This window comes from Lagopus muta, chromosome 3 (assembly GCF_023343835.1).
Source record: "Lagopus muta isolate bLagMut1 chromosome 3, bLagMut1 primary, whole genome shotgun sequence".
Classification (NCBI taxonomy): Eukaryota; Metazoa; Chordata; class Aves; order Galliformes; family Phasianidae; genus Lagopus; species Lagopus muta.
In genome coordinates, this window is record NC_064435.1 from 1,356,382 (window position 1) to 1,427,786 (window position 71,405).

General features: G+C 52.4%; 2 protein-coding genes and 16 pseudogenes across 2 annotated transcripts; all 18 read left to right on the forward strand.

Annotated features, from left to right (window-relative positions):
- The first annotated feature begins 2,425 nt into the window (after positions 1-2,425).
- Positions 2,426-3,085, forward strand: LOC125690504 (feather keratin 1-like; annotated as a pseudogene).
- A 3,529-nt stretch (positions 3,086-6,614) lies between these two features.
- Positions 6,615-7,347, forward strand: LOC125690488 (feather keratin 1-like; annotated as a pseudogene).
- A 3,617-nt stretch (positions 7,348-10,964) lies between these two features.
- Positions 10,965-11,609, forward strand: LOC125690515 (feather keratin 1-like; annotated as a pseudogene).
- A 3,529-nt stretch (positions 11,610-15,138) lies between these two features.
- Positions 15,139-15,871, forward strand: LOC125690486 (feather keratin 1-like; annotated as a pseudogene).
- Positions 15,872-19,488: 3,617 nt separating this feature from the next.
- Positions 19,489-20,133, forward strand: LOC125690516 (feather keratin 1-like; annotated as a pseudogene).
- A 3,617-nt stretch (positions 20,134-23,750) lies between these two features.
- On the forward strand, positions 23,751-24,395 carry LOC125690518 (feather keratin 1-like; annotated as a pseudogene).
- A 3,576-nt stretch (positions 24,396-27,971) lies between these two features.
- Positions 27,972-28,653, forward strand: LOC125690825 (feather keratin 1-like; annotated as a pseudogene).
- A 3,057-nt stretch (positions 28,654-31,710) lies between these two features.
- LOC125690519 (feather keratin 1-like) lies at positions 31,711-32,360 on the forward strand (annotated as a pseudogene).
- A 2,272-nt stretch (positions 32,361-34,632) lies between these two features.
- Positions 34,633-34,929, forward strand: LOC125690502 (feather keratin 1-like). Its single transcript, XM_048938893.1, has one exon. It carries the CDS (start codon positions 34,633-34,635, stop codon positions 34,927-34,929), a length of 297 nt encoding a protein of 98 aa, XP_048794850.1.
- Positions 34,930-37,982: 3,053 nt separating this feature from the next.
- Positions 37,983-38,634, forward strand: LOC125690509 (feather keratin 1-like; annotated as a pseudogene).
- Positions 38,635-41,687: 3,053 nt separating this feature from the next.
- On the forward strand, positions 41,688-42,339 carry LOC125690510 (feather keratin 1-like; annotated as a pseudogene).
- A 1,930-nt stretch (positions 42,340-44,269) lies between these two features.
- On the forward strand, positions 44,270-44,919 carry LOC125690507 (feather keratin 1-like; annotated as a pseudogene).
- Positions 44,920-47,653: 2,734 nt separating this feature from the next.
- On the forward strand, positions 47,654-48,330 carry LOC125690489 (feather keratin 1-like; annotated as a pseudogene).
- A 1,974-nt stretch (positions 48,331-50,304) lies between these two features.
- LOC125690513 (feather keratin 1-like) lies at positions 50,305-50,950 on the forward strand (annotated as a pseudogene).
- A 3,263-nt stretch (positions 50,951-54,213) lies between these two features.
- Positions 54,214-54,875, forward strand: LOC125690503 (feather keratin 1-like; annotated as a pseudogene).
- Positions 54,876-61,664: 6,789 nt separating this feature from the next.
- LOC125690498 (feather keratin 1-like) lies at positions 61,665-61,961 on the forward strand. The gene has a single exon (XM_048938889.1). The coding sequence runs from the start codon at positions 61,665-61,667 to the stop codon at positions 61,959-61,961; it is 297 nt and encodes a 98-aa protein (XP_048794846.1).
- A 3,049-nt stretch (positions 61,962-65,010) lies between these two features.
- On the forward strand, positions 65,011-65,666 carry LOC125690505 (feather keratin 1-like; annotated as a pseudogene).
- Positions 65,667-70,092: 4,426 nt separating this feature from the next.
- Positions 70,093-70,779, forward strand: LOC125690826 (feather keratin 1-like; annotated as a pseudogene).
- Positions 70,780-71,405: the final 626 nt, after the last annotated feature.

The window sequence follows — 71,405 nt, forward strand, 5'->3', positions numbered from 1 at the left end:
GGAAGGTTCAAATTCAGTGCTGTCCCCTGTCCTTTCTTCTGGCAGCAGACGGTCATGAAAAAGGGCTGGCTCTCTTCTCATCCTTCCCTAACATCTGGGATTTATACACAAGGACAAGATCTATCAAGAGTATCCTTGTGTCCCGACTCAAAACTGCCTGCTGTCTCAGCTTCTCCACATCGGAAGGAAGCTCCAGGCCCCTCAGCACTGGGGAAGCCCTGCACTGGAACAGCTCCACCATAGCCATGTCTGTCTTCCACCTGGGAATCTTAAACTTGAATCACCTGCACTGCACTGAGCAGAAAAAAAAGAGTGCATCCTCCAGCGTGTTAGCGATGCTCTTCCCAATGGCCTTCTGGAGAACGATGAACTCTTTTGTCACACGGCTGCATTGTTGCCCTACCATCACCTTGCTTGCCAACAGCAAAACCCAGGTCCTTCTCACGAAAGCTGGCTGCCACCCTCTCATTTCCATTGCTCCCTGTTACTGCTTCCCATCTGCAGGACTTCACTTTCCTCTCCTGCTGCTTCTGCATGTCCCTCTGGGACACACAACCCAGCCTCTCCACATCCTTCACAAACAAGGACTATTCACCTGGGCCATCTGCTGCTCCTTCCCATCTTCTACCATTTACAAACTCACTGGGATCTCTACCATCGCCCAGCTTTTTAATGCAGGCGCTGAACAGGGCTGGCCTTACTACCAAGCCTTGACACAATCGGGGCACTTCACCACACCGCTGCATTCAGCCACTTTCAAGCCCACCCCTGCGTCCTCTTTGACAGTTTCTCTGGGATCGCGTCATGGCAGGAAGCCTCAATGCCTTGACTAAAGGCAAGGCAATCAACTGTCACGGCCCCCCGTCATCCACCAGGCACATCACTTCAGTGTAGAGGAAACTGAGGTGGCTTTGTAAATCCACTGCTTTCTGCGAGGATTGCCTTCACTTCCTCCCCACTGACTAACATCAGGTCAATCAGGGTGAAGTTTCTCTCAGCTTCCTTCTTCATTTCTTGAACGCAGGAGGGAGATGAGTCTCATCCATTCTTCAGGAATCACTTTGATTCACCAGGACCTTACAGGGCCGCACCTCGAGTACTGTGTCCAGTTTTGGGCCCCTCACTGCAAGAAAGATATTGAGGCCCTGGAACGTTTTCAAAGGAGGGCAACGAAGCTGGTGAGGGGTCTGGAACACACGCCATATGAGGAGAGGCTGAAGGAGCTGGGAATGTTCAGCCTGGAGAAGTGGAGGCTCAGGGGAGACCTGATTGCTCTCTATAACTTCCTGAAGGGAGGTTGTAGTGAGCTGGGGGTCGGCCTCTTCTCTCGTGTCATTAGTGATTGGAACAGGGGGAATGGTTTCAAGCTACGGCAGGGGAGATTCAGGCTGGACATGAGGAAGTATTACTTGTCAGAAAGGGTGGTCAGGCACTGCAATGGATGCCCAGGGAGGTGGTGGAATCACCAACCCTGGGGGTGTTCAAGGAAAGACTGGATGTTGTGTTGAGGGACATGGTTTAGTAGGAGCTATTGGGAATAGGTGAACGGTTGGACTGGGTGATCTTTTAGGTCTTTTCCAACCTTAGTGATTCTATGATTCTATGATTCTATGACTCTATGAAAAGGGCCTTACAAAGACATCAGGCACGTCCCTCAGCATCTGTGGGAGAAACTTGTCAGGTCCTGTACACTTTTGCACACCCAGGAGCACAACTTCTTCATTTGACCCTGCAACCGGCAGCACGCATCTTTCCCACATCCCACCAAGCAGCACAAAGGGAACTCCAGATGGCACTGTGCCAGACCAAAGCCCAGGCTTCATCTGGATGATCCCCAATAAGGGTGGCATAGAGAGAGGACACTGGGACCTTTCTGGGACTAAGGCAGTATTCCCAACTCCAAAAGCCCTGTCAGCTCTGACACAGCCCCACACAGACAGCATCCTGCTCTGGTTGTCCACCCCAGGCGCACAGCAGGCAGCCTCCTTTCTCCAGCTGCACCTCTGCAGGCACCAGGGGCAGCAGACACCTGAGCAGGCAGCGCTCCCAGGGGGAGAGGGAGACGGGCTGAAGACTGCTTTGTCACGTGGGACAAAGGCAAGGAAGGAGGGAATGCAATTCCAGTGGCAATAAAGCCCAAGAGGCACAGAAGCCTGGAGCAGCTTAACAAGGATGCCAGGACATGGCGTACACACCTCACAACACAGCCACAAACCAACACCACAAGTGCCACACGGTGACCTCACTCCTGATACCCACCCACCACTCACACTTTCAGCACGTATGGACTCAAAACCCAGTCCCACGTGAACACTGCCAACAGGGTCAAAGGAACACAACCACAAGGGAAGGAAATGAAAAAGCAGCATTTGGGGAAGACAAAAACACATCGTGTCATCACTGGTCAAGCATTGGCACGCAAGAGCTGTTTGTGGCACGCAATGCTGCCATGCGCAGAGGCTCTCTCCAAGCCCTCAGGCACTCACACAGCAGCATAAAAGCCAGTCCTGGGCCTCACTCCCTCACACCACTCTCCTGACACCTTCTCCTCTGCAAACCTCCAGGTGAGCCTGAACCCCTTCCTGCCTTTCTTTCGCCACCCCACCTGGCCAAAATCTCCATTCCTTGCTCTGCCCAAAACTCTGAAACTCTTCCACCTCCTCTCTGTCATGCTCCACACAACCAGGCCTCCCCACTGCCTGGGAACACAACGCCATTGCTTCACTCACCCCTTAACACACTCCGCTCACCCAACACCCTCTCTTGCAGAGACCCTCCACCCACAGCCATGTCCTGCAACAACCTCTGCCGCCCCTGCGGACCCACCCCGCTGGCTAACAGCTGCAACGAGCCCTGTGTCAGGCAGTGCCAGGACTCCCAAGTCGTCATCCAGCCCTCCACCGTTGTGGTTACCCTGCCGGGACCCATCCTCAGCTCCTTCCCCCAGAACACCGCCGTCGGATCCTCCGCATCAGCTGCCGTGGGCAGCGCCCTCGACGCCCAGGGAGTGTCCATCTCCTCCGGCGGCTTCGGCTTCGGAGGCCTGGGCTGCTTCAACGGCGGCAGAGCCCGCTACCCCTGCTAAGGGCCTGCGCCCACACCCTGACACCAAACACCTGCACCCTGCAACGCGCCTCACGCACTGACCAGGCACCGCTGGGTCACTAATGCCACATGGGCTCACCAGCTATGGCTCTTCTTTTCATGGCATGCAACAGGGAAGCATGGAACAACATCAGACCAGGCTGCCTGGAAACATGACCGCTTAAACTTTCCTCTGTCCTTGCACTTGAAATTGTGCTCTTTCCACTTGGCGATCACCAAGTGGATCCTTCCTCTTAGTGTCTTTCCCTCAATAAAGTTCTCTTGCACATCAGCCTCAGATTCCTCCTCTTCATTGCTTTGCACAATGCCCTTTCCACTTCACCCACTACAAACACTTGGCTCTAGAAACCAGCAGGTCTGCTACAAAAGGGCCCCAACACCTCCTCTTGCAACCGCGGCTCCAACAAGAGCTTGGGTGCCTAGCACATGCCCTTCAGCACATCATACATTATCTACTCCTACACTAATAAAGTCTTGGCCACATTGACGCTCTCCTGCCCATGCCCTCTCATACAACACCTCTGTGTCAGCACACACTTGATTCCTTTTCCACCTGGGCAAGATTCACTCATATTTACAACCAACATGCTCATAGAATCTTTTCTTTTTGTGCTATCGTCTTGATTTCTTACAGTGCAACAGCCCCGCTCAAGCACAGTCAGCAAGAGCAGGCTGTCCACAATCACGTCCAGTCCCCGCACCCAGGCGTTTGGTGAAGACACTGAACCTCATTCTGTTCACTTCCCTTTCATTCACTTCCCCGTCTTGGCCTGGACAACTCTGAACTCACCACATCAGGTCTCTGTCACTCCTCTCACACCACCAGATCCCTGCCTTCAGCCACTTCTAAGAACATCTCAGCATCTACTTACCTGAGCAGTTTGCTGACAGTTTGTCTATAAAGCATGTCATGGGAGGAAGCCTCAAAGCCATTCCTAAAGGCAAGGGCATCAAATGTCACTTCACCCCCTCATGCACGTAACTAATCACTTTAGTGCTGAAAATCTGACGTGGGCGTGTGCAACTTGGTTCTCTATTTCCAACAACTTCTGAGCCATTCTGTGCATGGCTGTACTTTCTGGGCGGATTTCCATCACCTCCTTCCCTGGGACTAATGTCAGGCCAACCAGGCTGAAGTTCCATCCGTCTTCATTCTTCATTACTTGAAGATGGGAACAGCAAGAGTCTCTTACAGTTTACAGAAACCGCTCCTCATTACACTGATCCTTCTAACGTAATTGATGTCAGCATGGTCAACACATCAGACCCTCACCACTCGTGGGTGCAACTCTACAGTTTCATTCAGCTCATGCAGAACCTTCCTGATCTCCACAAATCCAAGAATTACGCACGCCCAAAAACAACACGAAGAACTCTTACTCTCTTCACTACGGACAGCCTGACACACTCCATTACCATTGGGGATGCAAATAGCCCCACAAACAAATCAGGTCTGCAGCCCACGAGAGACTGCGTCCTCAGAGTACACCGAGGAATTACTGAAACCCTCATTCTGAACAACAAACATGTGAGTCCAACTCAAGCCTCCACAACTTGCTCCATCAAAATTAAATGGTGGATCTGAAGGCATTGCCCAACGTGTCTTGAAATCCAGCAGCCATGGTGCATCTGCACTGGAGCCTGGGAGCCTGTTCCATGCCCACTGCTCTCTGGTGCAGAACCACAGTTGAAAAAAGCCTTTGAGTTGGACTTGTGAGGCAAAAGTTCACTCAACGCTTACTGTCTTTGCCTATCTCTGTGCTAGACGTTTTCCCCAGAACCATATGGAGAAAAACTAGGAAAATCTTGGCAGAAATCCTTAGAAATTAGGCCTATTAGGATCCCTTGGGGAATGACATGGGCATTCATTTCAGAAAGGGAAGAGCCATCTTCTCCGATCTGGGACACCCAGAATGCCCAGACCAGGCTTCCACGGCTGTTTGCAATTGGCAGCTCCTCTAACAACAAAGGCACAAACCCTATTGCACAAGTGCCAAGCCATGACCTCGCTGACTCCTTTTCTGTGCTTTGGACACAGAATCTTCCGCATCCTCTCACACCAACGTGCCAAATCCCTCCCCTGCCCTCCAGTACTCTCACTTGGAACGTGCCACCAGTGCCAAATGGACGCGTCCTCAGGTATGCAAAAAGGCAGATTGCTGGAAGAGCAACACATAACAGATGACACGCAACACTACGCGATGCAAGAGTAGCACGCAGCATGGAGAGGAGATCCTTAACAGTCCACTGGTAAGCAGGAGGAACTTACCTCCAACTACACTTGCTGCCCTCCATCACAAGGCTCTGGGCCCAGGCCTTCCACCAGCTGCTTTCCGTCCACCTCGGAAGCTCTCCACTTGTCGAACCAACACTGCCTCAGCTTCTGCATGAGCGTGGCATGGGACACAGCCTCAAATCATACCATTATGCAAATGCGGAACGGTGAAGGTTGGAAGGGATCTTAACCACCATCCCTTCTGTGGGCCGACAGCCTCCCAACAGGGCCCCATCCAACCTGGCCTTCAATGAAAAACCAGGGATGAACAACGCACAAGTTGATCGGGCAGCCTGTGCCAGGGCCTCCCCAGCACCCGAGTCACAAATTTCTTCCTTACATCTAAAACAAATTTCTCCTCAATCCTTTAAAACCTCCTATTGCAAGCAGACCGTGTAAAAAGATGATTCCCCTCCCACCTGAAAGCTCCCTTCACATACTGGAAGGCCACCGTCAGATCTCCCTGGAACCAACTCTTCTCCAGGCTGAACAAGCCCAACTCCATCAGCCTTTCTTCACAGTAAACGTGCTCCAATCTTTGATCTTCTCTGAGGACCTCCACTGAACCCACTGCACACAGCTTCCTCAGCATTCCGGCCTGACACCCGGAAAGCAGGCCTCACACACCTAGGCACATCCCGTTCAACAGCCCCTCTTTCTACTTTGCTCCATCTTCTCCAGAAGAGGTCATGAAGGGGCTCATGGCTGCTTCATCCATTCACACACCCACCAATAAACGACCCCAGCATCTCAACACCACACATTGTACTGCTCTGGCTAAAAATATTAAAGCCATCATGGATGGCCCGACGCTGAAACAGCACAAAAAAGCCTGCCTCCTTGCTCCAAAACACAATTTTCAAAGCAAAAACGCAATCAAGGTGTTGACACAGCACACCCAATGCAGAAGACAACCACTAAGCTCAAGGAAAGCAAATTCAGGAGAAGGCAGGCAGGGAGTGCAGCGCAGTGCAACTAGCAGAGTCTCATGCCAAACGCACCAGGGAATCACAGAACAGCCCTCTAAGGAGGCCTGGAATGGGGTCCGCACCTCACAAAGTGGCCACAAACACGACTGCATGAGTAGCACACGATGGCATCACTAACGAGACCACATCACTCCTCCAAAGCTTTGCACAAGCCTTCCAACATCTTCCAAGAGATGCGCCTTCCTCGTCACTCCAGTCACACTCAAAAGTGCCGACAGAGTCAAAGGATCAAATCCACAACAGGAGGAAATGAAAAGGAAGTGTTGTGGGAAGGCAAACACACCTCACCTCATGACTGGCCAGGCTCTGGCATGCAAGAACTGCTCACTGCACAGTGCTGCCATGCGCAGAGGCTCTCTCCAAGCCCTCAGGCACTCACAAGGCAGCATAAAAGCCGGCCCTGGGCCTCACTCCCTCACACCACTCTCCTGACACCTTCTCCTCTGCAAACCTCCAGGTGAGCCTGAACCCCTTCCTGCCTTTCTTTCGCCACCCCACCTGGCCAAAATCTCCATTCCTTGCTCTGCCCAAAACTCTGAAACTCTTCCACCTCCTCTCTGTCATGCTCCACACAACCAGGCCTCCCCACTGCCTGGGAACACAACGCCATTGCTTCACTCACCCCTTAACACACTCCGCTCACCCAACACCCTCTCTTGCAGAGACCCTCCACCCACAGCCATGTCCTGCAACAACCTCTGCCGCCCCTGCGGACCCACCCCGCTGGCTAACAGCTGCAACGAGCCCTGTGTCAGGCAGTGCCAGGACTCCCAAGTCATCATCCAGCCTCCTGCCATGCTGGTCACCCTGCCGGGACCCATCCTCAGCTCCTTCCCCCAGAACACCGCCGTCGGATCCTCCGCATCAGCTGCCGTGGGCAGCGCCCTCGACGCCCAGGGAGTGTCCATCTCCTCCGGCGGCTTCGGCTTCGGAGGCCTGGGCTGCTTCAACGGCGGCAGAGCCCGCTACCCCTGCTAAGGGCCTGCGCCCACACCCTGACACCAAACACCTGCACCCTGCAGCGCGCCTCACGCACTGACCAGGCACCGCTGGGTCACTAATGCCACATGGGCTCACAAGCTATGGCTCTTCTTTTCATGGCATGCAACAGGGAAGCATGGAACAACATCAGACCAGGCTGCCTGGAAACATGACCGCTTAAACTTTCCTCTGTCCTTGCACTTGAAATTGTGCTCTTTCCACTTGGCGATCACCAAGTGGATCCTTCCTCTTAGTGTCTTTCCCTCAATAAAGTTCTCTTGCACATCAGCCTCAGATTCCTCCTCTTCATTGCTTTGCACAATGCCCTTTCCACTTCACCCACTACAAACACTTGGCTCTAGAAACCAGCAGGTCTGCTACAAAAGGGCCCCAACACCTCCTCTTGCAACCGCGGCTCCAACAAGAGCTTGGGTGCCTAGCACATGCCCTTCAGCACATCATACATTATCTACTCCTACACTAATAAAGTCTTGGCCACATTGACGCTCTCCTGCCCATGCCCTCTCATACAACACCTCTGTGTCAGCACACACTTGATTCCTTTTCCACCTGGGCAAGATTCACTCATATTTACAACCAACATGCTCATAGAATCTTTTCTTTTTGTGCTATCGTCTTGATTTCTTACAGTGCAACAGCCCCGCTCAAGCACAGTCAGCAAGAGCAGGCTGTCCACAATCACGTCCAGTCCCCGCACCCAGGCGTTTGGTGAAGACACTGAACCTCATTCTGTTCACTTCCCTTTCATTCACTTCCCCGTCTTGGCCTGGACAACTCTGAACTCACCACATCAGGTCTCTGTCACTCCTCTCACACCACCAGATCCCTGCCTTCAGCCACTTCTAAGAACATCTCAGCATCTACTTACCTGAGCAGTTTGCTGACAGTTTGTCTATAAAGCATGTCATGGGAGGAAGCCTCAAAGCCATTCCTAAAGGCAAGGGCATCAAATGTCACTTCACCCCCTCATGCACGTAACTAATCACTTTAGTGCTGAAAATCTGACGTGGGCGTGTGCAACTTGGTTCTCTATTTCCAACAACTTCTGAGCCATTCTGTGCATGGCTGTACTTTCTGGGCGGATTTCCATCACCTCCTTCCCTGGGACTAATGTCAGGCCAACCAGGCTGAAGTTCCATCCGTCTTCATTCTTCATTACTTGAAGATGGGAACAGCAAGAGTCTCTTACAGTTTACAGAAACCGCTCCTCATTACACTGATCCTTCTAACGTAATTGATGTCAGCATGGTCAACACATCAGACCCTCACCACTCGTGGGTGCAACTCTACAGTTTCATTCAGCTCATGCAGAACCTTCCTGATCTCCACAAATCCAAGAATTACGCACGCCCAAAAACAACACGAAGAACTCTTACTCTCTTCACTACGGACAGCCTGACACACTCCATTACCATTGGGGATGCAAATAGCCCCACAAACAAATCAGGTCTGCAGCCCACGAGAGACTGCGTCCTCAGAGTACACCGAGGAATTACTGAAACCCTCATTCTGAACAACAAACATGTGAGTCCAACTCAAGCCTCCACAACTTGCTCCATCAAAATTAAATGGTGGATCTGAAGGCATTGCCCAACGTGTCTTGAAATCCAGCAGCCATGGTGCATCTGCACTGGAGCCTGGGAGCCTGTTCCATGCCCACTGCTCTCTGGTGCAGAACCACAGTTGAAAAAAGCCTTTGAGTTGGACTTGTGAGGCAAAAGTTCACTCAACGCTTACTGTCTTTGCCTATCTCTGTGCTAGACGTTTTCCCCAGAACCATATGGAGAAAAACTAGGAAAATCTTGGCAGAAATCCTTAGAAATTAGGCCTATTAGGATCCCTTGGGGAATGACATGGGCATTCATTTCAGAAAGGGAAGAGCCATCTTCTCCGATCTGGGACACCCAGAATGCCCAGACCAGGCTTCCACGGCTGTTTGCAATTGGCAGCTCCTCTAACAACAAAGGCACAAACCCTATTGCACAAGTGCCAAGCCATGACCTCGCTGACTCCTTTTCTGTGCTTTGGACACAGAATCTTCCGCATCCTCTCACACCAACGTGCCAAATCCCTCCCCTGCCCTCCAGTACTCTCACTTGGAACGTGCCACCAGTGCCAAATGGACGCGTCCTCAGGTATGCAAAAAGGCAGATTGCTGGAAGAGCAACACATAACAGATGACACGCAACACTACGCGATGCAAGAGTAGCACGCAGCATGGAGAGGAGATCCTTAACAGTCCACTGGTAAGCAGGAGGAACTTACCTCCAACTACACTTGCTGCCCTCCATCACAAGGCTCTGGGCCCAGGCCTTCCACCAGCTGCTTTCCGTCCACCTCGGAAGCTCTCCACTTGTCGAACCAACACTGCCTCAGCTTCTGCATGAGCGTGGCATGGGACACAGCCTCAAATCATACCGTTATGCAAATGCGGAACGGTGAAGGTTGGAAGGGATCTTAACCACCATCCCTTCTGTGGGCCGACAGCCTCCCAACAGGGCCCCATCCAACCTGGCCTTCAATGAAAAACCAGGGATGAACAACGCACAAGTTGATCGGGCAGCCTGTGCCAGGGCCTCCCCAGCACCCGAGTCACAAATTTCTTCCTTACATCTAAAACAAATTTCTCCTCAATCCTTTAAAACCTCCTATTGCAAGCAGACCGTGTAAAAAGATGATTCCCCTCCCACCTGAAAGCTCCCTTCACGTACTGGAAGGCCACCGTCAGATCTCCCTGGAACCAACTCTTCTCCAGGCTGAACAAGCCCAACTCCATCAGCCTTTCTTCACAGTAAACGTGCTCCAATCTTTGATCTTCTCTGAGGACCTCCACTGAACCCACTGCACACAGCTTCCTCAGCATTCCGGCCTGACACCCGGAAAGCAGGCCTCACACACCTAGGCACATCCCGTTCAACAGCCCCTCTTTCTACTTTGCTCCATCTTCTCCAGAACAGGTCATGAAGGGGCTCATGGCTGCTTCATCCATTCACACACCCACCAATAAACGACCCCAGCATCTCAACACCACACATTGTACTGCTCTGGCTAAAAATATTAAAGCCATCATGGATGGCCCGACGCTGAAACAGCACAAAAAAGCCTGCCTCCTTGCTCCAAAACACAATTTTCAAAGCAAAAACGCAATCAAGGTGTTGACACAGCACACCCAATGCAGAAGACAACCACTAAGCTCAAGGAAAGCAAATTCAGGAGAAGGCAGGCAGGGAGTGCAGCGCAGTGCAACTAGCAGCATCTCATGCCAAACACACCAGGGAATCACAGAACAGCCCTCTAAGGAGGCCTGGAATGGGGTCCGCACCTCACAAAGTGGCCACAAACACGACTGCATGAGTAGCACACGATGGCATCACTAATGAGACCACATCACTCCTCCAAAGCTTTGCACAAGCCTTCCAACATCTTCCAAGAGATGCGCCTTCCTCGTCACTCCAGTCACACTCAAAAGTGCCGACAGAGTCAAAGGATCAAATCCACAACAGGAGGAAATGAAAAGGAAGTGTTGTGGGAAGGCAAACACACCTCACCTCATGACTGGACAGGCTCTGGCATGCAAGAACTGCTCACTGCACAGTGCTGCCATGCGCAGAGGCTCTCTCCAAGCCCTCAGGCACTCACACAGCAGCATAAAAGCCGGCCCTGGGCCTCACTCCCTCACACCACTCTCCTGACACCTTCTCCTCTGCAAACCTCCAGGTGAGCCTGAACCCCTTCCTGCCTTTCTTTCGCCACCCCACCTGGCCAAAATCTCCATTCCTTGCTCTGCCCAAAACTCTGAAACTCTTCCACCTCCTCTCTGTCATGCTCCACACAACCAGGCCTCCCCACTGCCTGGGAACACAACGCCATTGCTTCACTCACCCCTTAACACACTCCGCTCACCCAACACCCTCTCTTGCAGAGACCCTCCACCCACAGCCATGTCCTGCAACAACCTCTGCCGCCCCTGCGGACCCACCCCGCTGGCTAACAGCTGCAACGAGCCCTGTGTCAGGCAGTGCCAGGACTCCCAAGTCGTCATCCAGCCTCCTGCCGTGCTGGTCACCCTGCCGGGACCCATCCTCAGCTCCTTCCCCCAGAACACCGCCGTCGGATCCTCCGCATCAGCTGCCGTGGGCAGCGCCCTCGACGCCCAGGGAGTGTCCATCTCCTCCGGCGGCTTCGGCTTCGGAGGCCTGGGCTGCTTCAACGGCGGCAGAGCCCGCTACCCCTGCTAAGGGCCTGCGCCCACACCCTGACACCAAACACCTGCACCCTGCAGCGCGCCTCACGCACTGACCAGGCACCGCTGGGTCACTAATGCCACATGGGCTCACAAGCTATGGCTCTTCTTTTCATGGCATGCAACAGGGAAGCATGGAACAACATCAGACCAGGCTGCCTGGAAACATGACCGCTTAAACTTTCCTCTGTCCTTGCACTTGAAATTGTGCTCTTTCCACTTGGCGATCACCAAGTGGATCCTTCCTCTTAGTGTCTTTCCCTCAATAAAGTTCTCTTGCACATCAGCCTCAGATTCCTCCTCTTCATTGCTTTGCACAATGCCCTTTCCACTTCACCCACTACAAACACTTGGCTCTAGAAACCAGCAGGTCTGCTACAAAAGGGCCCCAACACCTCCTCTTGCAACCGCGGCTCCAACAAGAGCTTGGGTGCCTAGCACATGCCCTTCAGCACATCATACATTATCTACTCCTACACTAATAAAGTCTTGGCCACATTGACGCTCTCCTGCCCATGCCCTCTCATACAACACCTCTGTGTCAGCACACACTTGATTCCTTTTCCACCTGGGCAAGATTCACTCATATTTACAACCAACATGCTCATAGAATCTTTTCTTTTTGTGCTATCGTCTTGATTTCTTACAGTACAACAGCCCCGCTCAAGCACAGTCAGCAAGAGCAGGCTGTCCACAATCACGTCCAGTCCCCGCACCCAGGCGTTTGGTGAAGACACTGAACCTCATTCTGTTCACTTCCCTTTCATTCACTTCCCCGTCTTGGCCTGGACAACTCTGAACTCACCACATCAGGTCTCTGTCACTCTTCTCACACCACCAGATCCCTGCCTTCAGCCACTTCTAAGAACATCTCAGCATCTACTTACCTGAGCAGTTTGCTGACAGTTTGTCTATAAAGCATGTCATGGGAGGAAGCCTCAAAGCCATTCCTAAAGGCAAGGGCATCAAATGTCACTTCACCCCCTCATGCACGTAACTAATCACTTTAGTGCTGAAAATCTGACGTGGGCGTGTGCAACTTGGTTCTCTATTTCCAACAACTTCTGAGCCATTCTGTGCATGGCTGTACTTTCTGGGCGGATTTCCATCACCTCCTTCCCTGGGACTAATGTCAGGCCGACCAGGCTGAAGTTCCATCCGTCTTCATTCTTCATTCCTTTAAGATGGGAACAGCAAGAGTCTCTTACAGTTTATAGAAACCGCTTCTCATTACACTGATCCTTCTAACGTAATTGATGTCAGCATGGTCAACACATCAGACCCTCACCACTCGTGGGTGCAACTCTACAGTTTCATTCAGCTCATGCAGAACCTTCCTGATCTCCACAAATCCAAGAATTACGCACGCCCAAAAACAACACGAAGAACTCTTACTCTCTTCACTACGGACAGCCTGACACACTCCATTACCATTGGGGATGCAAATAGCCCCACAAACAAATCAGGTCTGCAGCCCACGAGAGACTGCGTCCTCAGAGTACACCGAGGAATTACTGAAACCCTCATTCTGAACAACAAACATGTGAGTCCAACTCAAGCCTCCACAACTTGCTCCATCAAAATTAAATGGTGGATCTGAAGGCATTGCCCAACGTGTCTTGAAATCCAGCAGCCATGGTGCATCTGCACTGGAGCCTGGGAGCCTGTTCCATGCCCACTGCTCTCTGGTGCAGAACCACAGTTGAAAAAAGCCTTTGAGTTGGACTTGTGAGGCAAAAGTTCACTCAACGCTTACTGTCTTTGCCTATCTCTGTGCTAGACGTTTTCCCCAGAACCATATGGAGAAAAACTAGGAAAATCTTGGCAGAAATCCTTAGAAATTAGGCCTATTAGGATCCCTTGGGGAATGACATGGGCATTCATTTCAGAAAGGGAAGAGCCATCTTCTCCGATCTGGGACACCCAGAATGCCCAGACCAGGCTTCCACGGCTGTTTGCAATTGGCAGCTCCTCTAACAACAAAGGCACAAACCCTATTGCACAAGTGCCAAGCCATGACCTCGCTGACTCCTTTTCTGTGCTTTGGACACAGAATCTTCCGCATCCTCTCACACCAACGTGCCAAATCCCTCCCCTGCCCTCCAGTACTCTCACTTGGAACGTGCCACCAGTGCCAAATGGACGCGTCCTCAGGTATGCAAAAAGGCAGATTGCTGGAAGAGCAACACATAACAGATGACATGCAACACTACGCGATGCAAGAGTAGCACGCAGCATGGAGAGGAGATCCTTAACAGTCCACTGGTAAGCAGGAGGAACTTACCTCCAACTACACTTGCTGCCCTCCATCACAAGGCTCTGGGCCCAGGCCTTCCACCAGCTGCTTTCCGTCCACCTCGGAAGCTCTCCACTTGTCGAACCAACACTGCCTCAGCTTCTGCATGAGCGTGGCATGGGACACAGCCTCAAATCATACCGTTATGCAAATGCGGAACGGTGAAGGTTGGAAGGGATCTTAACCACCATCCCTTCTGTGGGCCGACAGCCTCCCAACAGGGCCCCATCCAACCTGGCCTTCAATGAAAAACCAGGGATGAACAACGCACAAGTTGATCGGGCAGCCTGTGCCAGGGCCTCCCCAGCACCCGAGTCACAAATTTCTTCCTTACATCTAAAACAAATTTCTCCTCAATCCTTTAAAACCTCCTATTGCAAGCAGACCGTGTAAAAAGATGATTCCCCTCCCACCTGAAAGCTCCCTTCACATACTGGAAGGCCACCGTCAGATCTCCCTGGAACCAACTCTTCTCCAGGCTGAACAAGCCCAACTCCATCAGCCTTTCTTCACAGTAAACGTGCTCCAATCTTTGATCTTCTCTGAGGACCTCCACTGAACCCACTGCACACAGCTTCCTCAGCATTCCGGCCTGACACCCGGAAAGCAGGCCTCACACACCTAGGCACATCCCGTTCAACAGCCCCTCTTTCTACTTTGCTCCATCTTCTCCAGAAGAGGTCATGAAGGGGCTCATGGCTGCTTCATCCATTCACACACCCACCAATAAACGACCCCAGCATCTCAACACCACACATTGTACTGCTCTGGCTAAAAATATTAAAGCCATCATGGATGGCCCGACGCTGAAACAGCACAAAAAAGCCTGCCTCCTTGCTCCAAAACACAATTTTCAAAGCAAAAACGCAATCAAGGTGTTGACACAGCACACCCAATGCAGAAGACAACCACTAAGCTCAAGGAAAGCAAATTCAGGAGAAGGCAGGCAGGGAGTGCAGCGCAGTGCAACTAGCAGAGTCTCATGCCAAACGCACCAGGGAATCACAGAACAGCCCTCTAAGGAGGCCTGGAATGGGGTCCGCACCTCACAAAGTGGCCACAAACACGACTGCATGAGTAGCACACGATGGCATCACTAATGAGACCACATCACTCCTCCAAAGCTTTGCACAAGCCTTCCAACATCTTCCAAGAGATGCGCCTTCCTCGTCACTCCAGTCACACTCAAAAGTGCCGACAGAGTCAAAGGATCAAATCCACAACAGGAGGAAATGAAAAGGAAGTGTTGTGGGAAGGCAAACACACCTCACCTCATGACTGGCCAGGCTCTGGCATGCAAGAACTGCTCACTGCACAGTGCTGCCATGCGCAGAGGCTCTCTCCAAGCCCTCAGGCACTCACAAGGCAGCATAAAAGCCGGCCCTGGGCCTCACTCCCTCACACCACTCTCCTGACACCTTCTCCTCTGCAAACCTCCAGGTGAGCCTGAACCCCTTCCTGCCTTTCTTTCGCCACCCCACCTGGCCAAAATCTCCATTCCTTGCTCTGCCCAAAACTCTGAAACTCTTCCACCTCCTCTCTGTCATGCTCCACACAACCAGGCCTCCCCACTGCCTGGGAACACAACGCCATTGCTTCACTCACCCCTTAACACACTCCGCTCACCCAACACCCTCTCTTGCAGAGACCCTCCACCCACAGCCATGTCCTGCAACAACCTCTGCCGCCCCTGCGGACCCACCCCGCTGGCTAACAGCTGCAACGAGCCCTGTGTCAGGCAGTGCCAGGACTCCCAAGTCGTCATCCAGCCTCCTGCCGTGCTGGTCACCCTGCCGGGACCCATCCTCAGCTCCTTCCCCCAGAACACCGCCGTCGGATCCTCCGCATCAGCTGCCGTGGGCAGCGCCCTCGACGCCCAGGGAGTGTCCATCTCCTCCGGCGGCTTCGGCTTCGGAGGCCTGGGCTGCTTCAACGGCGGCAGAGCCCGCTACCCCTGCTAAGGGCCTGCGCCCACACCCTGACACCAAACACCTGCACCCTGCAGCGCGCCTCACGCACTGACCAGGCACCGCTGGGTCACTAATGCCACATGGGCTCACAAGCTATGGCTCTTCTTTTCATGGCATGCAACAGGGAAGCATGGAACAACATCAGACCAGGCTGCCTGGAAACATGACCACTTAAACTTTCCTCTGTCCTTGCACTTGAAATTGTGCTCTTTCCACTTGGCGATCACCAAGTGGATCCTTCCTCTTAGTGTCTTTCCCTCAATAAAGTTCTCTTGCACATCAGCCTCAGATTCCTCCTCTTCATTGCTTTGCACAATGCCCTTTCCACTTCACCCACTACAAACACTTGGCTCTAGAAACCAGCAGGTCTGCTACAAAAGGGCCCCAACACCTCCTCTTGCAACCGTGGCTCCAACAAGAGCTTGGGTGCCTAGCACATGCCCTTCAGCACATCATACATTATCTACTCCTACACTAATAAAGTCTTGGCCACATTGACGCTCTCCTGCCCATGCCCTCTCATACAACACCTCTGTGTCAGCACACACTTGATTCCTTTTCCACCTGGGCAAGATTCACTCATATTTACAACCAACATGCTCATAGAATCTTTTCTTTTTGTGCTATCGTCTTGATTTCTTACAGTGCAACAGCCCCGCTCAAGCACAGTCAGCAAGAGCAGGCTGTCCACAATCACGTCCAGTCCCCGCACCCAGGCGTTTGGTGAAGACACTGAACCTCATTCTGTTCACTTCCCTTTCATTCACTTCCCCGTCTTGGCCTGGACAACTCTGAACTCACCACATCAGGTCTCTGTCACTCCTCTCACACCACCAGATCCCTGCCTTCAGCCACTTCTAAGAACATCTCAGCATCTACTTACCTGAGCAGTTTGCTGACAGTTTGCCTATAAAGCATGTCATGGGAGGAAGCCTCAAAGCCATTCCTAAAGGCAAGGGCATCAAATGTCACTTCACCCCCTCATGCACGTAACTAATCACTTTAGTGCTGAAAATCTGACGTGGGCGTGTGCAACTTGGTTCTCTATTTCCAACAACTTCTGAGCCATTCTGTGCAAGGCTGTACTTTCTGGGCGGATTTCCATCACCTCCTTCCCTGGGACTAATGTCAGGCCAACCAGGCTGAAGTTCCATCCGTCTTCATTCTTCATTACTTGAAGATGGGAACAGCAAGAGTCTCTTACAGTTTACAGAAACCGCTCCTCATTACACTGATCCTTCTAACGTAATTGATGTCAGCATGGTCAACACATCAGACCCTCACCACTCGTGGGTGCAACTCTACAGTTTCATTCAGCTCATGCAGAACCTTCCTGATCTCCACAAATCCAAGAATTACGCACGCCCAAAAACAACACGAAGAACTCTTACTCTCTTCACTACGGACAGCCTGACACACTCCATTACCATTGGGGATGCAAATAGCCCCACAAACAAATCAGGTCTGCAGCCCACGAGAGACTGCGTCCTCAGAGTACACCGAGGAATTACTGAAACCCTCATTCTGAACAACAAACATGTGAGTCCAACTCAAGCCTCCACAACTTGCTCCATCAAAATTAAATGGTGGATCTGAAGGCATTGCCCAACGTGTCTTGAAATCCAGCAGCCATGGTGCATCTGCACTGGAGCCTGGGAGCCTGTTCCATGCCCACTGCTCTCTGGTGCAGAACCACAGTTGAAAAAAGCCTTTGAGTTGGACTTGTGAGGCAAAAGTTCACTCAACGCTTACTGTCTTTGCCTATCTCTGTGCTAGACGTTTTCCCCAGAACCATATGGAGAAAAACTAGGAAAATCTTGGCAGAAATCCTTAGAAATTAGGCCTATTAGGATCCCTTGGGGAATGACATGGGCATTCATTTCAGAAAGGGAAGAGCCATCTTCTCCGATCTGGGACACCCAGAATGCCCAGACCAGGCTTCCACGGCTGTTTGCAATTGGCAGCTCCTCTAACAACAAAGGCACAAACCCTATTGCACAAGTGCCAAGCCATGACCTCGCTGACTCCTTTTCTGTGCTTTGGACACAGAATCTTCCGCATCCTCTCACACCAACGTGCCAAATCCCTCCCCTGCCCTCCAGTACTCTCACTTGGAACGTGCCACCAGTGCCAAATGGACGCGTCCTCAGGTATGCAAAAAGGCAGATTGCTGGAAGAGCAACACATAACAGATGACACGCAACACTACGCGATGCAAGAGTAGCACGCAGCATGGAGAGGAGATCCTTAACAGTCCACTGGTAAGCAGGAGGAACTTACCTCCAACTACACTTGCTGCCCTCCATCACAAGGCTCTGGGCCCAGGCCTTCCACCAGCTGCTTTCCGTCCACCTCGGAAGCTCTCCACTTGTCGAACCAACACTGCCTCAGCTTCTGCATGAGCGTGGCATGGGACACAGCCTCAAATCATACCGTTATGCAAATGCGGAACGGTGAAGGTTGGAAGGGATCTTAACCACCATCCCTTCTGTGGGCCGACAGCCTCCCAACAGGGCCCCATCCAACCTGGCCTTCAATGAAAAACCAGGGATGAACAACGCACAAGTTGATCGGGCAGCCTGTGCCAGGGCCTCCCCAGCACCCGAGTCACAAATTTCTTCCTTACATCTAAAACAAATTTCTCCTCAATCCTTTAAAACCTCCTATTGCAAGCAGACCGTGTAAAAAGATGATTCCCCTCCCACCTGAAAGCTCCCTTCACGTACTGGAAGGCCACCGTCAGATCTCCCTGGAACCAACTCTTCTCCAGGCTGAACAAGCCCAACTCCATCAGCCTTTCTTCACAGTAAACGTGCTCCAATCTTTGATCTTCTCTGAGGACCTCCACTGAACCCACTGCACACAGCTTCCTCAGCATTCCGGCCTGACACCCGGAAAGCAGGCCTCACACACCTAGGCACATCCCGTTCAACAGCCCCTCTTTCTACTTTGCTCCATCTTCTCCAGAACAGGTCATGAAGGGGCTCATGGCTGCTTCATCCATTCACACACCCACCAATAAACGACCCCAGCATCTCAACACCACACATTGTACTGCTCTGGCTAAAAATATTAAAGCCATCATGGATGGCCCGACGCTGAAACAGCACAAAAAAGCCTGCCTCCTTGCTCCAAAACACAATTTTCAAAGCAAAAACGCAATCAAGGTGTTGACACAGCACACCCAATGCAGAAGACAACCACTAAGCTCAAGGAAAGCAAATTCAGGAGAAGGCAGGCAGGGAGTGCAGCGCAGTGCAACTAGCAGCATCTCATGCCAAACACACCAGGGAATCACAGAACAGCCCTCTAAGGAGGCCTGGAATGGGGTCCGCACCTCACAAAGTGGCCACAAACACGACTGCATGAGTAGCACACGATGGCATCACTAATGAGACCACATCACTCCTCCAAAGCTTTGCACAAGCCTTCCAACATCTTCCAAGAGATGCGCCTTCCTCGTCACTCCAGTCACACTCAAAAGTGCCGACAGAGTCAAAGGATCAAATCCACAACAGGAGGAAATGAAAAGGAAGTGTTGTGGGAAGGCAAACACACCTCACCTCATGACTGGACAGGCTCTGGCATGCAAGAACTGCTCACTGCACAGTGCTGCCATGCGCAGAGGCTCTCTCCAAGCCCTCAGGCACTCACACAGCAGCATAAAAGCCGGCCCTGGGCCTCACTCCCTCACACCACTCTCCTGACACCTTCTCCTCTGCAAACCTCCAGGTGAGCCTGAACCCCTTCCTGCCTTTCTTTCGCCACCCCACCTGGCCAAAATCTCCATTCCTTGCTCTGCCCAAAACTCTGAAACTCTTCCACCTCCTCTCTGTCATGCTCCACACAACCAGGCCTCCCCACTGCCTGGGAACACAACGCCATTGCTTCACTCACCCCTTAACACACTCCGCTCACCCAACACCCTCTCTTGCAGAGACCCTCCACCCACAGCCATGTCCTGCAACAACCTCTGCCGCCCCTGCGGACCCACCCCGCTGGCTAACAGCTGCAACGAGCCCTGTGTCAGGCAGTGCCAGGACTCCCAAGTCGTCATCCAGCCTCCTGCCGTGCTGGTCACCCTGCCGGGACCCATCCTCAGCTCCTTCCCCCAGAACACCGCCGTCGGATCCTCCGCATCAGCTGCCGTGGGCAGCGCCCTCGACGCCCAGGGAGTGTCCATCTCCTCCGGCGGCTTCGGCTTCGGAGGCCTGGGCTGCTTCAACGGCGGCAGAGCCCGCTACCCCTGCTAAGGGCCTGCGCCCACACCCTGACACCAAACACCTGCACCCTGCAGCGCGCCTCACGCACTGACCAGGCACCGCTGGGTCACTAATGCCACATGGGCTCACAAGCTATGGCTCTTCTTTTCATGGCATGCAACAGGGAAGCATGGAACAACATCAGACCAGGCTGCCTGGAAACATGACCGCTTAAACTTTCCTCTGTCCTTGCACTTGAAATTGTGCTCTTTCCACTTGGCGATCACCAAGTGGATCCTTCCTCTTAGTGTCTTTCCCTCAATAAAGTTCTCTTGCACATCAGCCTCAGATTCCTCCTCTTCATTGCTTTGCACAATGCCCTTTCCACTTCACCCACTACAAACACTTGGCTCTAGAAACCAGCAGGTCTGCTACAAAAGGGCCCCAACACCTCCTCTTGCAACCGCGGCTCCAACAAGAGCTTGGGTGCCTAGCACATGCCCTTCAGCACATCATACATTATCTACTCCTACACTAATAAAGTCTTGGCCACATTGACGCTCTCCTGCCCATGCCCTCTCATACAACACCTCTGTGTCAGCACACACTTGATTCCTTTTCCACCTGGGCAAGATTCACTCATATTTACAACCAACATGCTCATAGAATCTTTTCTTTTTGTGCTATCGTCTTGATTTCTTACAGTACAACAGCCCCGCTCAAGCACAGTCAGCAAGAGCAGGCTGTCCACAATCACGTCCAGTCCCCGCACCCAGGCGTTTGGTGAAGACACTGAACCTCATTCTGTTCACTTCCCTTTCATTCACTTCCCCGTCTTGGCCTGGACAACTCTGAACTCACCACATCAGGTCTCTGTCACTCTTCTCACACCACCAGATCCCTGCCTTCAGCCACTTCTAAGAACATCTCAGCATCTACTTACCTGAGCAGTTTGCTGACAGTTTGTCTATAAAGCATGTCATGGGAGGAAGCCTCAAAGCCATTCCTAAAGGCAAGGGCATCAAATGTCACTTCACCCCCTCATGCACGTAACTAATCACTTTAGTGCTGAAAATCTGACGTGGGCGTGTGCAACTTGGTTCTCTATTTCCAACAACTTCTGAGCCATTCTGTGCATGGCTGTACTTTCTGGGCGGATTTCCATCACCTCCTTCCCTGGGACTAATGTCAGGCCGACCAGGCTGAAGTTCCATCCGTCTTCATTCTTCATTCCTTTAAGATGGGAACAGCAAGAGTCTCTTACAGTTTATAGAAACCGCTTCTCATTACACTGATCCTTCTAACGTAATTGATGTCAGCATGGTCAACACATCAGACCCTCACCACTCGTGGGTGCAACTCTACAGTTTCATTCAGCTCATGCAGAACCTTCCTGATCTCCACAAATCCAAGAATTACGCACGCCCAAAAACAACACGAAGAACTCTTACTCTCTTCACTACGGACAGCCTGACACACTCCATTACCATTGGGGATGCAAATAGCCCCACAAACAAATCAGGTCTGCAGCCCACGAGAGACTGCGTCCTCAGAGTACACCGAGGAATTACTGAAACCCTCATTCTGAACAACAAACATGTGAGTCCAACTCAAGCCTCCACAACTTGCTCCATCAAAATTAAATGGTGGATCTGAAGGCATTGCCCAACGTGTCTTGAAATCCAGCAGCCATGGTGCATCTGCACTGGAGCCTGGGAGCCTGTTCCATGCCCACTGCTCTCTGGTGCAGAACCACAGTTGAAAAAAGCCTTTGAGTTGGACTTGTGAGGCAAAAGTTCACTCAACGCTTACTGTCTTTGCCTATCTCTGTGCTAGACGTTTTCCCCAGAACCATATGGAGAAAAACTAGGAAAATCTTGGCAGAAATCCTTAGAAATTAGGCCTATTAGGATCCCTTGGGGAATGACATGGGCATTCATTTCAGAAAGGGAAGAGCCATCTTCTCCGATCTGGGACACCCAGAATGCCCAGACCAGGCTTCCACGGCTGTTTGCAATTGGCAGCTCCTCTAACAACAAAGGCACAAACCCTATTGCACAAGTGCCAAGCCATGACCTCGCTGACTCCTTTTCTGTGCTTTGGACACAGAATCTTCCGCATCCTCTCACACCAACGTGCCAAATCCCTCCCCTGCCCTCCAGTACTCTCACTTGGAACGTGCCACCAGTGCCAAATGGACGCGTCCTCAGGTATGCAAAAAGGCAGATTGCTGGAAGAGCAACACATAACAGATGACATGCAACACTACGCGATGCAAGAGTAGCACGCAGCATGGAGAGGAGATCCTTAACAGTCCACTGGTAAGCAGGAGGAACTTACCTCCAACTACACTTGCTGCCCTCCATCACAAGGCTCTGGGCCCAGGCCTTCCACCAGCTGCTTTCCGTCCACCTCGGAAGCTCTCCACTTGTCGAACCAACACTGCCTCAGCTTCTGCATGAGCGTGGCATGGGACACAGCCTCAAATCATACCGTTATGCAAATGCGGAACGGTGAAGGTTGGAAGGGATCTTAACCACCATCCCTTCTGTGGGCCGACAGCCTCCCAACAGGGCCCCATCCAACCTGGCCTTCAATGAAAAACCAGGGATGAACAACGCACAAGTTGATCGGGCAGCCTGTGCCAGGGCCTCCCCAGCACCCGAGTCACAAATTTCTTCCTTACATCTAAAACAAATTTCTCCTCAATCCTTTAAAACCTCCTATTGCAAGCAGACCGTGTAAAAAGATGATTCCCCTCCCACCTGAAAGCTCCCTTCACATACTGGAAGGCCACCGTCAGATCTCCCTGGAACCAACTCTTCTCCAGGCTGAACAAGCCCAACTCCATCAGCCTTTCTTCACAGTAAACGTGCTCCAATCTTTGATCTTCTCTGAGGACCTCCACTGAACCCACTGCACACAGCTTCCTCAGCATTCCGGCCTGACACCCGGAAAGCAGGCCTCACACACCTAGGCACATCCCGTTCAACAGCCCCTCTTTCTACTTTGCTCCATCTTCTCCAGAAGAGGTCATGAAGGGGCTCATGGCTGCTTCATCCATTCACACACCCACCAATAAACGACCCCAGCATCTCAACACCACACATTGTACTGCTCTGGCTAAAAATATTAAAGCCATCATGGATGGCCCGACGCTGAAACAGCACAAAAAAGCCTGCCTCCTTGCTCCAAAACACAATTTTCAAAGCAAAAACGCAATCAAGGTGTTGACACAGCACACCCAATGCAGAAGACAACCACTAAGCTCAAGGAAAGCAAATTCAGGAGAAGGCAGGCAGGGAGTGCAGCGCAGTGCAACTAGCAGAGTCTCATGCCAAACGCACCAGGGAATCACAGAACAGCCCTCTAAGGAGGCCTGGAATGGGGTCCGCACCTCACAAAGTGGCCACAAACACGACTGCATGAGTAGCACACGATGGCATCACTAATGAGACCACATCACTCCTCCAAAGCTTTGCACAAGCCTTCCAACATCTTCCAAGAGATGCGCCTTCCTCGTCACTCCAGTCACACTCAAAAGTGCCGACAGAGTCAAAGGATCAAATCCACAACAGGAGGAAATGAAAAGGAAGTGTTGTGGGAAGGCAAACACACCTCACCTCATGACTGGCCAGGCTCTGGCATGCAAGAACTGCTCACTGCACAGTGCTGCCATGCGCAGAGGCTCTCTCCAAGCCCTCAGGCACTCACAAGGCAGCATAAAAGCCGGCCCTGGGCCTCACTCCCTCACACCACTCTCCTGACACCTTCTCCTCTGCAAACCTCCAGGTGAGCCTGAACCCCTTCCTGCCTTTCTTTCGCCACCCCACCTGGCCAAAATCTCCATTCCTTGCTCTGCCCAAAACTCTGAAACTCTTCCACCTCCTCTCTGTCATGCTCCACACAACCAGGCCTCCCCACTGCCTGGGAACACAACGCCATTGCTTCACTCACCCCTTAACACACTCCGCTCACCCAACACCCTCTCTTGCAGAGACCCTCCACCCACAGCCATGTCCTGCAACAACCTCTGCCGCCCCTGCGGACCCACCCCGCTGGCTAACAGCTGCAACGAGCCCTGTGTCAGGCAGTGCCAGGACTCCCAAGTCGTCATCCAGCCTCCTGCCGTGCTGGTCACCCTGCCGGGACCGATCCTCAGCTCCTTCCCCCAGAACACCGCCGTCGGATCCTCCGCATCAGCTGCCGTGGGCAGCGCCCTCGACGCCCAGGGAGTGTCCATCTCCTCCGGCGGCTTCGGCTTCGGAGGCCTGGGCTGCTTCAACGGCGGCAGAGCCCGCTACCCCTGCTAAGGGCCTGCGCCCACACCCTGACACCAAACACCTGCACCCTGCAGCGCGCCTCACGCACTGACCAGGCACCGCTGGGTCACTAATGCCACATGGGCTCACAAGCTATGGCTCTTCTTTTCATGGCATGCAACAGGGAAGCATGGAACAACATCAGACCAGGCTGCCTGGAAACATGACCACTTAAACTTTCCTCTGTCCTTGCACTTGAAATTGTGCTCTTTCCACTTGGCGATCACCAAGTGGATCCTTCCTCTTAGTGTCTTTCCCTCAATAAAGTTCTCTTGCACATCAGCCTCAGATTCCTCCTCTTCATTGCTTTGCACAATGCCCTTTCCACTTCACCCACTACAAACACTTGGCTCTAGAAACCAGCAGGTCTGCTACAAAAGGGCCCCAACACCTCCTCTTGCAACCGTGGCTCCAACAAGAGCTTGGGTGCCTAGCACATGCCCTTCAGCACATCATACATTATCTACTCCTACACTAATAAAGTCTTGGCCACATTGACGCTCTCCTGCCCATGCCCTCTCATACAACACCTCTGTGTCAGCACACACTTGATTCCTTTTCCACCTGGGCAAGATTCACTCATATTTACAACCAACATGCTCATAGAATCTTTTCTTTTTGTGCTATCGTCTTGATTTCTTACAGTGCAACAGCCCCGCTCAAGCACAGTCAGCAAGAGCAGGCTGTCCACAATCACGTCCAGTCCCCGCACCCAGGCGTTTGGTGAAGACACTGAACCTCATTCTGTTCACTTCCCTTTCATTCACTTCCCCGTCTTGGCCTGGACAACTCTGAACTCACCACATCAGGTCTCTGTCACTCCTCTCACACCACCAGATCCCTGCCTTCAGCCACTTCTAAGAACATCTCAGCATCTACTTACCTGAGCAGTTTGCTGACAGTTTGCCTATAAAGCATGTCATGGGAGGAAGCCTCAAAGCCATTCCTAAAGGCAAGGGCATCAAATGTCACTTCACCCCCTCATGCACGTAACTAATCACTTTAGTGCTGAAAATCTGACGTGGGCGTGTGCAACTTGGTTCTCTATTTCCAACAACTTCTGAGCCATTCTGTGCAAGGCTGTACTTTCTGGGCGGATTTCCATCACCTCCTTCCCTGGGACTAATGTCAGGCCAACCAGGCTGAAGTTCCATCCGTCTTCATTCTTCATTACTTGAAGATGGGAACAGCAAGAGTCTCTTACAGTTTACAGAAACCGCTCCTCATTACACTGATCCTTCTAACGTAATTGATGTCAGCATGGTCAACACATCAGACCCTCACCACTCGTGGGTGCAACTCTACAGTTTCATTCAGCTCATGCAGAACCTTCCTGATCTCCACAAATCCAAGAATTACGCACGCCCAAAAACAACACGAAGAACTCTTACTCTCTTCACTACGGACAGCCTGACACACTCCATTACCATTGGGGATGCAAATAGCCCCACAAACAAATCAGGTCTGCAGCCCACGAGAGACTGCGTCCTCAGAGTACACCGAGGAATTACTGAAACCCTCATTCTGAACAACAAACATGTGAGTCCAACTCAAGCCTCCACAACTTGCTCCATCAAAATTAAATGGTGGATCTGAAGGCATTGCCCAACGTGTCTTGAAATCCAGCAGCCATGGTGCATCTGCACTGGAGCCTGGGAGCCTGTTCCATGCCCACTGCTCTCTGGTGCAGAACCACAGTTGAAAAAAGCCTTTGAGTTGGACTTGTGAGGCAAAAGTTCACTCAACGCTTACTGTCTTTGCCTATCTCTGTGCTAGACGTTTTCCCCAGAACCATATGGAGAAAAACTAGGAAAATCTTGGCAGAAATCCTTAGAAATTAGGCCTATTAGGATCCCTTGGGGAATGACATGGGCATTCATTTCAGAAAGGGAAGAGCCATCTTCTCCGATCTGGGACACCCAGAATGCCCAGACCAGGCTTCCACGGCTGTTTGCAATTGGCAGCTCCTCTAACAACAAAGGCACAAACCCTATTGCACAAGTGCCAAGCCATGACCTCGCTGACTCCTTTTCTGTGCTTTGGACACAGAATCTTCCGCATCCTCTCACACCAACGTGCCAAATCCCTCCCCTGCCCTCCAGTACTCTCACTTGGAACGTGCCACCAGTGCCAAATGGACGCGTCCTCAGGTATGCAAAAAGGCAGATTGCTGGAAGAGCAACACATAACAGATGACATGCAACACTACGCGATGCAAGAGTAGCACGCAGCATGGAGAGGAGATCCTTAACAGTCCACTGGTAAGCAGGAGGAACTTACCTCCAACTACACTTGCTGCCCTCCATCACAAGGCTCTGGGCCCAGGCCTTCCACCAGCTGCTTTCCGTCCACCTCGGAAGCTCTCCACTTGTCGAACCAACACTGCCTCAGCTTCTGCATGAGCGTGGCATGGGACACAGCCTCAAATCATACCATTATGCAAATGTGGAACGGTGAAGGTTGGAAGGGATCTTAACCACCATCCCTTCTGTGGGCCGACGGCCTCCCAACAGGGCCTCATCCAACCTGGCCTTGAATTAAAAACCAGGGATGAACAACGCACAAGTTGATCGGGCAGCCTGTGCCAGGGCCTCCCCAGCACCCGAGTCACAAATTTCTTCCTTACATCTAAAACAAATTTCTCCTCCATCCTTTAAAACCTCCTATTGCAAGCAGACCGTGTAAAAAGATGATTTCCCTCCCACCTGAAAGCTCCCTTCAAGTACTGGAAGGCCACCATCATATCTCCCTGGAACCAACTCCTCTCCAGGCTGAACAAGCCCAACTCCATCAGCCTTTCTTCACAGTAAACACGGCCCACTCCTTTGATCTTCTCTGATGACCTGCATTGAACCCACTGCACACAGCTTCCTCAGCATTCCGGCCTGACACCCGGAAAGCAGGCCTCACACACCTAGGCACATCCCGTTCAACAGCCCCTCTTTCTACTTTGCTCCATCTTCTCCAGAACAGGTCATGAAGGGGCTCATGGCTGCTTCATCCATTCACACACCCACCAATAAACGACCCCAGCATCTCAACACCACACATTGTACTGCTCTGGCTAAAAATATTAAAGCCATCATGGATGGCCCGACGCTGAAACAGCACAAAAAAGCCTGCCTCCTTGCTCCAAAACACAATTTTCAAAGCAAAAACGCAATCAAGGTGTTGACACAGCACACCCAATGCAGAAGACAACCACTAAGCTCAAGGAAAGCAAATTCAGGAGAAGGCAGGCAGGGAGTGCAGTGCAGTGCAACTAGCAGAGTCTCATGTCAAACGCACCTGGGAATCACAGAACAGCCCTCTAAGAATGCCTGGAACGGGGTCCACACCACACAAAGTGGCCACAAACACGACTGCATGAGTAGCACACGATGGCATCACTAACGAGACCACATCACTCCTCCAAAGCTTTGCACAAGCCTTCCAACATTTTCCAAGAGATGCGCCTTCCACGTCATTCCCGTCACACTCAAAAGTGCCGACAGGGTCAAAGGATCAAATCCACAACAGGAGGAAATGAAAAGGAAGTGTTGTGGGAAGGCAAACACACCCCACCTCATGACTGGCCAGGCTCTGGCACGCAAGAGCTGCTCACTGCACAGCGCTGCCATGCGCAGAGGCTCTCTCCAAGCCCTCAGGCACTCACACAGCAGCATAAAAGCCTGTCCTGTGCCTTGCTACCTCACACCACTCTCCTGACACCTTCTCCTCTGTGTTCTGCCAGGTGAGCCTGCAACCCCATTCCCTTGAATCCCTGCCCCACCTGGCCAATTTCTCTACAACTCCTCTGCCTCCAGATCTTGCACCACCCTACTGCCACACTCCCTGCACCTGAACCCACTTCTCCCTTCTCCCTTGGTCACCGCAGCACAGACCCTTACACCCAAAAAAACCCCCCTCACACCCAACACCTTCTCTTGCAGAGACCCTCCACCCCACAGCCATGTCCTGCTACAACCTCTGCCGCCCCTGCGGACCCACCCCGCTGGCTAACAGCTGCAACGAGCCCTGTGTCAGGCAGTGCCAGGACTCCCAAGTCGTCATCCAGCCCTCCACCGTCGTGGTCACCCTGCCGGGACCCATCCTCAGCTCCTTCCCCCAGAACACCGCCGTCGGATCCTCCGCATCAGCTGCCGTGGGCAGCGCCCTCGACGCCCAGGGAGTGTCCATCTCCTCCGGCGGCTTCGGCTTCGGAGGCCTGGGCTGCTTCAACGGCGGCAGAGCCCGCTACCCCTGCTAAGGGCCTGCGCCCACACCCTGACACCAAACACCTGCACCCTGCAACGCGCCTCACGCACTGAGCTCACGTCTCTGTCTCACCCATGGCACAAGGCCACACCAGCCATGGATCTTCTTCTCATGGCACAAAACAAGCAAGCAGGGAACAGCCTCAGAACATGCCGTCTGCAATCATGAGGGCACTTACTTCCTTCTGTCTTTGCACCTTACATCGTCAGCTTTGCACTTGATGATCCCCAAGTGCATCCTTCCTTTCAGTGTGTTTTCCTCAATAAAGTTCTCATGCATGCCAGCAGCAGATTCATCCTCTTCATTCCTTTGCTTAATGCTCTTGCCATTTCACCCACTACAAAGACATGGCTCTAGACATGAACGTGTTGGGTCCCAGAGGCCCCACGACCTCCTCTTGCAACCACGTCACCTAGTCAACAAGAGCACTGGTGGCTAGCAGATGGCATTCTGCTCATCACATTTTATCTTCTACAGAGGAAGGGAAATAGTCCAATTGCACTGCTCAAGTGCAGTCAGGAATAGCAGGCTGTCCACACTCAGCTCCACTCCCATCACCCTGGCTTTTCATGAAGATACTGAACAGCATTGGCCTCACTTCCTCATCTTGGCTTATACAGCTATCAAATCACCACATCACAACTCTGTTTTATCCACCTCAGGCCACCAGACCCCTGTGTTCAGCCACTTTATAGTCCACCTCAGCATCCATTTACCTGAGGAGATCACAGATTGTGTGTTTACCAGCACATCATGTGAGGAAGCCTCCAAGAGATTCCTAACAACAAAGTCATCAAGTGTCCCTGTAGCCCCTCATGCACAAAGCTGGACACCTCAGTGAAAAACAAACTCAGGTGGGGCTGTACATCCGTGCTCTCTATTCCCATCACATCCTATCCACTCCGTGCTCGGCACTACTTTCAGCAAGGATTTCCTTCACCTCCTTCCCACTGACTAATGTCAGGCCAACCAGCGTGCGGAGCCTCACACCTTCCTTCTTCATTTCTTGAAGACAGGAGGGGGATGAAGCTCTTCCCGTTTTCTGGATCATCTCCTCATTATCGTCACCTTTCTAAGATAACTGCCATCATTGCAAACAAGACATCAGACTGGACCCTCAGCATTTGTGGCTGCAACACAGCAGGGCCTTTGGACTCAGAATCACGGAATCACCAAGGTTGGCAAAGACATGCAGACGAGCCGTACTCCTTTCACCAATATTTCCCAGGAAACCACGTCCCTCACTACAACATCAAAATGTTTCTTGAACACATCCACGGTCAGTGACTCCAGCACCTCCTTGGGCAGTCCGTTCCAGCACCTGATCACTCTGTCACAGAAGTACTTCCTAATGCCCAACCTCCATCTCCTCGGCCACAACTTGAGGCCATTCCCTCTAGACCAGTCACTAGTTACCCAGGAGAAGAGACAAAGCCCCACCTCAACACAACCTCCTTCCAGGTAGCTGTAGAGAGCCACAAGGTGACCCCTGAGCCTCCTCTTCTCCACACTAAGCAATCTCGGCCCTCTCAGCCGCTCCCCATAAGACTTGTGCTCCACACCACTTACCTGACTCATTCTCCAGCCCTCAACACACTCCAAGGCCTCGATGCCTTTCTTGCACTGAGCGGCCCACATCTGAACACAGCACTCAAGCTGCGGCCTCACCAGGGCAGAGTACAGAGGGATGATCGCTTCCCTGCTCCCGCTGGCCACCCTATTTCAGATACAAGCCAGGACGCCCTCTTGGTTATACGGGCACACTGCTGGCTCATGTTCAGTTGAGAATCAACCAATCCCCCCAGTTCCGTTTCCTCTAGACAGCCTTCCAGACGCTCTGCCCCAAGCCTGTAGCATTGCCTGGGAGTTTTGTGGCCAAAGTGCAGGACCCGGCACGTGGTCTTGTGCAACTCCATCCCATTGGCATCAGCCCTGTGATCGAGCACTGCTCTGTTGGCTCTTCTCTCCCCTTGTCTCGTACCGCTGAAGACAAAGATGAGCACAGTACTTAACGTGAGGCCACACCAGCACACAGCAGAGTGGGACGACCCTACCCTCTCCCACTGGCACTTCTCATCTTGATGCATCCCAGGTACAGTCAGCCATGTTGGCTGCCAGGCCACTCTGCTGACTCAGAATCAACTTGCCATCAAACAGAACCTCCTGATCTCTTTCTGGGGGGCTGCTCTTAAGTCTCTCATCCCAAATACCCAGGTATCCTCTGGGTATCCCAATGCCAGGTGGACAATCAAGCTCTTGCCCTCATTAAACGTCGTGCCATTGGTGATTGCCCAGCCCCCTGGTCTCTCAAGAGCTCTCCCACAGCCTCCCTAATACTGAGAGAGTCAACAGCTCATCCCTAGTCAGGATCATCCAAAAACTTCTTAATAAGTATGCATTTGACTCCTGCATCCAGATCATTTAGAAAGGCATGGAAGAGAACAAATCTCAACACGCAGCTCTGGGTAACCTGACACCAGACTGGTCAGCTGCCTGATGGAACCAAATCTAAAAAAGCCTCTGAGTTGGACTTGGGAGCCACCTGTGCACACAACCTATGATGTATTTTTGTAGATACATGCTGGAGATTTTCTCCAGCAGAATTTGGCAGGAAACATTAAGAATAACTTTGATGAAGATGACAGAAATTACGCCTATTAAGTTCCCTTGGGGAATGACATGGGCATTCATCTCAGAAAGGGAAGTGCCATGATTTCAAAACCAGGATACCTAGAATGCCCAGACCAGGCTTCCAAGGAGATCTGGAAATGGCAACTCCTCTAACAACAAAGACACAAAGCAGAGTGCACAAAGGCCAAGCAATGACCTCACTGTCAACACTGCTCCCGTTCTGTGCTTTGGCCACTACTTCCGCGTGCCCTGACTCGAACGTGCAAGAACACTCCAACATTCTCACTTGAAAGGTGCCGCTGCTGTCAGAAGGACACGTCCTCAAGAGAAGGATGCAAAGAGGCAGAGTTGCCGGAAGAAGAACACACATCCCATGACTGGCAACACTAGGTGATGCAAGAGCTGCAACCCGCACAGTGCTGCCATGCGCAGAGGCTCTCTCCAAGCCCTCAGGCACTCACACAACAGCATAAAAGCCGGCCCTGGGCCTCGCTCCCTCACACCACTCTCCTGACACCTTCTCCTCTCAGCTCTTACAGGTGAGCCTGAACCTTCCGCTGCCTTTCTTTCGCCACCCCACCTGGCCAAACTCTCCATATCTTGCTCTGTCCCCAGACTCTGCAACCCTTTCTCCTCCTCTCTGTCATGCTCCGCACAACTCCAAACCACGCCTCTCCACTGCCTGAGAACCCAATGGCATTGCTTCCCTCATTCCTCAAAACACACCTCTCATCCAACACACTCTCTTGCAGAGACCCTCCACCCACAGCCATGTCCTGCTACGACCTCTGCCGCCCCTGCGGACCCACCCCGCTGGCTAACAGCTGCAACGAGCCCTGTGTCAGGCAGTGCCAGGACTCCCAAGTCGTCATCCAGCCCTCCACCGTCGTGGTCACCCTGCCGGGACCCATCCTCAGCTCCTTCCCTCAGAACACCGCCGTCGGATCCTCCGCATCAGCTGCCGTGGGCAGCGCCCTCGACGCCCAGGGAGTGTCCATCTCCTCCGGCGGCTTCGGCTTCGGAGGCCTGGGCTGCTTCAACGGCGGCAGAGCCCGCTACCCCTGCTAAGGGCCTGCGCCCACACCCTGACACCAAACACCTGCACCCTGCAACGCGCCTCACGCACTGAGCTCACGTCTCTGTCTCACCCATGGCACAAGGCCACACCAGCCATGGATCTTCTTCTCATGGCACAAAACAAGGAAGCAGCGAACAGCCTCATAACAGGCCGTCTGCAAACATGAGGGCACTTACTTCCTTCTGTCTTTGCACCTTACATCGTGGCCTTTACACTTGGCGATCACCAAGTGCATCCTTCTTTTAGTGTGTTTTCCTCAATAAAGTTCTCATGCATGCCAGCAGCAGATTCCTCCTCTTCATTCCTTTGCTTAATGCTCTTTCCATTTCACCCACTACAAAGACATGGCTCTAGCCATGAATGTGTTTGAACCAAAATGGCCTCATGACGTACTCTTGCAACCACGTCACCTTGTCAACAAGAGCACTGGTGGCTAGCAGATGGCATTCTGCTCATCACATATTATCTTCTACAGAGAAAGGGAAATAGTCCAATTGCACTGCTCAAGTGCAGTCAGGAATAGCAGGCTGTCCACACTCAGCTCCACTCCCATCACCCTGGCTTTTCATGACGATACTGAACAGCACTGGCCTCACTTCCCAGTCTTGGCCAAAACAGCTACAAACTCATAACATCAAGACTCTGTTTTACTCACCTCAGACCTCCGGACCCTTGTGGTCAGCCACTTTACAGACCAACTCAGCATCCATTTCCCTGTACACATCGCACACACTTTGCCCATCAGCACATCCAGGGAGAAAACCTCAAAGCCTTCGCTAAAGGCAAAGGCACTGCACGCCCTTATGCACAAAGCTGCTCACTTCAAAGGAGAAAAACGCAGGTAGGTTTGCCCTTTCGTGCTCTCTATTCCCACCACTTCTTAGCCAGTCGGAGGGAATCCCATGACAGCTATCCACATTGAGCACTCCCCATCATCTTCTTCTTCCTCTGGCATATGGCAACACAGTCCGGGATTTCCTCTTTGCTTCCCCAGCGGCACAGGACACTTCCACAGATATCTATTTTGCCACTCTTCCTTCTTCCTTCTCCTTCAAGACAGCAGGGCTATGAGCTCTGTCCCGCACATCACAAGCTCCTCCCAGGCACTCTGACCTCTCCAAGACAAATGACGGCACCCTTGCAAGGACATCTCATGGCTCCCTCAGCATTCATGGGTAGAACCACGCCGACCTCACAGCCTTGAGCACATCCACCCTACTTCTCTTCATCTTCCTTAGCAACAAGCGCTATTCACCTCAGCAGCAAGCCACAGAGCACTCACCTCAGCTGAACGGAACGGGGCCATGAGATATGATTTAGGGGCTTGTGATAGCAATGGTGGTGGGAGGACGGTTGGACTAGATGATCTTGTCGGTCCTTTCCAACCTTGCGATTCTATCATGCTATCATTCTACGGCCTGCAACCTTCAGCCATGTGCTTGACCACATGGCCGGGAGCGGATCATGGCTGCATCTCCACATAGCATGCATGCTTCCAATTTCCCTATACAATCTCCAAATCCTCACGGCAACCATCAAAGGCCATGCAGAGAAACGGCCTCAGCCAACTGACATTCAACTCCACAGTGATCCCACAGCCGCCGTTTCAGACTTCCATACCGCAAAATGGGATCCACACCACACAAGGCACCACACAAAACACCCTACATCAGTGCTACGCTGTGACCTCACTCCTGAGACCACAACTCTTCCATGTCTTAGACGCATCTCCCAGCCACCATCATGAGACACACCTTCCAAGTAAATGCAACAAAATAGTCATTTTCCCTTAAAAACTGCCGACAAGGTCAAAGGATCAAATCCACAACAAAAGGTAATGAAAAGGGAGAGCTGTGGAAGGCAAACACACCCCACCTCATGACTGGCCAGGCTCCGACACGCAAGAGCTACTCGCTGCACAATGCTGCCATGCGCAGAGGCTCTCTCCAAGCCCTCAGGCACTCACACAGCAGCATATAAGCTGGCCCTGTGCCTCGCTCCCTCACACCACTCTCCTGACACCTTCTCCTCTGTGTTCTTCCAGGTGAGCCTGCAACCCCATTCCCTTGAATCCCTGCCCCACCTGGCCAAGTTCTCCACAACTCCTCTGCCTCCAGATCTTACACCACCCCACTGCCACACTCCCTGCACCTGAACCCACTTCTCCCTTCTCCCTTCGTCACCGCAGCACAGCTCATAACAACCACAAAACCCCCCTCACACCCAACACCTTCTCTTGCAGAGACCCTCCACCCCACAGCCATGTCCTGCTACGACATCTGCCGCCCCTGCGGACCTACCCCGCTGGCTAACAGCTGCAACGAGCCCTGTGTCAGGCAGTGCCAGGACTCCCAAGTCGTCATCCAGCCCTCCACCGTCGTGGTCACCCTGCCAGGACCCATCCTCAGCTCCTTCCCCCAGAACACCGCCGTCGGATCCTCCGCATCAGCTGCCGTGGGCAGCGCCCTCGACGCCCAGGGAGTGTCCATCTCCTCCGGCAGCTTCGGCTTCGGAGGCCTGGGCTGCTTCAACGGCGGCAGAGCCCGCTACCCCTGCTAAGGGCCTGCGCCCACACCCTGACACCAAACACCTGCACCCTGCAACGCGCATCACGCACTGAGCTCACGTCTCTGTCTCACCCATGGCACAAGGCCACACCAGCTATGGCTCTTCTTCTCATGGGACAAAACAAGCAAGCAGCGAACAGCCTCGGAACAGGCCATCTGCAATCATGAGGGCACTTACTTCCTTCTGTCTTTGCACCTTACATCGTGACCTTTCCACTTGGCGATCACCAAGTGCATCTTTCCTTTTAGTGTGTTTTCCTCAATAAAGTTCTCATGCATGCCAGCAGCAGATTCCTCCTCTACATTCCTTTGCTTAATGCTCTTTCCATTTCACCCACTACAAAGACATGGCTCTAGACATGAAAGTGTTGGATCCAAAAGGGCCCCACGACCTCCTCTTGCAACCACGTCACCTTGTCAACAAGAGCACTGGTGGCTAGCAGATGGCATTCTGCTCATCACATTATATTCTACAGAGAAAGGGAAATAGTCCAATTGCACTGCTCAAGTGCAGTCAGGAATAGCAGGCTGTCCACAGTCAGCACCACTCCCATCACCCTGGCTTTTCATGAAGATACTGAACAGTATTGGCCTCACTTCCTCATCTTGGCTTATACAGCTATCAAATCACCACATCACAACTCTGTTTTATTCACCTCAGGCCACCAGACCCCTGTGTTCAGCCACTTTATAGTCCACCTCAGCATCCATTTACCTGAGGAGATCACAGATTGTGTGTTTATCAGCACATCATGTGAGGAAGCCTCCAAGAGATTCCTAACAACAAAGTCATCAAGTGTCCCTGTAGCCCCTCATGCACAAAGCTGGACACCTCAGTGAAAAACAAACTCAGGTGGGGCTGTACATCCGTGCTCTCAATTCCCATCACATCCTATCCACTCTGTGCTCAGCACTACTTTCAGCAAGGATTTCCTTCACCTCCTTCCCACTGACTAATGTCAGGCCAACCAGCGTGCGGAGCCTCACACCTTCCTTCTTCATTTCTTGAAGACAGGAGGGGGATGAAGCTCTCCCCGTTTTCTGGATCATCTCCTCATTATCGTCACCTTTCTAAGATAACTGCCATCAGTGCAAACAAGACATCAGACTGGACCCTCAGCATTTGTGGCTGCAACACTGCAGGGCCTTTGGACTCAGAATCACGGAATCACCAAGGTTGGCAAAGACATGCAGACGAGCCGTATTCCTTTCACCAATATTTCCCAGGAAACCACGTCCCTCACTACAACATCGAAATGTTTCTTGAACACATCCACGGTCAGTGACTCCAACACCTCCTTGGGCAGTCCGTTCCAGCACCTGATCACTCTGTCACAGAAGTACTTCCTAATGCCCAACCTCCATCTCCTCTGCCACAACTTGAGGCCATTCCCTCTAGACCAGTTGCTAGTTACCCGGGAGAAGAGACGAAGCCCCACCTCAGCACAACCTCCTTTCAGGTAGCTGTAGAGAGCCACAAGGTGACCCCTGAGCCTCCTCTTCTCCACACTAAGCAATCTCGGCCCTCTCAGCCGCTCCCCATAAGACATGTGCTCCACACCACTTACCTGACTCATTCTCCAGCCCTCAACACACTCCAGGGCCTCGATGCCTTTCTTGCACTGAGCAGCCCACATCTGATCACAGCACTCAAGCTGCGGCCTCACCAGGGCAGAGTACAGAGGGATGATCGCTTCCCTGCTCCCGCTGGCCACCCTATTTCTGATACAAGCCAGGACGCCCTCTTGGTTATACGGGCACACTGCTGGCTCACGTTCAGTTGAGAATCAACCAATGCCCCCAGGTCCGTTTCCTCTAGACAGCCTTCCAGACGCTCTGCCCCAAGCCTGCAGCGTTGCCTGGGAGTTTTGTGGCCAAAGTGCAGGACCCGGCATGTGGTCTTGTGCAACTTCATCCCACTGGCATCAGCCCTGTGATCGAGCACTGTTCTGTTGGCTCTTCTCTCCCCTTGTCTCGTACCGCTGAAGCCAAAGATGAGCACAGTACTTGAGGTGAGGCCACACCAGCACACAGCAGAGTGGGACGACCCTACCCTCTCCCACTGGCACTTCTCATCTCGATGCATCCCAGGTACGGTCAGCCATGTTGGCTGCCAGGCCACACTGCTGACTCAGAATCAGCTTGCCATCAAACAGAACCTCCTGATCTCTTTCTTCGGGGCTGCTCTTTAGTCTCTCATCCCAAATACCCAAGCATCCTCTGGGTATCCCAATGCCAGGTGGACAATCAAGCTCTTGCCCTCATTAAACGTCGTGCCATTGGTGATTGCCCAGCCCCCTGGTCTCTCAAGAGCTCTCCCACGGCCTCCCTAATACTGAGAGAGTCAACAGCTCATCCCTAGTCAGGATCATCCAAAAACTTCTTAATAAGTATGCATTTGACTCCTGCATCCAGGTCATTTAGAAAGGCATGGAAGAGAACAAATCCCAACACGCAGCTCTGGGTAATCTGACACCAGACTGGTCACTTGCCTGATGGAACCTAATCTAAAAAAGCCTCTGAGTTGGACTTGGGAGCCATCTGTTCACACAACCTATGATGAATTTTTGTAGATACATGCTGGAGATTTTCTCCACGAGAATTTGGCAGGAAACATTAAGAATAACTTTGATGAAGACGACAGAAATTACGCCCAATAGGTTCCCTTGGGGAATGACATGGGCATTCATCTCAGAAAGGGAAGTGCCATGATTTCAAAACCAGGATACCTAGAATGCCCAGACCAGGCTTCCAAGGAGATCTGGAATTGGCAACTCCTCTAACAACAAAGACACAAAGCAGAGTGCACAAAGGCCAAGCAATGACCTCACTGTCAACACTGCTCCCATTCTGTGCTTTGGCCACTACTTCCGCGTGCCCTGACTCGAACGTGCAAGAACACTCCAACATTCTCACTTGAAAGGTGCCGCTGCTGTCAGAAGGACACGTCCTCAAGAGAAGGATGCAAAGAGGCAGAGTTGCCGGAAGAAGAACACACATCCCATGACTGGCAACACTAGGTGATGCAAGAGCTGCTCACTGCACAGTGCTGCCATGCACAGAGGCTCTCTCCAAGCCCTCAGGCACTCACACAGCAGCATAAAAGCCAGCCCTGGGCCTCGCTCCCTCACACCACTCTCCTGACACCTTCTCCTCTCAGCTCTTACAGGTGAGCCTGAACCTTCCGCTGCCTTTCTTTCGCCACCCCACCTGGCCAAACTCTCCATATCTTGCTCTGTCCCCACTCTGCAACCCTTCCACCTCCTCTCTGTCATGCTCCCCACAACTAAAAACCACGCCTCTCCGCTGCCTGGGAACCCAACGCCATTGCTTCCCTCACTCTTCAAAACCCACCTCTCACCCAACACCCTCTCTTGCAGAGACCCTCCACCCAACAGCCATGTCCTGCTACAACCTCTGCCGCCCCTGCGGACCCACCCCGCTGGCTAACAGCTGCAACGAGCCCTGTGTCAGGCAGTGCCAGGACTCCCATGTCGTCATCCAGCCCTCCACCGTCGTGGTCACCCTGCCGGGACCCATCCTCAGCTCCTTCCCCCAGAGCACCGCCGTCGGATCCTCCGCATCAGCTGCCGTGGGCAGCGCCCTCGACGCCCAGGGAGTGTCCATCTCCTCCGGCGGCTTCGGCTTCGGAGGCCTGGGCTGCTTCAACGGCGGCAGAGCCCGCTACCCCTGCTAAGGGCCTGCGCCCACACCCTGACACCAAACACCTGCACCCTGCAAGGCACCTCACGCACTGAGCAGGCACCTCTGGGTCACTGATGCCACATGGGCTCACAAACTATGGCTCTTCTTTTCCATGCACGAAACAGGGAAGCATGGAACAACATCAGACCAGGCTGCCTGGAAACATGACCGCTTAAACTTTCCTCTGTCCTTGCACTTGAAATTGTGCTCTTTCCACTTGGCGATCACCAAGTGGATCCTTCCTTTTAGTGTGTTTTCCTCAATAAAGTTCTCATGCATGCCAGCAGCAGATTCCTCCTCTTCATTCCTTTGCTTAATGCTCTTTCCATTTCACCCACTACAAAGACATGGCTCTAGACATGAAAGTGTTGGATCCAAAAGGGCCCCACGACCTCCTCTTGCAACCACGTCACCTTGTCAACAAGAGCACTGGTGGCTAGCAGATGGCATTCTGCTCATCACATTATATTCTACAGAGAAAGGGAAATAGTCCAATTGCACTGCTCAAGTGCAGTCAGGAATAGCAGGCTGTCCACAGTCAGCACCACTCCCATCACCCTGGCTTTTCATGAAGATACTGAACAGTATTGGCCTCACTTCCTCATCTTGGCTTATACAGCTATCAAATCACCACATCACAACTCTGTTTTATTCACCTCAGGCCACCAGACCCCTGTGTTCAGCCACTTTATAGTCCACCTCAGCATCCATTTACCTGAGGAGATCACAGATTGTGTGTTTATCAGCACATCATGTGAGGAAGCCTCCAAGAGATTCCTAACAACAAAGTCATCAAGTGTCCCTGTAGCCCCTCATGCACAAAGCTGGACACCTCAGTGAAAAACAAACTCAGGTGGGGCTGTACATCCGTGCTCTCAATTCCCATCACATCCTATCCACTCTGTGCTCAGCACTACTTTCAGCAAGGATTTCCTTCACCTCCTTCCCACTGACTAATGTCAGGCCAACCAGCGTGCGGAGCCTCACACCTTCCTTCTTCATTTCTTGAAGACAGGAGGGGGATGAAGCTCTCCCCGTTTTCTGGATCATCTCCTCATTATCGTCACCTTTCTAAGATAACTGCCATCAGTGCAAACAAGACATCAGACTGGACCCTCAGCATTTGTGGCTGCAACACTGCAGGGCCTTTGGACTCAGAATCACGGAATCACCAAGGTTGGCAAAGACATGCAGACGAGCCGTATTCCTTTCACCAATATTTCCCAGGAAACCACGTCCCTCACTACAACATCGAAATGTTTCTTGAACACATCCACGGTCAGTGACTCCAACACCTCCTTGGGCAGTCCGTTCCAGCACCTGATCACTCTGTCACAGAAGTACTTCCTAATGCCCAACCTCCATCTCCTCTGCCACAACTTGAGGCCATTCCCTCTAGACCAGTTGCTAGTTACCCGGGAGAAGAGACGAAGCCCCACCTCAGCACAACCTCCTTTCAGGTAGCTGTAGAGAGCCACAAGGTGACCCCTGAGCCTCCTCTTCTCCACACTAAGCAATCTCGGCCCTCTCAGCCGCTCCCCATAAGACATGTGCTCCACACCACTTACCTGACTCATTCTCCAGCCCTCAACACACTCCAGGGCCTCGATGCCTTTCTTGCACTGAGCGGCCCACATCTGAACACAGCACTCAAGCTGCGGCCTCACCAGGGCAGAGTACAGAGGGATGATCGCTTCCCTGCTCCCGCTGGCCACCCTATTTCTGATACAAGCCAGGACGCCCTCTTGGTTATACGGGCACACTGCTGGCTCACGTTCAGTTGAGAATCAACCAATGCCCCCAGGTCCGTTTCCTCTAGACAGCCTTCCAGACGCTCTGCCCCAAGCCTGCAGCGTTGCCTGGGAGTTTTGTGGCCAAAGTGCAGGACCCGGCATGTGGTCTTGTGCAACTTCATCCCACTGGCATCAGCCCTGTGATCGAGCACTGTTCTGTTGGCTCTTCTCTCCCCTTGTCTCGTACCGCTGAAGCCAAAGATGAGCACAGTACTTGAGGTGAGGCCACACCAGCACACAGCAGAGTGGGACGACCCTACCCTCTCCCACTGGCACTTCTCATCTCGATGCATCCCAGGTACGGTCAGCCATGTTGGCTGCCAGGCCACACTGCTGACTCAGAATCAGCTTGCCATCAAACAGAACCTCCTGATCTCTTTCTTCGGGGCTGCTCTTTAGTCTCTCATCCCAAATACCCAAGCATCCTCTGGGTATCCCAATGCCAGGTGGACAATCAAGCTCTTGCCCTCATTAAACGTCGTGCCATTGGTGATTGCCCAGCCCCCTGGTCTCTCAAGAGCTCTCCCACGGCCTCCCTAATACTGAGAGAGTCAACAGCTCATCCCTAGTCAGGATCATCCAAAAACTTCTTAATAAGTATGCATTTGACTCCTGCATCCAGGTCATTTAGAAAGGCATGGAAGAGAACAAATCCCAACACGCAGCTCTGGGTAATCTGACACCAGACTGGTCACTTGCCTGATGGAACCTAATCTAAAAAAGCCTCTGAGTTGGACTTGGGAGCCATCTGTTCACACAACCTATGATGAATTTTTGTAGATACATGCTGGAGATTTTCTCCACGAGAATTTGGCAGGAAACATTAAGAATAACTTTGATGAAGACGACAGAAATTACGCCCAATAGGTTCCCTTGGGGAATGACATGGGCATTCATCTCAGAAAGGGAAGTGCCATGATTTCAAAACCAGGATACCTAGAATGCCCAGACCAGGCTTCCAAGGAGATCTGGAATTGGCAACTCCTCTAACAACAAAGACACAAAGCAGAGTGCACAAAGGCCAAGCAATGACCTCACTGTCAACACTGCTCCCATTCTGTGCTTTGGCCACTACTTCCGCGTGCCCTGACTCGAACGTGCAAGAACACTCCAACATTCTCACTTGAAAGGTGCCGCTGCTGTCAGAAGGACACGTCCTCAAGAGAAGGATGCAAAGAGGCAGAGTTGCCGGAAGAAGAACACACATCCCATGACTGGCAACACTAGGTGATGCAAGAGCTGCTCACTGCACAGTGCTGCCATGCACAGAGGCTCTCTCCAAGCCCTCAGGCACTCACACAGCAGCATAAAAGCCAGCCCTGGGCCTCGCTCCCTCACACCACTCTCCTGACACCTTCTCCTCTCAGCTCTTACAGGTGAGCCTGAACCTTCCGCTGCCTTTCTTTCGCCACCCCACCTGGCCAAACTCTCCATATCTTGCTCTGTCCCCACTCTGCAACCCTTCCACCTCCTCTCTGTCATGCTCCCCACAACTAAAAACCACGCCTCTCCGCTGCCTGGGAACCCAACGCCATTGCTTCCCTCACTCTTCAAAACCCACCTCTCACCCAACACCCTCTCTTGCAGAGACCCTCCACCCAACAGCCATGTCCTGCTACAACCTCTGCCGCCCCTGCGGACCCACCCCGCTGGCTAACAGCTGCAACGAGCCCTGTGTCAGGCAGTGCCAGGACTCCCATGTCGTCATCCAGCCCTCCACCGTCGTGGTCACCCTGCCGGGACCCATCCTCAGCTCCTTCCCCCAGAGCACCGCCGTCGGATCCTCCGCATCAGCTGCCGTGGGCAGCGCCCTCGACGCCCAGGGAGTGTCCATCTCCTCCGGCGGCTTCGGCTTCGGAGGCCTGGGCTGCTTCAACGGCAGCAGAGCCCGCTACCCCTGCTAAGGGCCTGCGCCCACACCCTGACACCAAACACCTGCACCCTGCAAGGCACCTCACGCACTGAGCAGGCACCTCTGGGTCACTGATGCCACATGGGCTCACAAACTATGGCTCTTCTTTTCCATGCACGAAACAGGGAAGCATGGAACAACATCAGACCAGGCTGCCTGGAAACATGACCGCTTAAACTTTCCTCTGTCCTTGCACTTGAAATTGTGCTCTTTCCACTTGGCGATCACCAAGTGGATCCTTCCTTTTAGTGTGTTTTCCTCAATAAAGTTCTCATGCATGCCAGCAGCAGATTCCTCCTCTTCATTCCTTTGCTTAATGCTCTTTCCATTTCACACACTACAAAGACATGGCTCTAGACATTAACGTGTTGGGTCCCAGAGGCCCCACGACCTCTTCTTGCAACCACGTTACCTAGTCAACAAGAGCACTGGTGGCTAGCAGATGGCATTCTGCTCATCACATATTATCTTCTACAGAGAAAGGGAAATAGTCCAATTGCACTGCTCAAGTGCAGTCAGGAATAGCAGGCTGTCCACACTCAGCTCCACTCCCATCACCCTGGCTTTTCATGATGATACTGAACAGCACTGGCCTCACCTCCCAGTCTTGGCCAAAACACCTACGAACTCACAACATCACGACTCTGTTTTACTCACCTCAGACCTCCGGACCCTTGTGGTCAGCCACTTTACAGACCAACTCAGCATCCATTTCCCTGTACAGATCGCACACACTTTGCCCATCAGCACATCCAGGGAGAAAACCTCAAAGCCTTCGCTAAAGGCAAAGGCACTGCACGCCCTTATGCGCAAAGCTGCTCACTTCAAAGTAGAAAAACGCAGGTAGGTTTGCCCTTTCGTGCTCTCTATTCCCACCACTTCTTAGCCAGTCGGAGGGAATCCCATGACAGCTATCCACATTGAGCACTCCCCATCATCTTCTTCTTCCTCTGGCATATGGCAACACAGTCCGGGATTTCCTCTTTGCTTCCCCAGCGGCACAGGACACTTCCACAGATATCTATTTTGCCACTCTTCCTTCTTCCTTCTCCTTCAAGACAGCAGGGCTATGAGCTCTGTCCCGCACATCACAAGCTCCTCCCAGGCACTCTGACCTCTCCAAGACAAATGACGGCACCCTTGCAAGGACATCTCATGGCTCCCTCAGCATTCATGGCTAGAACCACGCCGACCTCACAGCCTTGAGCACGTCCACCCTACTTCTCTTCATCTTCCTTAGCAACAAGCGCTATTCACCTCAGCAGCAAGCCACAGAGCACTCACCTCAGCTGAACGGAACGGGGCCATGAGATATGATTTAGGGGCTTGTGATAGCAATGGTGGTGGGAGGACGGTTGGACTAGATGATCTTGACGGTCCTTTCCAACCTTGCGATTCTATCATGCTATCATTCTACGGCCTGCAACCTTCAGCCATGTGCTTGATCACATGGCCGGGAGCGGATCATGGCTGCATCTCCAAATAGCATGCATGCTTCCAATTTCCCTAAACAATCTCCAAATCCTCACGGCAACCATCAAAGGCCATGCAGAGAAACGGCCTCAGCCAACTGACATTCAACTCCACAGGGATCCCACAGCCTCCGTTTCAGACTTCCATACCGCAAAATGGGATCCACACCACACAAGGCACCACACAAACCACCCTACATCAGTGCTACGCTGTGACCTCACTCCTGAGACCACAACTCTTCCATGCCTTAGACGCATCTCCCAGCCACCATCATGAGACACACCTCCCAAGTAAATGCAACAAAATAGTCATTTTCCCTTAAAAACTGCCGACAAGGTCAAAGGATCAAATCCACAACAAAAGGTAATGAAAAGGGAGAGCTGCGGAAGGCAAACACACCCCACCTCATGACTGGCCAGGCTCTGGCATGCAAGAGCTGCTCACTGTACAGTGCTGCCATGCGCAGAGGCTATCTCCAAGCCCTCAGGCACTCACACAGCAGCATAAAAGCCGGCCCTGTGCCTCGCTCCCTCACACCACTCTCCTGACACCTTCTCCTCTGCAAACCTCCAGGTGAGCCTGCACCCTGCTGCCCTCCTTCACCCACCGCACCTGGCCCAGCTCTCCACAAGTTCTCTGCTCCCAGCCCCTGTAGCCTTCCTACTTCCCCACAGCCACACTGCCCACAGATCAACATCACGACACCCCACTCCCTGGGAACCAACACCATTGCTTATTTCAACCCACAAAACCCTGCACTCACCCAACGTCCTCTCTTGCAGAGACCCTCCACCCCACAGCCATGTCCTGCAACACCCTCTGCCGCCCCTGCGGACCCACCCCGCTGGCTAACAGCTGCAACGAGCCCTGTGTCAGGCAGTGCCAGGACTCCCAAGTCGTCATCCAGCCTCCTGCCGTGCTGGTCACCCTGCCGGGACCCATCCTCAGCTCCTTCCCCCAGAACACCGCTGTCGGATCCTCCGCATCAGCTGCCGTGGGCAGCGCCCTCGACGCCCAGGGAGTGTCCATCTCCTCCGGCGGCTTCGGCTTCGGAGGCCTGGGCTGCTTCAACGGCGGCAGAGCCCGCTACCCCTGCTAAGGGCCTGCGCCCACACCCTGACACCAAACACCTGCACCCTGCAACGCGCCTCACGCACTGACCAGGCACCTCTGGGTCACTGACAGCACATGGCATCAGCAGCTCTTCAACCATGGCTCTTCAGTCGTTGTAACAAAGAAGCAAGCAGGGAAGGGGACCTGGCAACACTGCTTACAAGGAGGGCCTCTGAAAAATTTAATATCTTGAACATACTGCTCTAAATCCTTTTCTTTCTCTACAGTGATGCTAATGGTCATGCTACATGCACTTAAGGCCATGGCTTTCAGTCTTTGTGTTCCTTCCTTTCATGTATTTTCCTCAATAAAGTTCTCTTGCACACCAGCCTCAGAATTCTCTCCATCCTTTCTTCAACAAATGCTCTTCACACTTCTCCCATTCCAAAGACACGGCTCAAGAGGCCATTAGGATGGGACCAAGGGGGCCCCATGACCTCCCCTGCCACAAATGGTACCAGCAAGAACAGTTGGAGCAGCGACTGGGCTTCCAGCACATCACGCAACATCTATGCTTGCCCACACAAACTCTTGGGCACACCAACGCCCTTCTGCCCATGTCCACTGAAACAACCTCTCCATGGCAGCACACCCCAGCAGGATTCTCCTATAATGACCAAAAAAACATAGACACAGAATCCTTTACCTGTTAAAGAATTTGTAGTGACCACGCTGTCCTACTGTCCTGCTCAAGCACACTCAGGTACTGCTGTCAGACAGGGAACACAGCCCATATTTTCAGTACCTCAAAGGACAGGGACTACACCAATTATTCTGCTGGGTAACCTGCTCTACCGCTTGCCTCCCTCACACTGGGAAAAGCTTCCTTTCTCTTCCAAGGAAGATTCAAATTCAGTGCTGTCCCCTGTTCTTTCTTCTGCCAGCAGACGGTCATGCAAAAGGGCTGGCTCTCTTCTCATCCTTCCCTAACATCTGGGATTTATACACAAGGCAAAATCTATCAAGACTATCCTTGTGTCCCGACTCAAAACTGCCTGCTGTCTCAGCTTCTCCACATCGGAAGGAAGCTCCAGGACCATCAGCACTGGGGAAGCCCTGCACTGGAACTGCTCCACCATAGCCATGTCTGTCTTCCACCTGGGAAACTTAAACTTGAATCACCTGCACTGAGCAGAAAAAAAAGAGTGCATCCTCCAGCGTGCTAGCAATGCTCTTCCCAATGGCCTTCTGGAGAACGATGAACTCTTTTGTCACACAGCTGCGTTGTTGCCCTACCATCACCTTGCTCGCCTACAGCAAAACCCAGGTCCTTCTCAGCAAAGCTGGCTGCCACCCTCTCATTTCCATTGCTCCCTGTTACTGCTTCCCATCTGCAGGACTTCACCTTCCTCTCCTGCTGCCTCTGCATGTCCCTCTGGGACACACAACCCAGCCTCTCCACATCCTTCACAAACGAGGACTATTCACCTGGGCCATCTGCTGCTCCTTCCCATCTTCTACCATTTACAAACTCACTGGGATCTCTACCATCGCCCAGCTTTTTAATGCAGGCGCTGAACAGGGCTGGCCTTACTACCAAGCCTTGACACAATCAAGGCACTTCACCACACCGCTGCATTCAGCCACTTTCAAGCCCACCCCTGCGTCCTCTTTGACAGTTTCTCTGGGATCGCGTCATGGCAGGAAGCCTCAATGCCTTGACTAAAGGCAAGGCAATCAACTGTCACGGCCCCCTGTCATCCACCAGGCACATCACTTCAGTGTAGAGGAAACTGAGGTGGCTTTGTAAATCCACTGCTTTCTGCGAGGATTGCCTTCACCTCCTCCCCACTGACTAACATCAGGTCAACCAGCCTGAAGTTTCTCTCAGCTTCCTTCTGCATTTCTTGAAAGCAGGAGGGAGATGAGTCTCTTCCATTCTTCAGGAATCACTTCGATTCACCAGGACCTTACAGGGCCAACTGAGAAGGGCCTTACAAAGACATCAGGCACATCCCTCAGCATCTGTGGGAGAAACTTGTCAGGTCCTGTACACTTTTGCACACCCAGGGGCACAACTTCTTCATTTGACCCTGCAACCGGCAGCATGTATCTTTCCCAAATCCCACCGGGCAGCACAAAGGGAACTCCAGATGGCACTGTGTCAGACCAAAGCCCAGGCTTCCATCTGGATGATCCCCGATAAGGGTGGCATAGAGAGAGGTCACTGGGACCTTTCTGGGACTAAGGCAGTACTCCCAACTCCAAAAGCCCTGTCAGCTCTGACACAGCCCCACACAGACAGCATCCTGCTCTGGTTGTCCACCCCAGGCGCACAGCAGGCAGCCTCCTTTCTGCAGCTGCACCTCTGCAGGCACCAGGGGCAGCAGACACCTGAGCAGGCAGCGCTCCCAGGGGGAGAGGGAGACGGGCTGAAGACTGCTTTGTCACGTGGGACAAAGGCAAGGAAGGAGGGAATGCAATTCCAGTGGCAACAAGCCCAAGAGGCACAGAAGCCTGGAGCAGCTTAACAAGGATGCCAGGACATGGCGTACACACCTCACAACACAGCCACAAACCAACACCACAAGTGCCACACGGTGACCTCACTCCTGATACCCACCTACCACTCACACTTTCAGCACGTATGGACTCAAATCCCAGTCCCACGTGAACACTGCCAACAGGGTCAAAGGAACACAACCACAAGAGAAGGAAATGAAAAGGCAGCATTTGGGGAAGACAAAAACACATCGTGTCATCACTGGTCAAGCATTGGCATGCAAGAGCTGTTCGTGGCACGCAATGCTGCCATGCGCAGAGGCTCTCTCCAAGCCCTCAGGCACTCACACAGCAGCATAAAAGCCGGCCCTGGGCCTCGCTCCCTCACACCACTCTCCTGACACCTTCTCCTCCCAGCTCTTACAGGTGAGCCTGAACCTTCCGCTGCCTTTCTTTCGCCACCACACCAGGCCTAACTCTCCATACCTTGCTCTGACCCCAAACTTTTTAACCCTTCCACCTCCTCTCTGTCATGCTCCCCACAACCCCAAATCAGGCCTCCCCGCTGCCTGAGAACCTTACGGCATTGCTACCCTCACATCTTAACGCCCTGGACTCACCCAACATCCTCTCTTGCAGAGACCCTCCACCCACAGCCATGTCCTGCAACAACCTCTGCCGCCCCTGCGGACCCACCCCGCTGGCTAACAGCTGTAACGAGCCCTGTGTCAGGCAGTGCCAGGACTCCCAAGTCATCATCCAGCCCTCCACCGTCGTGGTCACCCTGCCAGGACCCATCCTCAGCTCCTTCCCCCAGAGCACCGCTGTCGGATCCTCCGCATCAGCTGCCGTGGGCAGCGCCCTCGACGCCCAGGGAGTGTCCATCTCCTCCGGCGGCTTCGGCTTCGGAGGCCTGGGCTGCTTCAACGGCGGCAGAGCCCGCTACCCCTGCTAAGGGCCTGCGCCCACACCCTGACACCAAACACCTGCACCCTGCAACGCGCTTCACATCTCTGTGTCACCCATGGCACAAGGCCACACCAGCCATGGATCTTCTTCTCATGGCACAAAACAAGCAACCAGGGAATAGCCTCGGAACAGGCCGTCTGCAATCATGAGGGCACTTACTTCCTTCTGTCTCTGCACCTTACATCGTGACCTTTCCACTTGGCGATCCCCAAGTGCATCCTTCCTTTTAGTGTGTTTTCCTCAATAAAATTCTCATGCATGCCAGCAGCGGATTCCTCCTCTTCATTCCTTTGCTTAATGCTCTTTCCATTTCACCCACTACAAAGATATGGCTCTAGAAGTGAACGTGTTGGATCTAAAATGGCCTCATGACGTCCTCTTGCAACCACGTCACCTTGTCGACAAGAGGACTGGTGGCTAGCAGATGGCATTCTGCTCATCACATCATATTCTTCAAAGAGAGGGAAATAGTCCAATTGCACTTACCTGACTCATTCTCCAGCCCTCAACACACTCCAGGGCCTCGATGCCTTTCTTGCACTGAGCAGCCCACATCTGAACACAGCACTCAAGCTGCGGCCTCACCAGGGCAGAGTACAGAGGGATGATCGCTTCCCTGCTCCCGCTGGCCACACTATTTCTGATACAAGCCAGGACGCCCTCTTGGTTATACGGGCACACTGCTGGCTCATGTTCAGTTGAGAATCAACCAATCCCCCCAGGTCCGTTTCCTCTAGACAGCCTTCCAGACGCTCTGCCCCAAGCCTGTAGCATTGCCTGGGAGTTTTGTGGCCAAAGTGCAGGACCCGGCACGTGGTCTTGTGCAACTCCATCCCATTGGCATCAGCCCTGCGATCGAGCACTGTTCTGTTGGCTCTTCTCTCCCCTTGTCTCGTACCACTGAAGCCAAAGATGAGCACAGTACTTGAGGTGAGGCCACACCAGCACACAGCAGAGTGCGACGACCCTACCCTCTCCCACTGGCACTTCTCATCTCGATGCATCCCAGGTACGGTCAGCCATGTTGGCTGCCAGGCCACACTGCTGACTCAGAATCAGCTTGCCATCAAACAGAACCTCCTGATCTCTTTCTTCGGGGCTGCTCTTTAGTCTCTCATCCCAAATACCCAAGTATCCTCTGGGTATCCCAATGCCAGGTGGACAATCAAGCTCTTGCCCTCATTAAACTTTGTGCCATTGGTGATTGCCCAGCCCCCTGGTCTCTCAAGAGCTCTCCCACGGCCTCCCTAATACTGAGAGAGTCAACAGCTCATGCCTAGTAAGGATCAACTAAAAACTTCTTAATAAGTATGCATTTGACTCCTGCATCCAGATCATTTAGAAAGGCATGGAAGAGAACAAATCTCAACACGCAGCTCTGGGTAACCTGACACCAGACTGGTCACCTGCCTGATGGAACCAAATCTAAAAAAGCCTCTGAGTTGGACTTGGGAGCCACCTGTGCACACAACCTATGATGTATTTTTGTAGATACATGCTGGAGATTTTCTCCAGCAGAATTTGGCGGGAAACATTAAGAATAGCTTTGATGAAGATGACAGAAATTACGCCTATTAGGTTCCCTTGGGGAATGACATGGGCATTCATCTCAGAAAGGGAAGTGCCATGATTTCAAAACCAGGATACCTAGAATGCCCAGACCAGGCTTCCAAGGAGATCTGGAATTGGCAACTCCTCTAACAACAAAGACACAAAGCAGAGTGCACAAAGGCCAAGCAATGACCTCACTGTCAACACTGCTCCCATTCTGTGCTTTGGCCACTACTTCCGCGTGCCCTGACTCGAACGTGCAAGAACACTCCAACATTCTCACTTGAAAGGTGCCGCTGCTGTCAGAAGGACACGTCCTCAAGAGAAGGATGCAAAGAGGCAGAGCTGCCGGAAGAACACACATCCCATGACTGGCAACACTAGGTGATGCAAGAGCTGCTCACTGCACAATGCTGCCATGCGCAGAGGCTCTCTCCAAGCCCTCAGGCACTCACACAGCAGCATAAAAGCCGGCCCTGGGCCTCGCTCCCTCACACCACTCTCCTGACACCTTCTCCTCTCAGCTCTTACAGGTGAGCCTGAACCTTCCGCTGCCTTTCTTTCGCCACCCCACCTGGCCAAACTCTCCATCCCTCGCTCTGCCCCCAAACTCTGTAACCCTTCCACCTCCTCTCTGTCATGCTCCCCACAACCAGGCCTCCTCGCTGCCTGGGAACCCAACGCCATTGCTTCACTCACACCTTAACACCCTGCACTCAACCAACACCCTCTCTTGCAGAGACCCTCCACCCACAGCCATGTCCTGCAACAACCTCTGCCGCCCCTGCGGACCCACCCCGCTGGCTAACAGCTGCAACGAGCCCTGTGTCAGGCAGTGCCAGGACTCCCAAGTTGTCATCCAGCCCTCCACCGTCGTGGTCACCCTGCCGGGACCCATCCTCAGCTCCTTCCCCCAGAACACCGCCGTCGGATCCTCCGCATCAGCTGCCGTGGGCAGCGCCCTCGACGCCCAGGGAGTGTCCATCTCCTCCGGCGGCTTCGGCTTCGGAGGCCTGGGCTGCTTCAACGGCGGCAGAGCCCGCTACCCCTGCTAAGGGCCTGCACCCACACCCTGACACCAACAACCTGCACCCTGCAACGCGCCTCACGCACTGAGCAGGCACCTCTGGGTCACTGACAGCACATGGCATCAGCAGCTCTTCAACCATGGCTCTTCAGTCGTTGTAACAAAGAAGCAAGCAGGGAAGGGGACCTGGCAGCACTGCTTACAAGGACGGCCTCTGAAAAATTTAATGTCTTGAACATACTTCTCTAAATCCTTTTCTTTCTCTACAGTGATGCTAATGGTCATGCTACATGCACTTAAGGCCATGGCTTTCAGTCTTTGTGTTCCTTCTTTTCATGTATTTTCCTCAATAAAGTTCTCTTGCACACCAGCCTCAGAATTCTCTCCATCCTTTCTTCAACAAAAGCTCTTCACACCTCCCATTCCAAAGACACGGCTCAAGAGGCCATTAGGATGGGACCACGGGGGCTCCATGACCTCCCCTGCCACAAGTGATACCAGCAAGAACAGTTGGGACAGCAACTGGGCTTCCAGAACAGCACGCAACATCCATGCTTGCCCACACAAACTCTTGGGCACACCAACGCCCTTCTGCCCTTGTCCATTGAAACAACCTCTCCATGGCAGCACACCCCAGCAGGATTCTCCTATAATGACCAAAAAATCATAGACACAGAATCCTGCACCTGTTAAAGAATTTGTAGTGACCACGCTGTCCTACTGTCCCGCTCAAGCACACTCAGGTACAGCTGTCAGACCGGGAACACAGCCCATATTTTCAGTATCTCAAAGGACAGGGACTACACCAATTATTCTGCTGGGTAACCTGCTCTACCGCTTCCCTCCCTCACACTGTAAAAAGCTTCCTTTCTCTTCCAGGGAAGATTCAAATTCAGTGCTGTCCCCTGTCCTTTCTTCTGGCAGCAGACGGTCTTGCAAAAGGGCTGGCTCTCTTCTCATCCTTCCCTAACATCTGGGATTTATACACAAGGACAAGATCTATCAAGAGTATCCTTGTGTCCCGACTCAAAACTGCCTGCTGTCTCAGCTTCTCCACATCGGAAGGAAGCTCCAGGACCATCAGCACTGGGGAAGCCCTGCACTGGAACTGCTCCACCATAGCCATGTCTGTCTTCCACCTGGGAAACATAAACTTGAATCACCTGCACTGAGCAGAAAAAAAAGAGTGCATCCTCCAGCGTGCTAGCGATGCTCTTCCCAATGGCCTTCTGGAGAATGATGAACTCTTTTGTCACGCGGCTGCGTTGTTGCCCTACCATCACCTTGCTCGCCTACAGCAAAACCCAGGTCCTTCTCAGCAAAGCTGGCTGCCACCCTCTCATTTCCATTGCTCCCTGTTACTGCTTCCCATCTGCAGGACTTCACTTTCCTCTCCTGCTGCCTCTGCATGTCCCTCTGGGACACACAACCCAGCCTCTCCACATCCTTCACAAACGAGGACTATTCACCTGGGCCATCTGCTGCTCCTTCCCATCTTCTACCATTTACAAACTCACTGAGATCTCTACCATCGCCCAGCTTTTTAATGCAGGCGCTGAACAGGGCTGGCCTTACTACCAAGCCTTGACACAATCAAGGCACTTCACCACACCGCTGCATTCAGCCACTTTCAAGCCCACCCCTGCGTCCTCTTTGACAGTTTCTCTGGGATCGCGTCATGGCAGGAAGCCTCAATGCCTTTACTAAAGGCAAGGCAATCAACTGTCACGGCCCCCCGTCATCCACCAGGCACATCACTTCAGTGTAGAGGAAACTGAGGTGGCTTTGTAAATCCACTGCTTTCTGCGAGGATTGCCTTCACTTCCTCCCCACTGACTAACATCAGGTCAATCAGCCTGAAGTTTCTCTCAGCTTCCTTCTTCATTTCTTGAACGCAGGAGGGAGATGAGTCTCATCCATTCTTCAGGAATCACTTCGATTCACAAAGACCTTACAGGGCCGCACCTCGAGTACTGTGTCCAGTTTTGGGCCCCTCACTGCAAGAAAGATATTGAGGCCCTGGAACGTGTTCAAAGGAGGGCAACGAAGCTGGTGAGGGGTCTGGAACACAGGCCATATGAGGAGAGGCTGAAGGAGCTGGGCATGTTCAGCCTGGAGAAGAGGAGCTCAGGGGAGACCTTATTGCTCTCTATAACTTCCTGAAGGGAGGTTGTAGTGAGCTGGGGGTCGGCCTCTTCTCTCGTGTCATTAGTGATAAGACCAGGGGGAATGGTGTCAAGCTACGGCAGGGGAGATTCAGGCTGGACATGAGGAAGTATTACTTGTCAGAAAGGGTGGTCAGGCACTGCAATGGATGCCCAGGGAGGTGGTGGAATCACCAACCCTGGGGGTGTTCAAGGAAAGACTGGATGTTGTGCTGAGGGACATGGTTTAGTAGGAGCTATTGGGAATAGGTGAACGGTTGGACTGGGTGATCTTTTAGGTCTTTTCCAACCTTAGTGATTCTATGATTCTATGATTCTATGAAAAGGGCCTTACAAAGACATAAGACACTTCCCTCAGCATCTGTGGGAGAAACTTGTCAGGTCCTGTACACTTTTGCACACCCAGGAGCACAACTTCTTCATTTGACCCAGCAACTGGCAGCATGCATCTTTCCCACATCCCACCGGGCAGCACAAAGGGAACTCCAGATGGCACTGTGTCAGACCAAAGCCCAGGCTTTCATCTGGATGATCCCCGATAAGGGTGGCATAGAGAGAGGACACTGGGACCTTTCTGGGACTAAGGCAGTATTCCCAACTCCAAAAGCCCTGTCAGCTCTGACACAGCCCCACACGGACAGCATCCTGCTCTGGTTGTCCACCCCAGGCGCACAGCAGGCAGCCTCCTTTCTGCGGCTGCACCTCTGCAGGCACCAGGGGCAGCAGACACCTGAGCAGGCAGCGCTCCCAGGGGGAGAGGGAGATGGGCTGAAGACTGCTTTGTCAAGTGGGACAAAGGCAAAGAAGGAGGGAATGCAATTCCAGTGGCAATAAAGCCCAAGAGGCACAGAAGCCTGGAGCAGCTTAACAAGGATGCCAGGACATGGCGTACACACCTCACAACACAGCCACAAACCAACACCACAAGTGCCACACGGTGACCTCACTCCTGATACCCACCCTCCACTCACACTTTCAGCACGTATGGACTCAAATCCCAGTCCCACGTGAACACTGCCAACAGGGTCAAAGGAACACAACCACAAGAGAAGGACATGAAAAGGCAGCATTTTGGGAAGACAAAAACACATCGTGTCATCACTGGTCAAGCATTGGCACGCAAGAGCTGTTCGTGGCACGCAATGCTGCCATGCGCAGAGGCTCTCTCCAAGCCCTCAGGCACTCACACAGCAGCATAAAAGCCAGTCCTGGGCCTCGCTCCCTCACACCACTCTCCTGACACCTTCTCCTCTGCAAACCTCCAGGTGAGCCTAAACCCCTAGATGCCTTTCTTTGGCCACCACACCAGGCCTAACTCCCCATACCTTGCACTGCCCCCAAACTCTGAAACCCTTCCACCTCCTCTCTGTCATGCTCCACACAACCAGGCCTCCCCACTGCCTGGGAACCCAACGCCATTGCTTCACTCACCCCTTAACACACTCCGCTCACCCAACACCCTCTCTTGCAGAGACCCTACACCCCACAGCTATGTCCTGCTACAACCTCTGCCGCCCCTGCGGACCCACCCCGCTGGCTAACAGCTGCAACGAGCCCTGTGTCAGGCAGTGCCAGGACTCCCAAGTCATCATCCAGCCCTCCACCGTCGTGGTCACCCTGCCGGGACCCATCCTCAGCTCCTTCCCCCAGAGCACCGCCGTCGGATCCTCCGCATCAGCTGCCGTGGGCAGCGCCCTCGACGCCCAGGGAGTGTCCATCTCCTCCGGCGGCTTCGGCTTCGGAGGCCTGGGCTGCTTCAACGGCGGCAGAGCCCGCTACCCCTGCTAAGGGCCTGCGCCCACACCCTGACACCAACAACCTGCACCCTGCAACGCGCCTCACGCACTGAGGAGGCACCGCTGGGTCACTGATGCCACATGGGCTCACCAGCTATGGCTCTTCTTTTCATGGCATGCAACAGGGAAGCATGGAACAACATCAGACCAGGCTGCCTGGAAACATGACCACTTAAACTTTCCTCTGTCCTTGCACTTGAAATTGTGCTCTTTCCACTTGGCGATCACCAAGTGGATCCTTCCTCTTAGTGTCTTTCCCTCAATAAAGTTCTCTTGCACGGCAGCCTCAGATTCCTCCTCTTCATTGCTTTGCACAATGCCCTTTCCACTTCACCCACTACAAACACTTGGCTCTAGAAACCAGCAGGTCTGCTACAAAAGGGCCCCAACACCTCCTCTTGCAACCACGTCTCCAACAAGAGCTTGGGTGCCTAGCACATGCCCTTCAGCACAAAATACATTATCTACTCCTACACTAATGAAGTCTTGGCCACATTGACGCTCTTCTGCCCATGCTCTCTCATACAACACCGCTGTCTCAGCACACACTTGATTCCTTTTCCACCTGGGCAAGATTCACTCATATTTACAACAAACATGCTCACAGAATCTTTTCTTTTTGTGCTATCATATTGATTTCTACAGTGCAACAGCCCCGCTCATGCACAGTCAGCAAGAGCAGGCTGTCCACAATCACGTCCAGTCCCCGCACCCAGGCGTTTGGTGAAGACACTGAACCTCATTCTGTTCACTTCCCTTTCATTCACTTCCCCGTCTTGGCCTGGTCAACTCTGAACTCACCACATCAGGTCTCTGTCACTCCTCTCACGCCACCAGATCCCTGCCTTCAGCCACTTCTAAGAACATCTCAGCTTCTACTTACCTGAGCAGTTTGCTGACAGTTTGCCTATAAAGCATGTCATGGGAGGAAGCCTCATAGAATCATAGAATCACGAAGGTTGGAAAGGACCTAAAAGATCATCCAGTCCAACCGTTCACCTATTCCCAATAGCTCCTCAAAGCCATTCCTAAAGGCAAGGGCATCAAATGTCACTTCACCCCCTCATGCACGTAACAAATCACTTTACTGCTGAAAATCTGACGTGGGCGTGTGCAACTTTGTTCTCTGCTTCCAACAACTTCTGAGCCATTCTGTGCATGGCTGTACTTTCTGGGAGGATTTCCACCACCTCCATCCCCGGGACTAATGTCAGGCCGACGAGGCTGAAGTTCCATCCATCTTCATTCTTCATTCCTTTAAGATGGGAACAGCAAGAGTCTCTTACAGTTTACAGAAACCGCTTCTCATTACACTGATCCTTCTAAAGTAAGTGATGTCAGCATGGTCAACACATCAGACCCTCACCACTCATGGGTGCAACTCTACAGGATCATTCAACTCATGTAGAACCTTCCTGATCTCCACAAATCCAAGAATTACATACGCCTAAAAAGATCATGAAGAACAGTTATTCTCTTCACTACGGACAGCCCGACACAATCCGTTACCATTTGGGATGCAAATACCCCCACAATCACCTCAGGTCTGCAGCCCACGAGAGACTGCGTCCTCAGAGTACACCGAGGAATTACTGAAACCCTCATTCTGAACAACAAACATATGAGTCCAACTCATGCCAACATGCTGCGCTTCTTCAAAATTAAATGGTGGATCTGAAGGCATTGCCCAACGTGTCTTGAAATCCAGCAGCCATGGTGCATCTGCACTGCCTTATAGAGCCTGTTCCATGCCCACTGCCCTCTGGTGCAGAACCACAGTTGAAAAAAGCCTTTGAGTTGGACTTGTGCGGCAACAGTTCACTCAACGCTTACTGTCTTTGCCTATCTCTGTGCTAGATGTTTTCCCCAGAACCATATGGAGAAAAACTAGGAAAATCTTGCCAGAAATCCTTAGAAATTACACCTATTAGGATCCCTTGGGGAATGACATGGGTAATTATCTCATAAAAGGAAGAGCCATCTTCTCCAATCTAGGACACCCAGAATGCCCAGACCAGGCTCCCACGGCTGCTTGCAATTGGCAGCTCCTCTAACAGCAAAGGCACAAACCATATTGCACAAGTGCCAAGCCATGACCTCGCTGACTCCTTTTCTGTGCTTTGGACACAAAATCTTCCGCATTCTCTCACACCAACGTGCCAAATCCCTCCCCTGCCCTCCAGTACTCTCACTTGGAACGTGCCACCAGTGCCAAATGGACGCGTCCTGAAGGATGCAAAAAGGCAGATTGCGGGAAGAGCAAACACCAAACACCTGCACCCTGCAACGCGCCTCACGCACTGAGCTCACGTCTCTGTCTCACCCATGGCACAAGGCCACACCAGCCATGGATCTTCTTCTCATGGCACAAAACAAGCAGGCAGCGAACAGCCGCAGAATATGCCGTCTGCAATCATGAGGGCACTTACTTCCTTCTGTCTTTGCACCTTACATCGTGACCTTTCCACTTGGCGATCCCCAAGTGCATCCTTCCTTTTAGTGTGTTTTCCTCAATAAAGTTCTCATGCATGCCAGCAGCAGATTCCTCCTCTTCATTCCTTTGCTTAATGCTCTTTCCATTTCACCCACTACAAAGACATGGCTCTAGACATGAACGTGTTGGTCCCAGAGGCCCCACGACCTCCTCTTGCAACCACGTCACCTTGTCAACAAGAGCACTGGTGGAGCATCAGCTGCCGTGGGCAGCGCCCTCGACGCCCAGGGAGTGTCCATCTCCTCCGGCGGCTTCGGCTTCGGAGGCCTGGGCTGCTTCAACGGCGGCAGAGCCCGCTACCCCTGCTAAGGGCCTGCACCCACACCCTGACACCAAACACCTGCACCCTGCAACGCGCCTCACGCACTGAGGAGGCAACGCTGGGTCACTGATGCCACAGAGGCTCACAAACTATGGCTCTTCTTTTCATTGCATGCAACAGGGAAGCATGGAACAACATCAGACCAGGCTGCCTGGAAACATGACCGCTTAAACTTTCCTCTGTCTTTGCACTTGAAATTGTGCTCTTTCCACTTGGCGATCACCAAGTGGATCCTTCCTCTTAGTGTCTTTCCCTCAATAAAGTTCTCTTGCACGGCAGCCTCAGATTCCTCCTCTTCATTGCTTTGCACAATGCCCTTTCCACTTCACCCACTACAAACACTTGGCTCTAGAAACCAGCAGGTCTGCTACAAAAGGGCCCCAACACCTCCTCTTGCAACCGCGGCTCCAACAAGAGCTTGGGTGCCTAGCACATGCCCTTCAGCACAAAATACATTATCTACTCCTACACTAATAAAGTCTTGGCCACATTGACGCTCTTCTGCCCATGCTCTCTCATACAACACCTCTGTGTCAGCACACACTTGATTCCTTTTCCACCTGGGCAAGATTCACTCGTATTTACAACCAACATGCTCACAGAATCTTTTCTTTTTGTGCTATCGTCTTGATTTCTTACAGTACAACAGCCCCGCTCAAGCACAGTCAGCAAGAGCAGGCTGTCCACAATCACGTCCAGTCCCCGCACCCAGGCATTTGGTGAAGACACTGAACCTCATTCTGTTCACTTCCCTTTCATTCACTTCCCCGTCTTGGCCTGGACAGCTCTGAACTCACCACATCAGGTCTCTGTCACTCCTCTCACACCACCAGATCCCTGCCTTCAGCCACTTCTAAGAACATCTCAGCATCTACTTAACTGAGCAGTTTGCTGACAGTTTGCCTGTAAAGCATGTCATGGGAGGAAGCCTCAAAGCCATTCCTAAAGGCAAGGGCATCAAATGTCACTTCACCCCCTCATGCACATAACTAATCACTTCTGTGCTGAAAATCTGAGGTGGGCGTGTGCAACTTTGTTCTCTACTTCCAACAACTTCTGAGCCATTCTGTGCATGGCTGTACTTTCTGGGAGGATTTCCACCACCTCCTTCCCCGGGACTAAAGTCAGGCCGACCAGGCTGAAGTTCCATCCGTCTTCATTCTTCATTCCTTTAAGATGGGAACAGCAAGAGTCTCTTACAGTTTACAGAAACCGCTCCTCATTACACTGATCTTTCTAACGTAATTGATGTCAGCATGGTCAACACATCAGACCCTCACCACTCATGGGTGCAACTCTACAGGTTCATTCAACTCATGCAGAACCTTCCTGATCTCCACAAATCCAAGAATTACGCACGCCCAAAAACAACACGAAGAACTCTTACTCTCTTCACTACGGACAGCCTGACACACTCCATTACCATTGGGGATGCAAATACCCCCACAAACAAATCAGGTCTGCAGCCCACGAGAGACTGCGTCCTCAGAGTTCACCAAGGAATTACTGAAACCCTCATTCTGAACAACAAACATATGAGTCCAACTCATGCCAACATACTGCGCTCCTTCAAAATTAAATGGTGGATCTGAAGGCATTGCCCAACGTGTCTTGAAATCCAGCAGCCATGGTGCATCTGCACTGGAGCCTGGGAGCCTGTTCCATGCCCACTGTTCTCTGGTGCAGAACCACGGTTGAAAAAAGCCTTTGAGTTGGACTTGTGTGGCAACAGTTCACTCAACGCTTACTGTCTTTGCCTATCTCTGTGCTAGACGTTTTCCCCAGAACCATATGGAGAAAAACTAGGAAAATCTTGGCAGAAATCCTTAGAAATTACACCTATTAGGATCCCTTGGGGAATGACATGGGTAATTATCTCATAAAAGGAAGAGCCATCTTCTCCAATCTAGGACACCCAGAATGCCCAGACCAGGCTTCCACGGCTGTTTGCAATTGGCAGCTCCTCTAACAGCAAAGGCACAAACCCTATTGCACAAGTGCCAAGCCATGACCTCGCTGACTCCTTTTCTGTGCTTTGGACACAGAATCTTCCGCATTCTCTCACACCAACTTGCCAAATCCCTCCCCTGCCCTCCAGTACTCTCCCTTGGTACGTGCCACCAGTGCCAAATGAACGCGTCTTCAGGTATGCAAAAAGGCAGATTGCGGGAAGAGCAACACATAACAGAAGACACGCAACACTACACGATGCAAGAGTAGAACGCAGCATGGAGAGGAGATCCTTAACAGTCCACTGGAAAGCAGGAGGAACTTACCTCCAACTACACTTGCTGCCCTCCATCACAAGGCTCTGGGCCCAGGCCTTCCACCAGCTGCTTTCCGTCCACCTCGGAAGCTCTCCACTTGTCGAACCTACACTGCCTCAGCTTCTGCATGAGCGTGGCATGGGACACAGCCTCAAATCATACCATTATGCAAATGCGGAACGGTGAAGGTTGGAAGGGATCTTAATCACCATTCCTTCTGTGGGCCGACAGCCTCCCAACAGGGCCCCATCCAACCTGGCCTTGAATGAAAAACCAGGGATGAACAACGCACAAGTTGATCGGGCAGCCTGTGCCAGGGCCTCCCCAGCACCCGAGTCACAAATTTCTTCCATACGTCTAAACCAAATTTCTCCTCAAGCCTTTAAAACCTCCTATTGCAAGCAGACCGTGTAAAAAGATGATTCCCCTCCCACCTGAAAGCTCCCTTCAAGTACTGGAAGGCCACCGTCAGATCTCCCTGGAACCAACTTCTCTCCAGGCTGAACAAGCCCAACTCCATCAGCCTTTCTTCACAGTAAACGTGCTCCACTCCTTTGATCTTCTCTGAGGACCTCCACTGAACCCACTGCACACAGCTTCCTCAGCATTCCGGCCTGACACACGGAAAGCAGGCCTCACACACATAGGCACATCCCGTTCAACAGCCCCTCTTTCTACTTTGCTCCATCTTCTCCAGAAGAGGTCATGAAGGGGCTCATGGCTGCTTCATCCATTCACACACCCACCAATAAACAACCCCAGCATCTCAACTCCACACATTGTACTGCTCTGGCTAAAAGCATTAAAGCCATCATAGATGGCCCGATTCTGAAACAGCACAAAAAAGCCTGCTTCCTTTCTCCAAAACACAATTTTCAAAGCAAAAATGGAATCAAGGTGTTGACACAGCACACCCAATGTAGAAGACAACCACTAAGCTCAAGGAAAGCAAATTCAGGAGAAGGCAGGCAGGGAGTGCAGTGCAGTGCAACTAGCAGCGTCTCAAGCCAAACGCACCTGGGAATCACAGAACAGCCCTCTAAGGAGGCCTGGAATGGGGTCCGCACCTCACAAAGTGGCCACAAACACGACTGCATGAGTAGCACACGATGGCATCACTAACTAGACTACATCACTCCTCCAAAGCTTTGCACAAGCCTTCCAACATCTTCCAAGAGATGCGCCTTCCTCGTCACTCCAGTCACATTCAAAAGTGCCGACAGGGTCAAAGGATCAAATCCACAACAGGAGGAAATGAAAAGGAAGTGTTGTGGGAAGGCAAACACACCCCACCTCATGACTGGCCAGGCTCTGGCACGCAAGAGCTGCTCACTGCACAATGCTGCCATGCACAGAGGCTCTCTCCAAGCCCTCAGGCACTCACACAGCAGCATAAAAGCTGGCCCTGGGCCTTGCTCCCTCACACCACTCTCCTGACACCTTCTCCTCTCAGCTCTTACAGGTGAGCCTGAACCTTCCGCCGCTGCCTTTCTTTCGCCACCCCACCTGGCCAAACTCTCCATATCTTGCTCTGTCCCCAGACTCTGCAACCCTTCCACCTCCTCTCTGTCATGCTCCCCACAACTAAAAACCACGCTTCTCCGCTGCCTGAGAACCCAATGGCATTGCTTCCCTCACTCCTCAAAACCCACCTCTCACCCAACACCCTCTCTTGCAGAGACCCTCCACCCCACAGCCATGTCCTGCAACAACCTCTGCCGCCCCTGTGGACCCACCCCGCTGGCTAACAGCTGCAACGAGCCCTGTGTCAGGCAGTGCCAGGACTCCCAAGTCGTCATCCAGCCCTCCACTGTTGTAGTCACCCTACCGGGACCCATCCTCAGCTCCTTCCCCCAGAACACCGCCGTCGGATCCTCCGCATCAGCTGCCGTGGGCAGCGCCCTCTACGCCCAGGGAGTGTCCATCTCCTCCGGCGGCTTCGGCTTCGGAGGCCTGGGCTGCTTCAACGGCGGCAGAGCCCGCTACCCCTGCTAAGGGCCTGCGCCCACACCCTGACACCAAACACCTGCACCCTGCAACGCGCCTCACGCACTGAGCTCACGTCTCTGTCTCACCCATGGCACAAGGCCACACCAGCCATGGCTCTTCTTCTCATGGCACAAAACAAGCAGGCAGCGAACAGCCTCGGAACAGGCCATCTGCAATCATGAGGGCACTTACTTCCTTCTGTCTTTGCACCTTACATCGTGACCTTTCCACTTGGCGATCCCCAAGTGCATCTTTCCTTTTAGTGTGTTTTCCTCAATAAAGTTCTCATGCATGCCAGCAGCAGATTCCTCCTCTTCATTCCTTTGCTTAATGCTCTTTCTATTTCACCCACTACAAAGATACGGCACTAGAAGTGAACATGTTGGATCCAAAATGGCCTCATGACGTCCTCTTGCAACCACGTCACCTTGTCAACAAGAGCACTGGTGGCTAGCAGATGGCATTCTGCTCATCACATTATCTTGTACAAAGAAAGGGAAATAATCCAATTGCACTGCTCAAGTGCAGTCAGGAATAGCAGGCTGTCCACAGTCAGCTCCACTCCCATCACCCTGGCTTTTCATGAAGATACTGAACATAATTGGCCTCACTTCCTCATCTTGGCTTATTCAGCTATCAAATCACCACATCACAACTCTGTTTTACTCACCTCAGACCACCAGACCCCTGTGTTCATCCACTTTATAGTCCACCTCAGCATCCATTTACCTGAGGAGATCACAGATTGTGTGTCTACCAGCACATCATGTGAGGAAGCCTCCAAGAGATTCCTAACGGCAAAGTCATCAAGTGTCCCTGTAGCCCCTCATGCGCAAAGCTGGACACGTCAGTGACAAAGAAACTCAGGTGGGGTTGTACATCCGTGCTCTCTATTCCCATCACATACTATCCACTCCTTGCTCTGCAGTACTTTCGGCAAGGATTTCCTTCACCTCCTTCCCACTGACTAATGTCAGGCCAACCAGAGTGCGGAACCTCACACCTTCCTTCTTCATTTCTTGAAGTCAGGAGGGGGATGAAGCTCTCCCCGTTTTCTGGATCATCTCCTCATTATCGTCACCTTTCTAAGATAACTGCCATCAGTGCAAACAAGACATCAGACTGGACCCTCAGCATTTGTGGCTGCAACACTGCAGGGCCTTTGGACTCAGAATCATGGAATCACCAAGGTTGGCAAAGACATGCAGACGAGCCGTATTCCTTTCACCAATATTTCCCAGGAAACCACGTCCCTCACTACAACATCGAAATGTTTCTTGAACACATCCACGGTCAGTGACTCCAGCACCTCCTTGGGCAGTCCGTTCCAGCACCTGATCACTCTGTCACAGAAGTACTTCCTAATGCCCAACCTCCATTTCCTCAGCCACAACTTGAGGCCATTCCCTCTAGACCAGTCGCTAGTTACCCGGGAGAAGAGACAAAGCCCCACCTCAACACAACCTCCTTTCAGGTAGTTGTAGAGAGCCACAAGGTGACCCCTGAGCCTCCTCTTCTCCACACTAAACAATCTCGGCCCTCTCAGCCGCTCCCCATAAGACTTGTGCTCCACACCACTTACCTGACTCATTCTCCAGCCCTCAACACACTCCAGGGCCTCGATGCCTTTCTTGCACTGAGCGGCCCACATCTGAACACAGCACTCAAGCTGCGGCCTCACCAGGGCAGAGTACAGAGGGATGATCGCTTCCCTGCTCCCGCTGGCCACACTATTTCTGATACAAGCCAGGACGCCCTCTTGGTTATACGGGCACACTGCTGGCTCATGTTCAGTTGAGAATCAACCAATCCCCCCAGGTCCGTTTCCTCTAGACAGCCTTCCAGACGCTCTGCCCCAAGCCTGCAGCGTTGCCTGGAGTTTTGTGGCCAAAGTGCAGGACCCGGCACGTGGTCTTGTGCAACTCCATCCCATTGGCATCAGCCCTGTGATCGAGCACTGTTCTGTTGGCTCTTCTCTCCCCTTGTCTCGTACCGCTGAAGCCAAAGATGAGCACAGTACTTGAGGTGAGGCCACAGCAGCACACAGCAGAGTGGGACGACCCTACCCTCTCCCACTGGCACTTCTCATCTCGATGCATCCCAGGTACAGTCAGCCATGTTGGCTGCCAGGCCACTCTGCTGACTCAGAATCAACTTGCCATCAAACAGAACCTCCTGATCTCTTTCTTCGGGGCTGCTCTTTAGTCTCTCATCCCAAATACCCAACTATCCTCTGGGTATCCCAATGCCAGGTGGACAATCAAGCTCTTGCCCTCATTAAACTTTGTGCCATTGGTGATTGCCCAGCCCCCTGATCTCTCAAGAGCTCTCCCACGGCCTCCCTAATACTGAGAGAGTCAACAGCTCATCCCTAGTCAGGATCATCCAAAAACTTCTTAATAAGTATGCATTTGACTCCTGCATCCAGATCATTTAGAAAGGCATGGAAGAGAACAAATCCCAACGCGCAGCTCTGGGTAATCTGACACCAGACTGGTCACCTGCCTGATGGAACCAAATCTAAAAAAGCCTCTGAGTTGGACTTGGGAGCCACCTGTGCACACAACCTATGATGTATTTTTGTAGATACATGCTGGAGATTTTCTCCAGCAGAATTTGGCGGGAAACATTAAGAATAACTTTGATGAAGATGACAGAAATTACGCCTATTAGGTTCCCTTGGGGAATGACATAGGCATTCATCTCAGAAAGGGAAGTGCCATGATTTCAAAACCAGGATACCTAGAATGCCCAGACCAGGCTTCCAAGGAGATCTGGAATTGGCAACTCCTCTAACAACAAAGACACAAAGCAGAGTGCACAAAGGCCAAGCAATGACCTCACTGTCAACACTGCTCCCATTCTGTGCTTTGGCCACTACTTCCGCGTGCCCTGACTCGAACGTGCAAGAACACTCCAACATTCTCACTTGAAAGGTGCCGCTGCTGTCAGAAGGACACGTCCTCAAGAGAAGGATGCAAAGAGGCAGAGTTGCCGGAAGAAGAACACACATCCCATGACTGGCAACACTAGGTGATGCAAGAGCTGCAACCTGCACAGTGCTGCCATGCGCAAAGGCTCTCTCCAAGCCCTCAGGCACTCACAAGGCAGCATAAAAGCCGGCCCTGGGCCTCGCTCCCTCACACCACTCTCCTGACACCTTCTCCTCTGCAAACCTCCAGGTAAGCCTGAACCACTTGCTGCCATTCTTTCGCCACCCCACCTGGCCTAACTCTCCATACCTCGCTCTGCCTCCAAACTCTGTAACCCTTCCACCTCCTCTCAGTCATGCTCCCCACAACCAGGCCTCCTCGCTGCCTGGGAACCCAACGGCATTGCTTCCCTCACACCTTAACACCCTGCACTCACCCAACACCCTCTCTTGCAGAGACAATCCACCCAACAGCCATGTCCTGCTACAACCTCTGCCGCCCCTGCAGTGGGGGACCCACCCCGCTGGCTAACAGCTGCAACGAGCCCTGTGTCAGGCAGTGCCAGGACTCCCAAGTCGTCATCCAGCCCTCCACTGTTGTAGTCACCCTACCGGGACCCATCCTCAGCTCCTTCCCCCAGAACACCGCCGTCGGATCCTCCGCATCAGCTGCCGTGGGCAGCGCCCTCGACGCCCAGGGAGTGTCCATCTCCTCCGGCGGCTTCGGCTTCGGAGGCCTGGGCTGCTTCAACGGCGGCAGAGCCCGCTACCCCTGCTAAGGGCCTGCGCCCACACCCTGACACCAAACACCTGCACCCTGCAACGCGCCTCACGCACTGAGGAGGCACCTCTGGGTCACTGATGCCACATGGGCTCACCAGCTATGGCTCTTCTTTTCCATGGCACGAAACAGGGAAGCATGGAACAACGTCAGACCAGGCTGCCTGGAAACATGACCGCTTAAACTTTCCTCTGTCCTTGCACTTGAAATTGTGCTCTTTCCACTTGGCGATCACCAAGTGGATCCTTCCTCTTAGTGTCTTTCCCTCAATAAAGTTCTCTTGCACGGCAGCCTCAGATTCCTCCTCTTCATTGCTTTGCACAATGCTCTTTCCACTTCACCCACTACAAACACTTGGCTCTAGAAACCAGCAGGTCTGCTACAAAAGGGCCCCAACACCTCCTCTTGCAACCGCGTCTCCAACAAGAGCTTGGGTGCCTAGCACATGCCCTTCAGCACATCATACATTATCTACTCCTACACTAATAAAGTCTTGGCCACATTGACGCTCTTCTGCCCATGCTCTCTCATACAACACCTCTGTGTCAGCACACACTTGATTCCTTTTCCACCTGGGCAAGATTCACTCGTATTTACAACCAACATGGTCACAGAATCTTTTCTTTTTGTGCTATCGTCTTGATTTCTTACAGTACAACAGCCCCGCTCAAGCACAGTCAGCAAGAGCAGGCTGTCCACAATCACGTCCAGTCCCCGCACCCAGGCGTTTGGTGAAGACACTGAACCTCATTCTGTTCACTTCCCTTTCATTCACTTCCCCGTCTTGGCCTGGACAACTCTGAACTCACCACATCAGGTCTCTGTCACTCCTCTCACACCACCAGATCCCTGCATTCAGACACTTCTAAGAACATCTCAGCATCTACTTACCTGAGCAGTTTGCTGACAGTTTGCCTATAAAGCATGTCATGGGAGGAAGCCTCATAGAATCATAGAATCACGAAGGTTGGAAAGGATCTAAAAGATCATCCAGTCCAACCGTTCACCTATTCCCAATAGCTCCTCAAAGCCATTCCTAAAGGCAAGGGCATCAAATGTCACTTCACCCCCTCATGCACGTAACAAATCACTTTACTGCTGAAAATCTGACGTGGGCGTGTGCAACTTTGTTCTCTGCTTCCAACAACTTCTGAGCCATTCTGTGCATGGCTGTACTTTCTGGGAGGATTTCCACCACCTCCTTCCCCGGGACTAATGTCAGGCCGACCAGGCTGAAGTTCCATCCGTCTTCATTCTTCATTACTTGAAGATGGGAACAGCAAGAGTCTCTTACAGTTTACAGAAACCGCTTCTCATTACACTGACCCTTCTAATGTAATTGATGTCAGCATGGTCAACACATCAGACCCTCACCACTCATGGGTGCAACTCTACAGGTTCATTCAACTCATGCAGAACCTTCCTGATCTCCACAAATCCAAGAATTACGCACACCTAAAAAGAATCACAGAATCATACAGAATCACAGAATCAGAAGGTTGGAAACGACCTGCAAGATCATCTAGTCCAACCACCCTCCCATTCCTATCAGTGCCACAAGCTACTAAACCATCTCTCGTAGCTCCTCATCCAGGCGCCTCTTGAACACTGCCAGGGATGCCGACTCCACCACCTCCCTGGGCAGCCATTCCAGCGCCGGACCACCCTCTGAGAGAAAAAGTTTCTCCTAATGACCAACCTAAACCTCCTCTGGTATAACTTCTTGCCATTTCCTCATGTCCTACTATTTGCCTGGGAGAAGAGGCCAGACCCTTTTGCACCACAACCTCCCTTCAGGAAGTTGTAGAGTGCAATGAGGTCTCCCCTGAGCCTCCTCTTCTCCACACTGAACATTCCCAGCTCCCTCAGCCGCTCCTCATTAGACTTGTGCACCAGACCCCTCACCAGTTTCATTGCCCTTCTCTGGACACGCTCCAGGGCCTCAATGTCTTTCTTGTAGTGAGGGGCCCAAAACTGGACACAGTACTAGAGGTGCGGCCTCACCAGTGCTGATCACCTCCCTGCTCCTCCTGGCCACACTATTTCTAATGCAGGCCAGGATGCCGTTGGCCCTCTTGGCCACTTGGTCACACTGTCGGCTCATGTTCAGCCGAGCATCAACCAACACCCCCAGGTCCCTTTCCACTTCACAATCATCCAACCACTCATCCCCAAGCCTGTAACGCTGCCTGGGGTTGTTGTGGCCAAAGTGCAGAACCTGACAGACACATGGCCTTGTTAAACATGAAGAACAGTTACTCTCTTCACTACGGACAGCCCGACACACTCCATTACCATTTGGGATGCAAATACCCCCACAATCAACTCAGGTCTGCAGCCCACGAGAGACTGCGTCCTCAGAGTTCACCAAGGAATTACTGAAACCCTCAATCTGAACAACAAACATGTGATTCCAACTCACGCCAACATACTGCGCTCCTTGAAAATTAAATGGTGGATCTGAAGGCATTGCCCAACGTGTCTTGAAATCCAGCAGCCATGGTGCTTCTGCACTGCCTTAGGGAGCCTGTTCCATGCCCACTGCCCTCTGGTGCAGAACCACAGTTGAAAAAAGCCTTTGAGTTGGACTTGTGAGGCAACAGATCACTCAACGCTTACTGTCTTTGCCTATCTCTGTGCTAGACGTTTTCCCCAGAACCATATGGAGAAAAACTAGGAAAATCTTGGCAGAAATCCTTAGAAATTACACCTATTAGGATCCCTTGGAGAATGACATGGGTAATTATCTCATAAAAGGAAGAGCCATCTTCTCCAATCTAGGACACCCAGAATGCCCAGACCAGGCTTCCACGGCTGTTTGCAATTGGCAGCTCCTCTAACAGCAAAGGCAAAAACCATATTGCACAAGTGCCAAGCCATGACCTCACTGACTCCTTTTCTGTGCTTTGGACACAGAATCTTCCGCATACTCTCACACCAACGTGCCAAATCCCTCCTCTGCCCTCCAGTACTCTCACTTGGAACGTGCCACCAGTGCCAAATGGACGCATCCTCAAGGATGCAAAAAGGCAGATTGCTGGAAGAGCAACTCATAACAGATGACACACAACACTACGCGATGCAAGAGCAGCACGCAGCATGGAGAGGAGATCCTTAACAGTCCACTGGTAAGCAGGAGGAACTTACCTCCAACTACACTTGGTGCCCTCCATCACAAGGCTCTGGGCCCAGGGCTTCAATCAGCTGCTTTCCATCCACCTTGGAAGCTCTCCACTTGTCGAACCCACACTGCCTCAGCTTCTGCATGAGCGTGGCATGGGACACAGCCTCAAATCATACCATTATGCAAATGCGGAACGGTGAAGGTTGGAAGGGATCTTAACCACCATCCCTTATGTGGACGGATGGCCTCCTAACAGGGCTCCATCCAACCTGGCCTTGAATGAAAAACCAGGGATGAACAACACACAAGTTGACCGGGCAGCCTGTGCCAGGGCCTCCCCAGCACCCGAGTCACAAATTTCTTCCTTACATCTAAACCAAATTTCTCCTCAGGCCTTTAAAACCTCCTATTGCAAGCAGACCGTGTAAAAAGACAATTCCCCTCCCACCTGAAAGCTCCCTTCAAGTACTGGAAGGCCACCATCAGATCTCCCTGGAACCAACTTCTCTCCAGGCTGAACAAGCCCAACTCCATCAGCCTTTCTTCACAGTAAACGTGCTCCACTCCTTTGATCTTCTCTGAGGACCTCCACTGAACCCACTGCACACAGCTTCCTCAGCATTCCGGCCTGACACCCGGAAAGCAGGCCTCACACACCTAGGCACATCCCGTTCAACAGCCCCTCTTTCTACTTTGCTCCATCTTCTCCAGAACAGGTCATGAAGGGGCTCATGGCTGCTTCATCCATTCACACACCCACCAATAAACGACCCCAGCATCTCAACTCCACACATTGTACTGCTCTGGCTAAAAATATTAAAGCCATCATAGATGGCCCGATTCTGAAACAGCACAAAAAAGCCTGCTTCCTTTCTCCAAAACACAATTTTCAAAGCAAAACTGGAATCAAGGTGTTGACACAGCACACCCAATGTAGAAGACAACCACTAAGCTCAAGGAAAGCAAATTCAGAAGAAGGCAGGCAGGGAGTGCAGTGCAGTGCAACTAGCAGCGTCTCAAGCCAAACGCACCTGGGAATCACAGAACAGCCCTCTAAGGAGGCCTGGAATGGGGTCCGCACCTCACAAAGTGGCCACAAACACGACTGCATGAGTAGCACACGATGGCATCACTGACGAGACCACATCACTCCTCCAAAGCTTTGCACAAGCCTTCCAACATCTTCCAAGAGATGCGCCTTCCTCGTCACTCCAGTCACACTCAAAAGTGCCGACAGGGTCAAAGGATCAAATCCACAACACGAGGAAATGAAAAGGCAGTGTTGTGGGAACCCCACCTCATGACTTCTCAGGGTTTGGCATGGAACAGCAGCGTTCTCCATAATGCTGCCATGCGCAGAGGCTCTCTCCAAGCCCTCAGGCACTCACACAGCAGCATAAAAGCCGGTCTGTGCCTCGCTCCCTCACACCACTCTCCTGACACCTTCTCCTCTGTGCTCCTCTAGGTACGCCTGCATCCTTCTGCCCTCCCTCGCCCACCCCAACTGGCTTTGCTATCCACAAACCCTTGTCCCCAAAACCCTTTCAGCTCTACTGCCTACCCAAAAACTATGCAACCCACAAGCCACTACTCCTTGTTCCATGGGCCTTATCCTGCATGTCTCCCTGTGTCCTCAACAACCTCCATTTGAACAACACCCTCTCTTGCAGAGACCCTCCACCCCACAGCCATGTCCTGCTACAACCTCTGCCGCCCCTGTGGACCCACCCCGCTGGCTAACAGCTGCAACGAGCCCTGTGTCAGGCAGTGCCAGGACTCCCAAGTCGTCATCCAGCCCTCCACCGTCGTGGTCACCCTGCCGGGACCCATCCTCAGCTCCTTCCCCCAGAACACCGCCGTCGGATCCTCCGCATCAGCTGCCGTGGGCAGCGCCCTCGACGCCCAGGGAGTGTCCATCTCCTCCGGCGGCTTCGGCTTCGGAGGCCTGGGCTGCTTCAACGGCGGCAGAGCCCGCTACCCCTGCTAAGGGCCTGCGCCCACACCCTGACACCAAACACCTGCACCCTGCAAGGCACCTCACGCACTGAGGAGGCACCGCTGGGTCACTAAACCTGGCTGCCTGGAAACATGACCGCTTAAACTTTCCTCTGTCCTTGCACTTGAAATTGTGCTCTTTCCACTTGGCGATCACCAAGTGGATCCTTCCTTTTAGTGTCTTTCCCTCAATAAAGTTCTCATGCATGCCAGCATCAGATTCCTCCTCTTCATTGCTTTGCACAATGCCCTTTCCACTTCATCCACTACAAAGACATGGCTCTAGAAACCATCAGGTCTGCTTCAAAAGGGTCCCAAGCCCTTTTCCTCTATGAAGAAAAAGAGTATGAAAATCTTTGCTCAATTTCGTAGAAATTATGTCAGTTAGGTACACTTCTTGAAATAAATGGTCGATGTTCTCATAAAAGCATGTGCCCCCAGAGCAGGATACCTAGAAGGCCCAGGCCAGGCTTACACGGCTGTTTGGAGCTGGCAGCTTCTCTGGCAAGAGAGACACAAACCATACTGCACAAGTGCCAAGCCATGACCTCACTGTCAACACTGCTCATTTTCTGTGCTTTGGCCACTACTTCCGCGTGCCGTGACACGAAGGTGCAA

What these genes read in the sequence shown, in the direction of transcription:
- LOC125690502 (XM_048938893.1), top strand. Translation starts at nt 34,633, where the DNA reads ATGTCCTGCTACGACATCTGCCGCCCCTGCGGACCTACCCCGCTGGCT.
- LOC125690498 (XM_048938889.1), top strand. Translation starts at nt 61,665, where the DNA reads ATGTCCTGCAACAACCTCTGCCGCCCCTGTGGACCCACCCCGCTGGCT.